The sequence below is a fragment of the Cryptomeria japonica genome, chromosome 10 (genome assembly GCF_030272615.1).
Source record: "Cryptomeria japonica chromosome 10, Sugi_1.0, whole genome shotgun sequence".
Lineage (NCBI taxonomy): Eukaryota > Viridiplantae > Streptophyta > Pinopsida > Cupressales > Cupressaceae > Cryptomeria > Cryptomeria japonica.
Genome location: NC_081414.1, coordinates 535,797,548 through 535,869,636, shown reverse-complemented (window position 1 = coordinate 535,869,636; position 72,089 = coordinate 535,797,548).

The following is a 72,089-nucleotide window of genomic DNA, read 5'->3' as shown; positions in this document are numbered from 1 at the left end:
AATTCTGTCTCAGAAAGAATTCTGTTATCTTGTTTATTTCTGCAATTTAAAACAAAAGAAAAGAATATTTTGGTGCAACAAACCCTAACCCATTTCGGGTTAGGGTTTAATTTAAATTAAATAGAAGAGGAGAAATTAAAACAAAAGTGAGTAATAAATAGGAATGCAACCCTAACCCAATTTCGGGTTAGGGCTAGCATTTTATGAATAAGGGATTTCTTTATTTAAAAGAATTTTGAATTAGATATGGGAAATTTGAATTGAGTTTTAATATTTTAACTAATATTTAGGGTTATTTAAATAATTGAATTATTATATGCTTATATTCCTTAGAGAATTAAAATTTTAATATAGTTATTTCAAAAGGGTTTAAAATGAAGATTTAATGTAGTTGGATACACTATACACTTAATCAAATTAATTTATTTAATTAGTCAATAGATTATCCTCAATTTAATTATGGACATTAGGTTATATTGTAAATGGGGAAAATTTAAAAGGGGAAATTGTAAATTAATTTTATGAATCATAAGCCTTTGAGACCAGCATTGGCCAGATGAATTAAATTGCCAAAATAAAAAGGTTAGGGAAATATTAAAATTTATTAGGATAAAACTGAATTTATTTGACTAATGACCTTGTGAAATTTGAGCCTATGACGGTTAGATTTAAATAATGAAATTGGTGCGCAATCATTCATTTAATTTAAAAATTGAGAATTCCTTATCATTGTTCAGTCAGAAATGAATTCAAAGCGATTTAGGTATTTAAATAATTCGCGACTTTATTTAATGGTAGCTTATTCTAAGAAAATTAATCTAACTAATTAAAATGCGACAACCCCCTTGAGAATAGTTAATCTCCATTAATTAACACCACTTATTTGATTTAGTTAATTCAATCCAACTTTAGAGAACAACTCTCTACACATCTTAATTAAGACAAAACTCTATTGATCTCTTTTAATGCAGACTATGTTATGAGTTATGTTGTTTAAAAAAAAAAAAAAATTGTTGTTCCGTTTTTGCCCGAAAGTTTTGGCACGACAAGTATCTTGTCCATTGGGCTAGATGCTAGATGAACCATTATTACAATACAAAATATGCATATTCTGCACCACCCTTTTCCTAGTATGATTGATAGCTTATATCAATCACATCATAAAATGAATTTCATAACTGCAACTTAGTACTTTCTCTCTACATAGAACCCCTTGAATAAAGAATAGCAGATTTAATCCTCTACTTTAGAAGAAGTTGGAATTTATTCAAACTCAACAACACAATGAAGACATATGAACCAAAAAAAACCTTGATTTTATTGATTCATATAAGATTATAGATAACAAGTAAAGAGAAACAACTTAGAAATCATTAGATTGGATGTCAAGATATTTTATATTTGCAGAATATGTGCACATTATCTTTTGCAAGTTTTACTACAATTAGGACATATAATTGAATCACAACACTGCATTGCAAAACCTATGAACATTGTTGAACACTACTCACCCTTGGTGAAAGATAAACATACAGGCTTCTCTAAGAACTAAATGTATTATCTATTTTTATCGCGAGGAGGAAGAAGCTTCAGAATAAGGCCTTGATTATCCTCTTGTAGAAAATGAGGATGCAACAAGCTTCGGGCCTTTTACAATATCAAAATTTAGGTAACCGACTAACAAGAAAAGACAAACATCTTTCTAGGCTTTTTGATATAGATAGACATTCCTCTTTGTTTCTCTACAAGTGGTAGATATCAAAGATAATTTGGAATCTACTTTTTGCTTGCTTGATCTCCCTTATCAGATTGAAAAATGTGATAATCCTGCAACCCTCTTAAATAGAAAGAAGGAAGTGCTAAATTTGGTTCTTTGCTGACACTTAGCTCCTTCAACCTGCTGAAGATCTGATTTACAAAATATATCTCCTCTGCAGCTAATAGGCATCTCCTCACAAAATCTGATCTGTAAAATATCTTATTTCAACATTTTATTACCCTATTGATTATGAAAAAGGAATATATGATCTGTCTCTATCTTGACATACTATTTATGTTTGCAATAAATCACTCTATCTTTTTTTCATGCTCTAAATTGTGTTTCCCTACACATTCTGAAACCCTATCACTGTGTTGGTTGGTCCTCATGCCATCTCTTTTCATACTTCCCTAAATGTATTTCCCTGTTCTCATTTATGTTCTGTGGGGTGGTGAGGAATACCAAAATCCCTTTATTTTATCTTACCCTATAGTTGTTTCATGTGTGCATCGAAGAACATGTGAGGTGGTGGGAGATAGCCATTGTAATTCATATTTGAACTTTGGGGCCCATGAGCCACAGAAGCTCGAACATGGACCAACCACCGGCTTTCAACTTGACATGTCAGCATCAGTCAGTTATGGTCCCCACTTCATGTCATGGCTTGTCGACAAGACTTAAGCCTTTTGCACTCCCTTAGAATCATCTTGTCAAACTTTAATGTCACATTGGACTCCTTTACTCATCGCCAAGACCACCAGAAGTTACATTGAAAATGGCCCATCAGTAGGAAATGTGACTTCAATTATCTACTTGGAAAGACTTACCAAAACCTAGTCACACCGAAACATGTCATCACCAAGATTTAGAAATGTCTCATCAACACTGTGATGTTGTAGAATTATCTTGGTCATACATCTTCGTTTAGTCACGCAATCGCACAAAGATGACAATCGTTGATCCCATGTAAAGTGATTGCACAATAATACATGCGGGAGGAAAGTGCATCGAGCCCACCTCATCCATGTGTCTGTAGGTACCCATTAGGGGAATTTTTATTGGCCCACCCGAGAAGTGACTTGTTCAAGTGGGGCCCTTCTTTCTTTTGTTCAACATTTACTGCTTTTAGTGTGACATCAACTTTCGACAAGACCCCTTGCGACCATGGTAGACTTTTGGTCTCTCACTGATATTTGCATTTCAGTGAGATATGATCCTTTAGCAAGAATCTCTTCAGCTTTAACAGACCATTGTTGTTATACCAACATTCATATTTTGGAGAGACATGGGAGGTGTCTCTTAGATAATCCATTTTCGGCATGACTTTGGCTTTCGACAAGACATGATTTTCATCTTGTTGGCTTGTATTGCTATGCCGATATGATTTTTCTTACATACAAGGATTTCATTTTCAGTGTGACTATATGAAGTCTTGGCGAAATCTTGCTAGGGTAAAAGATTTCATTTTGTTTTCAAACAATACAAACATGGTTTAGGTAGAAACTCAAAGGCTTTGTCATTATTTTTTTTATCTAGTTTAGATTGTCTTAGGCTAGAAAACACATGGAATTATAATACTCTCAAAAGGTAGAGATTTTAAAGGGGTAGTAGTCATTTTTCACAAGAAAGGACATAGAATCATCAGCCAAATTTTTGAGGTCCCAATGGTGGCTCTAGCTCGGGAATGCATGCCCCCTACGAGCATGGCAAGAATTCAAATCTTCAGGGAGCAGACTAGGTGCCTACTCTACTGGGCTTCTCTAGAATTGAATGCTATGTTTTGAAAATTATATTCAATCTTCATTTGGAGGCCCCAGGCCACCAAAAGTGAAAAAACAATATCTCCCTCTGTCATATAGCCGATTTTCATCATGCAATAATATGAGAAATATGAAAATACCATTAACAAACACTTGATCATACAAATCACCATTAACATCTCTAGCCATTATTCTTAATGTACCATTGTCAATGTTACATCCATCATCTTGTTCTTTACAAACAAATCTAAAACAATGGATGTTATTTTCTTCATCAATAAGTGAGGGGTATATGCTACATTCACCAAATAAAACATTTGTATATTGCATGCAACATTTTTCACCATATGTGTCATTATCATGTATCATGAAATGATATACTAACTAAATTGAAAACCAAAAGCATTCAAGTTCCACCACATAGCTAGAATCGTAGATTTGACCTCGTCACAAGTTTGCACATCAAAAAAAAATTATAATACTCATTCTTGTGCACTTCATGTAGACATTCAGGTGTAGGATGAGGACATTCTTCGTACATAGGTATTTTTGACTACCTATTTGATTCATCTCCCACACCATTATTCACATCTAAGTTAAATAATACCTTATCAATGTTAAGGTCCTCATAACAACTTCTATGATTTTGATCATTGTTGTTATGAACTTCACATTTATCCTTAATCTTTGTCATGTAGTCCTGAAAATATTAACCTTCACTAACCATTACACTTTCAAATTTATACTCATTGTGAACTATATCTTTCTCACACAAGCCATCTTGAACAAGTATGAACACAATTTTTTTATCAACATCAAGGTTCCCTTTATCATTTTGCAAAATATGCTTGGGAATACATGAACTATGTTTATCCTCATCAACATCAACATCACAACCACATGCAAGGTCATTAAAATTTGACAAATCAGATGCATCATTTTCATTAGCATAGTTACCTACTTCACAAAATGACATAATATCCCCATCACTTGAAAATATTCCATCCTCATCATACGATGGGTTTGAAATTTTATGAAAACCATACTCAGATGTTTGATGGAAAAACATTACCTGATCCTCTTCTAGGATCTCATCACAAAATGGATTTGAAAAAATCTTAAAGTCATTTGCAGATGCATTTTGGCCATCTACAATTTGATCTCCTTCTAGTGTTTCCTCATGTAGTGGTTTTGAATACTCTTGGAACCTACTCTTAGTTGTAGATACCACTTCTATATGTTGACCACAAAGTATATCTTCATTTTCTACAAGTGTCATCCCTCTAAAAATAATACATCGACATTTTCAACATCCCATTCTTCCAAGAATGCACAAACCTCTAGCTCAAACATGTAGTCATAGAGACAAAAAGAGAGGTCCAAGCCCTTGTGTGCACCAACATCATTGGATTTATTATTTCTCTCCAAAAATTTTGTCATGTCATTTGATTCTAAGACTACATGATTTGAAACAACTTCAACTTCCTTGAGACTTTTGTTTGACAAAGAGACTGATTCTTGATCCAAAGAATCTTCATGATGCAATTCTAAAAAGGATGAGCATATATTATCCCTAATAGTCCCTGAATTAGGCTCTTCTTCATCTAAACAATACTCATGGTTATTAAACAGTGACAAAGTTGATATAACAATTTGGTCAACATAGCCAATTGCCTCACCATCTGATGCAGTATCCCAATCATCTGAAAAATAATCCTTCTTCCTCATATAATGGATTTGAAGTATGATGAAAACCATATTCAAATATACTATGGAAAGATATCATATGCTATTCTTCCACTATTTCATCATATAATTGGTTTGAATATTCTTGAAATTCATTTTTCAGATATACATACATTTTCTATCTGTTGACCACAATCCATGACTTCACTATGTTTAGTTGTAGCCTTTTGTTGGAACACACCCATCCCATGCATTTGCATTGAGTCATTACTTTGAGTAGTAGAGTGGTGATTAGCATAGTCATCCTCATAAGCAAAAGGTTGATGATGAAACTCAACACTCCTATTATCACCATAAGTAAGGCTTTCAGCATCACCATCATATCGATCTACTACAACTAACTTTGAATTTGAACTTATTTTATTGTAGGGCTTCTTGTAGAACACAAGATATCACTGAGAGGGTGGTGAATCAGTGATTATTAACAATTTTAATTAGTGTGTGTGCAACGGGTAGAATAATGAAAACACTAACAAGCAATCACACACAAGTGCACATCACATAAAATGGATATATGAGGAAAACCCAATGTGGGAAAAACCTTGGTGAGAAATGTTGTTGGAGATCTACTGCTCCAATCCAGCCTCACAATGAAATAATATTTTTACAGTGTTTAGGGCACCAACCCAAGGAGCACCAACCCCTAACAATTTATGGGCACCTACCCAAAGGAGCACCAACTCAAGGAGCACTAGCTCCTACACTGAGCACCCACTCAATAAAATATAATGAGATATAAAAACAATACAATGATAAACACTTTGTTACAAGTGAGTTTTGTAACCCCTGCAAACAATTCACTCTATCGGTTGAACTCTTTTCTTTCACACTTCTTCTTCTCTATCAGATCTTAGTTCTCTTTGTCTAAATCCTCTTCAACTCAGCTTCTACTTTGTTGGATATCCTCTCACACTCTATCTGCTCTCCTTCACTTGTTGTTGCTACCTCACCGGTTCAATCTCTGTTGGTTTGATGGATTGTTATACTCTATAACTGTTTACCGATTACCTTAAACCCTATCGGTTAAACCCTTCATGTTGGTTCTTCTTCTAACACTCAGTCACTTCAATATTTTTCTGTCAACACTTAGAGTGATCAACTCTCATCTAACATAATCACACTTTCTTGTCACATCACTTAAGTCTTTGATCTGCACATTTATACACATGCTTTCCCTCCAAAACAAAAATTCAAACTTTACGCACCTACGGTTTTCTTCACCGACCACAATCCGTATCAAATCAGATCTCATCTTCTTGAATCAACAACCTGCAATAGATCAAAAAAAGCTTTGTCCTTTTTTATTCTTCTAATGCAAGTTTACTCTATTTAGCAAACTAGACCTTGTTCATCGGCCTTGATTTTGTCGATCACAATAAATGATGTAGTTGTTTCCTTCTCCAGATCAACAAGATGATTAGATGTTCTGCTTCAATCATAACACCAAAAAATATCTACCTTTCGATCTGCTTTGAGCCGCAATCCTCTACAATCTATCTGTGATTTCCATAGTCTTCATTTAATATCGAACTAATCGACAACTACCTCACCGATGTACTATTCATCTACCACTGCATGTTCTCCACCTAGAGTCCATGTGACATCTTTGTCAGCATCCAACTCACTTGATTGTATCGGTTTAAACTCGGTCACCGACCATACATACTACCGGTATACACCGACCGATTAACCTTCATATTGTTCATTTCTCTGTTCTCTCAATTAGGACATGTTATCCTGAACCGTACTTGCCAAATGAAACATACCCGAGGTAAGCCACTGTCAAAAACCTTCATCATTTACCAGTAATAGTCCACAACCATTTTTCCAAAGTAGCAAACACTTCACACCCTTTCATCTTCTTATCTGGGTCCTTTAATTTGTCTCTTTTCTTGCTTACCAGTTGACATCAACATGCCAACAATATTCAATACTCCTACTTGCATACCAATTGACATCAATGACAACACAATACCAACACTGCTTCTGAGCTTCCCCTGATGCAATCTCTTCATTTTTTGCAAGTTGCCTTGTCTCAATATCAATCAAGGCTTGCACATGTACTATAGACTCAAGAATATTTACACACTAATGATTGAAGGTCTGAGACTCAACCCGACTTCCATTAATGGAAACAACTTGTTAAGAGATAGAAAACTCATACGCATTTTAGATGCTTCTTCCAGGAATATGCATACTAGATGGTTGATTACATGCACAACTTTGATTAGGGACTTGAGAAATGACTATTATTTGAAACATATTTTCTCCATCCCTACATACTCCATCATATAGTGACTCATAAATAATATTTGGAGAAAAATTGCTAGCACCTTGAAATGAAGTAAAACTTGCGGCAACGGGCTAATAATAATTCTCAAAATTATTTACAACCTTTGGTCTTCCTTGATCAACTGTATACATAGCTCCATGAGAACCCTCATTGTTAGACCTATGACTTCTCATCATTGCATATTTAGACACCTTTTCAATCTCCATTTCCTCTTGCATAGCTTGATGCAAATTTTGTGGATCTCTATCTCTCAACCGATAGCTCATCTTCTTGTCAAATATACCTAGATAAATGAATAAATCTAATTCATCATTAGGTCTAATTTTTATAGGAATTCTCTTCCATGTCTTCATGAATCTATGGTTCAATACTAGAATTAACTCATCTTCTTGAATGTGGATGCCCATAAAATCCTTGATAATCAAACTCTCAGATATTCTTTCACCAAATTGCTCATCAAAAGCTAATTGAAACTATTGCCATGAACTGATTGGATGTGGAAACAAATTTTAAAACCACTCTCTTGCATCATCCTTCAAGGACTGTACAGATAACTTCATCATGACATCCTCATGATCAACCTCATAATCATCCATAAAATTGTTGAACCTCTGAAGATATTTAGGTGCAGATTTAGACTTATCACCCCCAAACTTTGGTATTCTATCTTTGATTTTAGGTGGTATGTGGTTATGGTAACCAATGATTCCATTAAAATCTATGGCTTTATATCTTCCAATAGTGAAACTACTTCTTTGAATACATGGTTGGTTACAAGGTATGGTCCCATTAGGAACCATACATGGATGCACATACTTTTGATACATCCTATCACTTATGCTCCTTCAAACTTTCTCATACAACAAGAGATCTTAAATTTATACAACACATAACCTACTATAGAAAATGATAAGATCTCCTTTCAAAAAACATACAATCTAAGAGCATGCATACTTTGTCTCACAATACAAAAATGTAATCAATGACTTAGAAGTATGCAAAACTTATTACTATGATTTCCCTTCCTTAATGTTATCTTTAAATTAATAGGGAACTTTGTCTTCGTAAAATAATATGAGAAAAACCTGGAAGTATTGTAGTTGGTGCCCTCTTTCTTCATTGACCAAAACTTTTGTAAATGTAAAGATCTCCTTCACATCTTAGGTTCTTCCTATACAGAGTTTCCACCTCCTTGTAGAGGAACATTCTTTGAACAACAGCGAGCTATTCAAAACATCTTAACATTCTAGATCTTTTCCTCAATAGAGAGTAACTTGAATCTTCTTCACATATACTGTTACAAAAGTTTTTCTAGGCTGAAAACTTCATAACTGGAAACTCTTGGGCAACTTGACCAATTTTCACTAGAGACTCTAAGCAATCCCCAGAAGAGTTACCAGAGTTTTGGTGCTTCCAACTGATTACTCTAGAGTTCCTCTATGAGAGGCCAATCTCACTCTCTAAGGCATTGGATCAATGCACCAACTGGTAGAGTAATGACTAGGGATAAGGGACTAATCAAACTCTCTACAATTTAGGCATTATAAAACCAAGGTGGGTATCCCTTATAGTAGCATTATTGACACCTTCAATGTTGGCATTAACAAAACCGATCAATCTAGAGAACCGGTATATGAGCTAAGATTTGTCATTGATGTCTAACACTGATCGGTGAAGTGGTATCGGTGGAGTGGTGTATCTCAGTAGTAAAATTGTTGACTTGTAAATACATAGAAATAGCATAAGAGACAGATGACCAAAGTTTCAATCAGCTCAACGAAAGTCAAACTAAGCTAACTGGTATGTCACTCAAGAAGATCGGTGTTGATGTCAGATCTTCAGGTTGGTCATTCTGATGATGATGAAGCCACAAAAGGTGAATTAGGCAAGAAGGCTTGCGATTGTATGCAAACCAGAACCTCATTGAAAAATAGGAATAAAGACTTGATGTAAGCACAGCAAACCGACAATCAAAGGTTGAACCGGTAACGTAGAGAGCAGTGGTATACCGGTACACCAGTGAGGCAGAAGGGAGATAGGTGATCAACATAAATCTCGAGGCGGTGATCGGTTATTCAATTGTGGTGGAAAAAGGTGAGTTGGTCAGATTATGTCTACGCCAAACTAAAGGTTGGTGAAGTCAACTTTAGTTATCATGCAATTAAGCTATGATTACTTGCAGATTTTCTCGTTCACATTTATAAGACTGAACCCGACCCAAAAGTCACTATTTTTGGGGGATGCGGTGGTAGAATTGGTTGAGTAGTTGGAAAAATAGTTGTATGGCATGCAGAGAAAGAGCAAGAAGATTTGAATTCTAAATCTACCAAAAACTATGATTTCTTTGATTGAGGAAACACCTGAAGGTGACGACGGAAAATGTATAAAGTATTTTTGAGTTCATTCAAAAATTCTTGATCGTAAAATTTGCAAAGAGAAGATCCTATAGAAGGCGATCCAAAGTGATGATTAGAGTAATAGGAAGTGCTAAAAAGATTTAGTAGAGCAAAGATTGTATGAGGTAGACCAGAAGAGTGCAGAGCCAAAGGTATAAGTAGAAAACCGGTGTTGTGCAGAGTAGACACAACTGGTGTGGATAGAGTATGATTCTCATTATGATCTGATCAAGCTATCAGTAGCTAATCTAGTAGATCATCCATCTATTGCATTCTAACCATTGCAACTTAAATCCCTTAACTGGGTGGACTTTAACAAGTCCCTTTGTAAAATCCCTTAACCGGGTGACATCTTAATTGATGTTCTTAAGTCCTTTAACCAGGCTACCTTTAACAGGGTAAAGGCACTAATAGGCCTTAAAAAAAATCCCTTAACCAGGTGGCACCTAACAGTGTCTTTGTAATCTCCTAACAAGGATGGCTCCTCACCGGGCGTACTCCAGAAGAGTACAAATTTTGTGAGTTCCTACTCACACCGTGGTTTTCTCCCATTTGGGTTTCCACAAGATAAATCTTGATGTCACTGTATATATTTTCATGCATGCATATTCTTTTGCAGTAATTATGTGTATTGATGAATATTAAGTTAGTACATATTTGAGTTAAAAGTTTTAATTGTGAAAACTGATAAAGTGTTGATTCACCCCTACCCTCTCAGCACCGGTTGGGACTAACAATTGGGATCAAAGCCACAAGTCCTTAGATTCAGAAGAAGATTAACAACTTAAGGAAAGATCCAAGATGATGTGAAAGGAGGGTCCTAAGTTCTCTAAGGATAATTACACCTTATGGTGTGGAAGAATGAAGCTTTATCTAAGAACCCTAGGAGAACATTACTGGAATCATGTAATCACATAGTACAATGAACCTTTAGGGGTTCTCACTCCAGATAAGATCAAGGAAAGGCAAGACAATACTGATGCTATGGATTTGATTGCTAGCACTCTTTCTGATAATGAGTATGCTGAGGTTCAACATTTGAAAATAGCTTTTCAGATGTGGAATAAGTTGAAGACAGTCTATGGAGGAGATCCTCATGTTCAAAAGGATAAAGTAGACAGCTTGAGAGGAAAATATGATGAGATGAGGATGGAGGAAGGAGAAAATATAGAGCACTATAGAAAAACAATAAAGGATGTAGTAAACTCCATTAAAAGTGCTAGAGGAAATCTTGAAGAGGATGATGTGGTCAGCAAAATCCTGAGAACCTTGCTACCACAATATACCATAAGGGTTTCTGCAATCCAAGAACTCAGATCCTTGGGAATAGTTAATGTATCACTTGACTCACTAATCGGTAAGTTGACTGCTTTTGAACTGAGCAACTATGACAATAGTGTACCAAAGATTGATGTTGCTTTCAAAGCTTCCATGATACATGGACCAACAAGGAGAAGAAAATAAATTGGAATTAGTTCTACTACAAGAACCGGTCACTCTCATTAAAGTGACAATCTATTATCTGAAGAATAGGAACAAGATTAGATTGAAGCTCTATTGGCAAGAAGATTGCCAAGAGGAAAAGGAAAGTACAAAGGTAAATTACCCTTAAAGTGCTTCTATAGGTCATATTGCATCCAAATGTCCTGACAATGATAGAGATAGGAAGGATAATTTCAGAAGCTACAAGGACAAGAGCAAGAAGGAGTGCTATCTTGCAGAAAAAGAAGTTACTAATGAAGAATCAGAAGGATCTGATGGAGATGGAATTACATTTGTGGTAGTTAAGGAAGATAACATAGAGGAAGGTGATATGACACTAATTTCTAGTTCAAACCGGTGTGGAGATTAGGTAATTGATAGTGGGTGCACTCACCAAATGACCAGTGACAGAAACAAATTCCTCAGCATGGAGGATTGCAATGGAGGAACTATGAGATTCAGAAATAATGCTCCTTGTGCAGTAAAAGGTAAGGGATCTATAGCCCTAAATGATAAAACAAATTGTGAAGATGTTTATTGGGTAGAAGGGATAAAATATAGTCTGTTAAGTGTTGCACAACTTAACAATAAGGATTACCGGTTAGAATTCAATGAAGGAATATGCAAAATAAATGACAAACCAGGAAGTCTGATTGCTACCGATAAACAATCTAGAGGCAATTTGTTTCACCTAGACACCACCATAGGTAGTTATCTAATGGAAAAGGTAGAAGACAGTTGGTTGTGGTACAAAAGACTGGGTCAAGTCAAATTTGATAGCATAGCAAAATTTAGTAAGACGAAGTCTGTCAAAGTTATGCCTAATATAGTTAAACCTGAAAATGCTATGTGTAAAGAGTGTCAACTAGGAAAGTTGATCGGGTCTAGTTTCAGCAATGAATCTTTTACATCTGAAAATGTGTTGGACTTAGTTCATATAGACCTGTGTGATCCTATGAGAACCAAGACTTTAAATGGAGTCTGGTATTTCATGTTGTTTGTGGATGACTTCTCAAGAATGACATGGGTTGTATTCTTGAAAGAAAAATCTGAAGCCTTTCACATGTTTAAAGTCTTCAAGGCTTGAGTAGAGAGAGGAACCAATAAGAATCTAAAATGTCTGAGATCATATAGAGGAGGAGAGTTCACCTCTCAAGAGTTCATAAATTACTGTGAAGAACAGGGGATTATGAGACAGATGTTTGCACCCATAACACCTCAGCAGAATGGGGTTGCTGAAAGAAGGAACATAGCTCTTATTTATTGTGTGAGGACTCTAATAATATAGAAGGATATTCCACATATCTTCTAGAGAGAAGAAGTGAGCACTACTATGTACACCTTGAATCAGATACAAGTAAAGAAAGGGACAAATAAAAATCCCTATAAATTATGGTGTGGATACTCACCTAATGTCTGTTATTTCAAAGTATTTGGAAGTGGCTGCTACATCAAGAGGGATGAGTAATAGGGAAAATTTAATCCCAAGAGTGATGAAGGAACCTTCTTAGGTTACTCCACAAAGAGTAAGGCATACCCATGTTTGAACAAAAGGACAGGTAAGATTGTGGAGAGTGCAAATGTCAGAGTAGATGAGTACTCTGAGAAAAATGAATAGGATAGCAAGAGTAAACCAGAGGACTATAAAGGGTTCGAGTACACTGTACCGGTGGAACCTACTGAAGAGGATCCTATTGAAGTGGTGAATGAAGAAGCTTGTGAAGTAGAACCTACACAACTGGTAGAAGAATCTCTAAGAAATGAACCAGTATTAGCAAAGTATGTCATAAACAATCACTCTGCTGAAAATACCATTGGTGACAAAGATGCAGGAGTACTGACTAGAAGAAGAGCAAGAGAGAATGCTTGTCTGATCTCCATAATTGAGCCCAAAACAACAAAGGAGGCTCTAAAAGATGATGACTAGGTCAAATCCATGGAGGAGGAACTAGAGCAGATTGAGAAAAATAAAAATTGGACTCTAGTGCCCAGACCAGAAAACAAAAATGTAATAGGTACCAAATGGGTGTTTAGAAACAAAATGGATGAAATTGATCAAGTGGTAAGAAACAAAGCAAGATTAGTCTACAAAGGCTATGCTTAGGAAGAAGGTTTGGGCTATTGAGAAACCTTTGCACCAGTGGCCAAGCTGGAAGGGGTCATAATTTTGTTGGCCTGTGCTACTTACAAAAATTTCAAAGTTTACCAAATAGATGTCAAATCAGCATTCTTAAATGGTGTTTTAGAGGAAGAAGTATACATAGAGAAACTAGAAGGATTTGCATCTGAAGATGGAATAAATATGGTATGCAAGTTGCAGAAGGCTCTATATGGGCTAAAACAAGCACCAAGATCTTGGTATAAGAGGCTACACTCATATCTACTAAAAATAGGGTTCAAAAGAGCCAGTGATAATAGTAACCTGTATCTGAAGACTGAAGATGAAATAAAATATCTAATTTCTGAGATCTTTGTAGATGACATCATCTATGGAGGAGATGATGAGATGAAAAGAGGTTTTACAGAACAAATGAAGCAATAATTTGAGATGTCCATGACTGGAGAGATAAAATTCTTCTTTGACCTGCAAGTCTCGCAGCTAAAGAATGGCATATTCATTAGCCAAACTAAGTACATAAGGGAAATTCTGAAATTTTTTGGAATGGAAGATTGCAAACCTATTGGAACTCCAATGGTTACAAGTTGCAAGCTCTCTAATTATGACGAGGCTCATAAAGTGAATGAGACACTTTACCAATCTATGATCGCTAAGTTGCAGTATGCAGTACATAGTAGACCGGACATAGCACAAGTTGTTGACTTGGTTGCCAGATTTTTTGCAATTTTGAAAGAGACTCACATGGTGACAATCAAGAGAATATTTAGATACCTCAAGGGGACTGATGAGTATGGTCTCTGGTATCCACATAAGGGAGACTTTAGCTTAAGTGTCTTCACTAATTCGGATTGGGCAGGGAACATTGATGATAGAAAGAGCACTAGTGGAGGTGCATTCTTTTTTGAAGATAGGATTGTATATTGGACAAGCAAGAAACAAAATTGCATATCTCAATCCACAACTGAGGCTGAGTATGTGATTGTTGCAATCAACTGCACATAGATAGTTTGGATCAAGCAATTATTGGAAGGTATCCAAGAAAAGGTGACTGGACCAGTAGTGTTTCACTGTGACAACACCAGTGCCATCAACATATCCAAGAATTCGTTGATGCATTCCAAGACAAAGCATATAGCTATCAAATATCACTATCTAAGGGAATAGGTTCAATAAAAGAAAGTAATTCTGGAGTATATACCAACAAAACAATAGGTGGTTGATATCTTCACCAAGTCACTACAAAAGGATACCTTTGAATACCTTAGAGGTAAGCTAGGGGTGATGCCACTACCTATAGTAAAGTAGGTAAAAAGGGCTCTATATCAATCTGGCATGATTTCTTTTTGAAAAAAATCTAAGACTAGATGGATAAGTGTTGACTACTCTGGTTAGGGGGAGTAGTCTTGATTAGTGTACTGAAATACATCTTTGGCATTATTATCAAAGGGGGAGATATAATTATAGTGTGTGAGCATTGGTAAGTAGTGATTGAGCTGAAGTTGTTGAAACGGAGTATTACCAATGTTAGGGGGAGATATTCATTACTCAGAGCAGAAGTAATGATCGATACATAAATAACTAAAGAAATGAAGAAAGCACATGCAACTGATAAGATACATTTTGAAGTGTTGTCATCAATTCCAAAGGGGGAGATTGTTGGCATTGACAAAACAGATCAATCCAAAGAACCGGTATATGAGCTAAGATTTGTCATTGATGTCTAACACTGACCGGTGAAGTGGTATCGGTGGAGTGGTGTATCTTAGTAGTAAAAGTGTTGACTTGTAAACACATGGAAATAGCATAAGAGACAGATGACCAAAGCTTCAATCATCTCAAAGGAAGACAGACTAAGCTAACCGGTTTGTCACTCAAGAAGATTGGTGTTGAGGTCATATCTTCAAGTTGGTCATTCTGATGATGATGAAGCCACAAAAGGTGACTTAGGAAAGAAGGCTTGAGGTTGTATGCAAACCAAAACCTCAGTGGCAAATAGGATTAGAGACTTTATGTAAGAACAGAAAACTGGCAATCAAAGGTTGAACCGGTAATGTAGAGCACAGTGGTATACCAGTACACTGGTGAGGCAGAAGGAAGATAGGTGATCACCATAAATCTCAAAGCGGTGATCGGTTATTCAGTTGCGGTGGAAAAAGGTGAGTTGGTGAGCTTATGTCTATGCCAAACTAAAGGTTGGTGAAGTCAACTTTATTTATCATGCAATTAAGCCATGATTACTTACGGATTTTTTGGTTCTCATTTATAAAACTAAACCCGACCCAGAAGTCACTATTTTTGGGGGATGTGGTGGCAGAATTGGTTGAGTAGTTGTCATAATTTTTTCATGGCGTGTAGAGAAAGAGAAGGAATATTTGAATTCTAAATCTACCAAAATCCATGATTGCTTTGATTGAGGAAACACCTAAAGGTGACGGCAGAAAATGTATAAAGTATTTTTGAGTTCATTCAAAAATTCTTGATCGTAAAATTTGCAAAGAGAAGATCATGTAGAAGGCAATCCAAAGTGAAGAGTAGAGTGAGAGGAAGTGCTAAAAAGATTTATTAGAGTAGAGAGTGTATGAGGTAGCCCGACAGAGAGCAGAGCCGAGGGTCAGTGGACCGATAGAGTGCAGAGCCAAAGGTATAAACAGAAAATTGGTGTTGTGTACAAAGTAGACACAACTGGTGTGGATAGAGTATTATTCTCATTGTGATCTGATCAAGCTATCAGTAGCTAATCCAGTAGATCATCCTTTTGTTTCTTTCTAACCATTGCAACTTAAATCCCTTAACCGGGTGAACTTTAACAGGTCCCTTTGTAAAATCCCTTAGCCGGGTGACATCTTAATTGATGTTCTTAAGTCCTTTAACCAGGCTACCTTTAACAGAGTAAATGCATTAACAAGCCTTAAACAAAATCCCTTAACTATGTGGCACCTAACAGTGTCTTTGTAATCTCTTAACAGGGATGGCTCCTCACCGGGCATACTCCAGAAGAGTACAAATTTTGTGAGTTCCTACTCACATCGTGATTTTCTCCCATTTGGGTTTCCACGAGATAAATATTGGTGTCATTGTATATCTTTTCATGCATGCATATTCTTCTAAAGTAATTATGTGTATTGATGAATATTAAGTTAGTGCATATTTGAGTTAAAAATTTTAATTGTGAAAAATTGATAAAGTGTTGATTCACCCCTCCCCTCTCAGCACCGGTTGGGACTAACATTCAATAGTAGCATTATTTATACCTTAAGGCTTATGTGATGCTACAAAAAATGTGTTCTCAGACTATTATGTGAGTCAGTGAACTTTAAACCTCATAGGATGCGGCCTTCATCCTTATGCAATTCTGATCACAATGAGAACTAACTATCCTTTGTACTTGAAAGTAGAAAATGAACAAAATAAAATGGTTATTGTATGTATTTGATAAAACTTTTTCCTTACCATAGTTATCAACATAATATTAAGATCAATGTCTTGTCCATTGGGCTAGACCCTAGATGAACCATTATTACAAAACAAAATATGCATATTCTGCACCATCCTTTGCCTAGTATGATTGATACCTTATATCAATAACAACATAAAATGAATTTCATAACTGCCACTCAGTACTTTCTCTCTACATAGAACCCCTTTTGAATAAAGATTAGCATATTTAATCCTCTACTTTAGAAGAAGCTGAAATTTATTCAAACTCAACAACACAATGAAGACATATGAACCAAAAAACTTTTGATTTTGTTGATTCATATAAGATTTTGGATTACAAGTAAAGAGAACCAACTTAGAAATCATTGGATTGGATGTCAAGATGTTTTATATTTTCCAAATATGTGCACATTATCCTTTGCAAGATTTACTGATGGTAGAACATATAACTGAATCACAACACTGCATTACAAAACCTATGAGCATTGTTGCATATTATTCACCTTTGATGAAAGATAAACAGACGGGCTTGTCTAAGAACTAAATGTATTATCTATTTCTTTCTTGAGGAGTAAAAAGCTTCAGAATAAGGCCTTGATTGTCATTTTATAGAAAATGAGGATGCAACAAACTTTGGGCCTTTTAGAATATCAAAAGTTAGGTAACCGACTGACGGGAAAAGACAAACATTTTTCTGGGTTTCTTGACATAGATAGACATTCCTCTTTGTTGATCTGTAGGTGGTATATATTGGAGATAATCTAGAATCCTTTGTTTGCTTGCTCGAGCTCCCTTATTAGATTGAAAAGTGTGACAATCCTGCAGACCTCTTGAATAGAAAGAAGAAGAAGGAAGCCCTAAATTTGGTTCTTTGCTGACACTTGGCTCCTTCAGCCTACTAAAGATCTGATTTACAAAATATATCTCCTTTGTAGCTAACATGTGTCTCCTCTCAAAATCATATCTATAAAATATCTCATTTCAACATTTTATTACCTTGTTGTTTACAATAGAGGAATATATGATCTGGCTCTATCCTGACATACTATTTATGTTTGCAACAAATTACTTTGTCTTTTATTTATGCTTTGAATTTTGTTTCCCTGCACATTTTGAAACCCCATCACCGCGTTGGTTGGTCCTCATGCCATCTTTTTTCGTATTGCCCTATGGGTCTTTCCTTTTGCTCCTTTATGGCTTGTGGGGTGGTGGGGAGTACCAACATCCCTTTGTTCTATCTTACCATGCGACTATTTCTTGTGTGCATCGAAGAGCATGTGGGGTAACGGGAGATAGTCATTGTATTTTATATTTGAACTTTGGGGCCATGTGCCATGCAAGCTCCAACATGGACCAACCAATGACTTTCAACTTGGAATGTTAGCATTGGTCAACTATGGTCCCCACTTCATGTCATAGCTTGTCGGAAAGAGCTAGGCCTTCTTCACTCCCTTAGAATCATCTTGTCTAACTTTGATGTTTTTGATAACAGGGCAGCAGTAATGCAGGAAAACAGAGAGGGGGGGTGAATCTATTTTCACCAAACTCAACAAAATTAACAACTACTTTAGATCTGATTAGGAACAACAATAGAAAAGATAAGCACCACATCAACAACACACATAACACATGGATTTTTGACATGGAAAACCCAATTAAGGTAAAAACCACGGTGGAAACCTACCCACAATATGATGATACTGTGTACTAGTATGTGTAAATATTACAATGGGGAATACACATGCATTCAGGCACACTACCTAGAGCTCACTTTTCAAAAACAAGAAAGGCTACAACCCAGAGGAATGCCTATTGCTTTACAAAGATTGAATTGTTACATGAACTAAAATAATAGCATCTCCAAATGCCTAATTACAGTTCTGGTTAAGCACACATATTTAAACTCTTCTCTTCACACTTTTGCACACTCTTTCACACTTCTTTGCTTATCTACTCTACTACTGAATTATCAAAACAATATTTGCACATGCAGATACATCTTATAAATGAATATTACATATATTTATAGAATTCATCAACCTTAACCATAAGGTCGACTCAACATATAAGACCTAGTTACAAATTGCATCACATGACACATAAATCAATAACCAGACCAATACAATGTTGGCAAGGACATAGCATGGATCCAAATAAAATCATTGAACACGCAGCACCATTAAATAATTTGCCAAGATCATCCACAACACGCCACACCACTGAATATGTCACATAACACAAATAATACCACCAGACCAATAAAATATTTAATAACGGGCACCACGATCAATATGAACCATCAAAACACATAGAACATAATCAAAGAACATCAACAAGCAACATGGATTCCACCGCAACCAATGCAACAACTCGGATAACAAGATTCAACATTATTACATCACCGGAACTCAATAAGACCAACTAACAAACTGAAAGATATGCTTGCAAAGTTCCAAATCATGAACCACACAATCAAAGGACTCACATGAACATCCCAAACATTCTCCAAAATCCCCAACTCAAGATATAATCATTCTGAAGCAATATGGATCAAATACTAGCCAAAGTTGTGGTATTTCTGCAACACTGAATACTGAAAAACCAACCATCATATTGGATCACATAACTCAACCAAATCACCTCATATCATCACGAAACTCATACTGAATCAATTGTAGATAAGTATTTCAAAACCTAATGAACCACATCAGCACATCTGCAAGAGATCACCCAAAACAACTCACTCCAACAAACCAATTCTCTACAACACAGGAATATATTGACATCAATAACAACAACACATTCCAACAACTCTAACTAATAGTCCTAAAAATGAATATGCAAAAAATCTTCATGCCTTAGTTAAAATACTAGTCACTATGGAGTAATTTTGTCCTTTTTCCTAGGTTTAGAGTTGAGGGTTTTAGGGTTTTATGCCTCTGATTAAATTTTATTAATACCCTGGGCTTATTATAATTTGGTGTTACCTTTTTTCCACTTAAAGCCAAGGGTTTGTTACCATTGGCGGGACCTTTTATTTTTCCTAGGCGTTAAGTTGCGTTCGGCTAGTCCCTTTATGGTTTTTCCTAAGTTGCAAGTAAAATTACCCTAGACGGTTCCCATTTAATATTTTTTGCTAAGCACCTAAATTTTCCTAATTCTAATGTCTTATGTATTTAGTTGGTAACTTTATGTTAAATCGTGAGTAGATCTATGCTTCATGCAACCCCGCAATGGAAAGTGCAAGGAAGATAAGGACTGCAACATCACAAGATAATGTCATGTGCCCTTGGCGGAGAAGGGTGACCCAATGGTTTGATTTTTCAAATTTCTTATATTACTGGTTCTCAAGAGGTAAAGAATGGACTACTAACGGTTCCATCAATTTTTACATGTTTCAATGTACGGTGATGTTATAATCTGGGTGAAAAGGTGCTCAACTTTTAATTTGCAAAGGTTGGCGGGCACTGTGGTCGCAAGGTAAAGTGGGAATAGATCCAATGGCCCTCGTAACCCCATGAAGGAAGATGCAAGAATTTTATGGACTTTGGTATCACGAGATGATGCCACATGTCTCGAGCTGACCAAGAAGACCGACGGTGGGGCCGCTGATAGTGTTAGGCTAGGAGATGGCATGGCGTTGTTATATTACATATTTGATGGGTCCACAAGCCACAATGGAAGGTCAATGCCAGATTGACCGTTAGTGATCATTTGATTTGCCAGGCTGGGAAGGATCTACGATAGAGTTTCATAGTGATTTTTTAAATGGTAAATAAAGGTATTATTTGTCACCCACGCGGCAAAGTTAGAACAAAAAGATTATAGGCTTGTTGACATGGAGCAGAATAGTGACAAGTTGGGACACTTGGATGCTGACTCATTTTTGAGGGATGATTTTGAAGGTTTCTACTAAGTCAAGGCTGATTAGACAAGCAAGGACGACGATTTCAGAGGCATAAAAGGATTGGATAGCTTCTGAGTTAGAGATGGGAGATCAAAGATTTCTCTAAGAAATCAAAGGTTGCTTGTTGTCTGGGATTTTGAAGCAGAATTTGTACAATCAAGAAAGAATAAGATCAAAACAAAACTATCCACATAAGATGAGCCTTAGCAGGATCTAGTGGATTTGATAGCCATGACTTCTAGATTCCATAGCTGGCAGGGTGAGTTGAAAGCACCAAAATGATGATTTTTCACGTGAATGAGCATCACTAGATGAAGTATTTTTTTATTATAAATACAATGGGGTGGTGACTTAATTGGTAGAAGAGAAAAGAAAACTTTTTATTTTCTGAGAGCGGTTTTTTCCTCAGCGAGGAAGATGATGTTTGAGCAGGATCGTGCATGGAGTTTCTATGTCCTCTGTGATACTGAATGGGTATTTTTTATCCTGTGTGAGTTTCTTTATTGTTAGAGGTGTTAGGGTTTCAAGCAGATTCGAAGCAAATATGAACTAACAATTATATGCAAATTTAAATACAAAAGATAAAGAAATAAAACAAGACATAGATAACACAGAGATTTAACGTGGTTCACCTAGAATGGGTTACGTCCACCATACACAGCCGTCCAATCTTTCTTATTATCTAGCAAAAATAGTACATCAACCTTACAATTCCTTAAGCATCCCAGCCACTTATAACATGCATTTTTAGGGCAACAATCAAAGTCAACCTTTTTAGGGTTTTATTACAATGTCGGTTTTCATCAACAAAAAATACCCCCAAAAAAAATTTTCTCGAGGGCTCCCGCCCCCAAACCCCTGCCCGAGGCTCGGCCCAACCCTAGACCCCAACGAGGATACATGTTGAGTGTACAATACTTTTCTGATTAGTTGCCACATTTCAACAAGAGGGGTTGTGAAAGTGAGAAGGATTTCCAGAGGGGGCGTGAAAGCCTTTTCTTATCAAGAAATACCACGCATGGCACATCCTCTACTTCTACTCTGCCACTCGATGGCAAGGGTTTTGAGGAAGGAGCCCATAGGGGAGTGAAAAAAGGATTTGTTTGGGTGGAGAGCGGTAGCCAATCATCTCTGTGATGGCATGGAAGCTGTGACCCCTCCCCAACATATTATGTTTTACCTTAAGCTCCTCCTTCCACTTTCTCTGATCTTAGGCATGAAGGCTAAAGCTCCTCCTCTAGTTTAGGGGTGACTTTACTTCTTGCCAGGACCCAGTATCCCTTCCAAGAAGGAAAATGCTCTCAGACAGAACATAAAATCTCACACTCCATCTGAAGGCATTAGGATGACAATGGCACGGCTCAAGAGGTTTTGTTTCTACCAATTTTTAGTTGACAATTTTGATTCATGGGTGCTAGTGCATGGATAAATAATATTTTTGTAACAGAATCGCATATGGCCTTTTAGGTCTAATTGCTGAGAGTAAATTTGTTCTTGACATGTGTCTCTTGACCCAAATCTTGTTACTCCCTTTCTCTTCTATAAAAGGGAAATCAAGGCCATTAGAGAGGGTTTAGAAATTCTAGTTCCTTTGGGGTTCCTTTTCTGGTAGCAAGATGTAAAGTCATTTATAGAGAAAATAAAAAGTATTTAGTGTCAAGCTTTGTGCAGGTTCTTGAAGGAGTTATATGTAAATTTATTTTGTGACAGAAGTAGTAATTTTATTCAATAGAAATAAAATTTTGATCTATTTCTCTCCAGTGTATAACTTTGTCATCTTTCAAATGAATAGAATCAGGGGTTTTTTATTTGTTGCATTGTTATTTTCATGCTTCGATCTAAGGGGTTGATTAAATGCTTGAGTGGAATTGCAGAGTGGTAGGGCTTATGCAGGGATTTAGATAAGTAGTTTAGGCTGGGATTGCAAATGAGATATATTGTAAGGCAATATTATCTTAGATCATATATAATTAGATAAAATAATGTCACATTTTTATTTTAACTCTTGTAATTTCAGGTACCCAACGGAGTAAGGTACTGATCATAGCTTATAACTATCTTTATATATCAATTTTATGTTCAAATTCACTGATAAATCTCTATAATTTGTTGAATATCATAATACCTTTCATTTCATGTCTGTTATTGCCTGTTCTACCCATCTCATGCTCCAATTAGGTTGAAGATCACTGAAGGATTTACTATCCTTGGGCAGTCTCGCTGTCATTGAGCCTACGTATAAGATCATCTGCTTTTTTTAGTGAATCTTTGAGTGTGGTGCAGAGATCATAAAATTCACTAAAGGGATCACCCTCTCGAGTTGTGCATAGCCCAAAGCGTAGAAGGATTTGCAGAATCCTTGTCAGCTGATCCAAGTTCTTGAGGATTTTAATAGTTGGAGTTGGCTTCTCCAGAGATGTTTGAAGAATCAGCTTGGTTTTTGTCTCTTGCAGTGTAAACCCATTTGGGAAACAACACTAATATCCAACAATCTCCCCCTTTGGAATTGATGGCAACATATGAATGTGAAAAAATAATCAATGCAATGAAAGAAATCAACAACCAATAATCTCCCTCTAAGATTATAAGGATCAGCTCCACCTTTAACAATCAACTTCGAAATGCTTCAGGGTTTTTCACATGCTTCTCTCCCCCTTTGACAACAATACCAAAGATACATACAAATCATTATTCCTTCATACATCTCTCCCTCTAAGAAGGAAAATATCTCCCCTTTAGGATAAACTCACACAACTGAACAATTGAAACACACACCGATTGCTCCCCTGGAGCAACAACACAAATCATCAATCCAAATAATAAAATAAGACAGTGAAGTCCATTGGATTGATGTAGCTCAATGCACCTAGTTCATAGCAGGAGGGGCAATCACCCCTAACTTATCTCTTAAATATACAAATATTTCTGCAGGCAAAGGCCTAGTAAAGATATCAAGAATCTTTTCCTTTGTAGGTACAGACTCCAATCTAACTTCCTTATCACTGACTTTCTCTCTCAGAAAATGAAACTTATTGATATATGCTTTGTCTTAGAATGCAACACCAGATTCTTATAAATATTCATAGCACTAGAATTATCACAATAAATAGCAATGGGATCATCATAAACAACTATAATATCCTTCAACATTTGCTTCATTGAAACAACCTGAGTACAGTTGCTAGTAGCAACAATGTATTCAACTTCTGCAGTATTTAAAGAAATAGCATCTTGTTTCTTACTTATCCAAGCAACCAATTTATTTCCCAAAAATAATTCTCCATCGGTAGTGCTCTTATAGTCATCAACATCACCTTCCCAATTAGCATCAATATAAGCATTTAAACTGAAATCATCATCCTTCAGATACCACAAACCATAATTAACTATTCCCTTCAAGTATCTGTATATCCTCTTCATAGTAGTAACATGACTTTTCTTAGGATTATCCTAGAATCTTGCAACAATACATACAATATTCATAATGTCAAGCCTAGTCTGAGTCAAATAAAGCACTCCACCAATCATATATCTATATAGGGTTTGATTAGCTTTCAGAGACTCATCATCTTTTGTCATCTTGCATCCAATCACAATAGAAGTTCCAATAGGTTTGGAATCATCTAACCAAAAAAATTTCAACAATTACTTCACATACTTAGATTGAGATATGAAAATGCCTTTACCAGTCTATCCAATCTAGCATACCAAGCTCTAGGGGATTGTTTAATTCCATGCAATGCTTTCTTCAATTTGCATACCATGTCTTCTTCATATGTCAAAGAAAATCCATCCAGTTGCTCAATGTAGAAATCCTCTTCCAACTCACCATTCAAAAAGGCTAACTCCACATCCATCTAATATATCTTGAAATTCTTATGAGCAACATATGCAAGAAATAATCTAACAACTTCAATTCTAGATACCGGAGCAAAAGTCTCCTCAAAATCAATACCTTCCATTTGTGAATATCTCTTACATACCATTCTTGCTTTGTTTCTAATAATTTTTCCATCTTCATTCAGCTTATTCCAGAACACCCATTTAGTACCAATTACATTCTTGTTCTTCGGTCTCGGAACAAGTTCCTAAGTTTTGTTCTTCTCAATCTAATCTAACTCGTCTTCCATAGCTTTTACCCAATTTTCATCTTTACAAGCTTCAACAACAACTTTAGGCTCAATTTTAGAAATCAAACATGTCGCTTCAACAACAATGCTTCTCCTAATCATCACATATTTATTTTTATCACCAATAATCTAATTCTCTGAATGATTCAGTCTTACATACCTTGGGGTCTTCTGATTATTCTGATTTTGAGCTTCTTGAACTTCTTCACTAACAACTTCTAATTATTCTGATTTTCAGCTTCTTGAACTTCTTCACTGGCAACAGCATCTTGAATTACTATCTCTTTCGGATCACTGTGTTTCATGCTCTTAGTCTGCACTTGTTTAGAAGTAAAATCCAGATCATCAGACTCATATCCACATGCTTTGATTTTCTTCTCATGATTCTCATCAAACTTCACATTCGCACTTTCCACTATCTTTCTCAATCTCTTATTGTAACACAAGTAGGCTTTACTCTTAGTAGAATATCCCCAAAAGATTCCTTCATCACATCTTGCATTAAATTTTCTTATATCCTCATTTCTTTTGATATAACATTTGCTTCCAAAGATTTTGAAATATCTAACTGTAGGAACATGACCAAACCATAGCTCATAAGGGGTCTTACCAGAATCACATTTTATATGCACCCAATTGAATGTGTATACAATAGTGCTAACAACTTCTCTCCAATAGATATGCAGAACATTTACTTCAATCATCATAGTTCTAGCAGCATCCAAAAATTGTTTTGTTCTTCCTTCCAACAACTCCATTCTGCTAAGGGGTTCTCAAAGTAGATAACTAGCTTCTGATTCCATGCTCTTCACAAAAGGAAGTAAACTCACCGGAGGTGAATTCTCCACCTCTATCAGACCTCGGGCTCTTAAGCTTCAATCCTATCTCTATCTCCACTCTAGCTCTGAATATTTTGAATTTCTCCAGTGCTTTAGATTTCTCCCTTACAAAAGTGACCCACATCATTCTAGAATAGTCATCAATCAACAACATAAAGTATCTATCTCTCGATAAACTTCTCACTCTAGAAGGTCCACATAAATCAGTATGCACAAGATCCAACAATCCATTAGATGTGTACAATTTTCTCTTGAATGAAATTATTGTTTGCTTTCCCAATTGACATTATTTACATATCGGATTAGTAGGCTTCACAATCTTAGGCAGATCTCTAACAGCTTGAGTAGAACTAATCTTAATCGTGTAGTCCAAGCTAACATGACACATCCTTCTATGCCATAACCAACTCTCATCAATATGATCAATTAAACAACTTTCTCACTAGCATTCAGATGAAAGATATTACCTTTAGTTTTAGTACTTGATGCAATCTCTATACTAGAGCTATTCAATATCTTACATTTCTCATTCTTGGATTGAAAATCATATCCCTTATCAATCATCTAACCAACACTCAAAAGATTATGCTTTAGACCTTCAACATATAAAACATCATCAGTATTATGCTTACCATCAAGAGAAATAGAACCTCTACCACGGATTGCACAAGCTTTGTTGTCTCCAAATCTTACTACTATGCCATCATACTTCTCCATATTCACAAATTTACCTTTATCACCTATCATATGATGTGAATAACCATTGGCAATCACCCATTCATCTTTCTCATCAATCTTAGCAGCCAAAGCTTTCTCTTCAACGGTACAGCTTGTAGAATCAACAGATACTAGATAATCTTCCTTGATAACAATGAACACAAATTCATCTTCCAAATTCCCTTTCTTAGACTGTTCATTTGTCACACCTTCATCAGCAACATAATAACACTTCTTCTGATATCTATACTTCTGGTTAGGCTTGTAAGGCTTATCATACTTTGACAATCTCTCAGCTCTTTCAGGACATCTAGAAGCAAAATGACCAATCTTATTGCATGAAAAACATTTCAAAGGTAACTTCCCTTCATACTTACTCGCTCCCTTATGTGATTTTCTGGTAATAAGTGCTTCAAGCCCTTCCATCTCTCTTTCATGTTCTTCCATCTCTCTCATTTCTCTTTCATATCTGGACACCCTAGTTGAGTTTTCTCCTAGATCATACTTTTGCTTCACAAATATAGTAGCTTTAAATGCAGTCTCAGTTTTGCCACGTGATTCACCAAGTTTTCTCAATTCAAAAGCAACAAGCTTACCAACCAAAATATCTCTTGTCACAATTGTCATAGTTTGGATCTCATCAATAGTAGCAACTTTATGTTTATAAGCAAAGATCTCAACACTTTAGCCATAATCTCATCTTCTTCAAGGACTCCATCGACACATCTAATGTTTAGCATAATATCATTCACTTTAGCCATAAAGGATGAAATATTCTCATCTTCTCCCATCTTTAGCATCTCATATTTTCCTTTCAAGCTCTGCAATTTAGCAACTTTCACATGTTTATCTCATTCATACACGGTCTCAAGCTTCATCTAAATCTCATATATAGTCTACAATCCCATCACATTAGTCATCTTTGCATCACTCAGGGCATTCAACAATGCTTCCTTAGCTCTTATATTATCTTCAACATCCTTGATCTCAGTTGTAGTAACAAGACCATTCGTAGGAACAATGTATGCATTCTTTGCGATCTTCCAATAGTCTTCTCCAAGACAGTTCAAGTGCACTTCCATCCAGTTCTTCCATATAGAGTAATTAGTTCCATCAAATCTTAGACTCTCCTTCTTGAAAACAACAACTACCATCCTGGATCTCCCCAAGCGGTCAAGCTCCTTCTAGAGGATCTAGCCCTGCTACCAATTTTTTATAGCCAGGCAACAACAATGTAGAAAAACTGAGAGGGAGGGTGAATCAGTTTTCACCAAACTAAACCAAATTAACAACAACTTTAGATCTGATTAGGAACAACAATAGAAAAGATAAACACCACATCAACAACACACATAACACATGGATTTTTTGTAGTACCCCTGCTACCAATTTTTTATAGCCAGGCAACAACAATGTAGAAAAACTGAGAGGGAGGGTGAATCAGTTTTCACCAAACTAAACCAAATTAACAACAACTTTAGATCTGATTAGGAACAACAATAGAAAAGATAAACACCACATCAACAACACACATAACACATGGATTTTTTGTAGTACCCCTACTTGTTTGAACTCATTAGACTCATATTTTATTACTGGTTGTTTTCAGTGGATACATTACCATGATATATTATTCAGATTTTTATAACATTATGCTTTAACTGGAGATGAGATGTATATTTTATTTGCAGTATTTTAGTACTTGTGATTTATGGCATTTTATGGATTATTGCTATGTACTAACATTTTACTTTATCTATGCAATGTGTAATTATATGTTGTGTGTTTGTGAGTGTATTGGATGCAAGGGGACGATTTTCCTTCACTCATTTCGGTGAGACAGAGAACGTCGCGATTCTCCTTCATCGGTGTGTATGTCATGTTTTCTATATTGTATATATATGCATGTGTGGTTCGGTGATGCAGGATATTGCAGGTACAAGTACCGGGTAGGTACGGGGTATCGTCTCCACCTGGCTTCACAGGTCTGAGCGTGCCTTATATTTTCCAATGGAAGTGGAGGAGATAGTAGTTGACCCTATTTTACTTAGTTACACTCGTATGAGTGTCATCAGTTGGTCGTCTTGTCAGTTAGTTCGGTCTTCGTATTTTTTCATTTTATCTTTTATGGGTAATTGCTTGAGATTTGTTTAATTTGAGTGTTTTAGTGGATTTAATTAATTAATTAATTAAGTTTATGAAATTATCTCATTATTGTATTGTTCATGCATTGAGATTATAAATTTAGTTAATTAAAGAAATTATTAAATTAAGTTGCATGGTATTAGAAATATATTTTTATTTAAATAGAAAAATAAATTAGATTAATTGTATTTATTGTTTTCTGAAGCTATAATTAAATAAATGAATAAAAGGATTAATTACAATTAAAATATTGTTTTAATTCTTTATTTAGAAAATTAATTAATGTGCATGAGAAAAGAAAAGAAAGAATAATGTTTTTTAATTATTGCATGTTAGCTTATCTTTTGTGATAAATTTAGAAAATAAAATAAAAATTACTATTATTCTAAATTTAGGGTTTTTGTGAAAAAGCTATTGAACCTAGAATTTTAGTTTAAATAGGGGAATAGGTCTTTATTTTAGTTACACAGGAACAGGTCTGGAATTTAGGTGAAGGAATTTATTGGAAGCTTATTGAAAAAGTTAGGGCGCTTCTACAGATTTCTTCCAGGAAAGCTATACCAGGTTGAATGAATTCTTAGTTGTGGGTTTTAGTAGATATTTCTATTTTTCTCTGTTTGATGTGTGTGTATAAAATTATTGTTGAATATAAACCCTCCTCTAATGAATTTAAGTTTTGTTTTAAAATCCATGCCTGATGTGTTTTTCTAGTTTATGGGAAGGATGTAATTTTGAAAACATTGAGAAAATTAATTTATTCTCTCTAGTTTAATTTGTATTAATAATCCTTTAAATAAATCTTGTGGTTTCTTAGAAATAAATTTAATTGTGAATTAAATTTATTTGATTATCTAAATTTTAAAAAAAAATTGTGTTTGAAATAAAATTATGTGATGGAGTTTTCAATTTATATGAAATTTTAAAATTCTATGGGAATTATGTAAAATGATTTTTATTGGAAATTGGAAATTAATATTAAAAAAAATATAAAAAATAAATAAATATATAAAAAGGTAGGGCATGCTACCTACTGTAGCATCCGCTACCGGCAGTAGTACACAGTACTGTCGACGGTAGTAGTGCTACCAGACGGTAGTACTAGCTACCGGCAATAGCTTAGGCTATCGTACCAAGGGTTATAAACAAGTTTTAACGTGTTTTTTATTTTTTAATTAAATTTCTAACCCCTGTGCGTACTGCAGTATGACTGTTTCGGGTTTCGTACCCAGGGGTTGGATAAATAAAATTTATTATGTGTTATATTATATATGTATATAAATATTATATATGTATATAAATAGATATATGTATATATATATATATGTACATTCATATATATATATATATATATATATATATATATATATATATATATATATATATATATATATATATGTTTTTCTTATGGTAGTTATTATAATATTTTAAATATTATTTAATTACCGTTTTGAATGTTTCAAAAATAGAGCTTATAATTTTTATAAATATGTTGAAAATACATTAGGAGAATTATTTTTATTTTAAATCTTTTTGGACAAATGACAAGAAGGATGTTTTTAAATAGTTGTATTTTCTTATTATTGGAAAAATCTTTATTTGCAAATAATTTATGCTTTGGCTATTTTAAGAAAAGATTGCTTGTATTAGGATCTTGTGTAAATGATATTTTCAGTCAAGCTTAAATTTCATTGGTATTCTGGTTGAATTGTCATTGTGTCCTATGTTATTATTTCTCCTAGACCAGGTGTTGTTGTATAACCTATTTGATATGAGCCATTGTGTGTTTTTGTCAAATGGTCAATCTTGGATTGGTATTTGTGTATCCTTCAGCTGTGCTTGTTAGGATTGTTTATGGTTGTCTTTTTCACCATAGAGTTCTCGTGGAGAGAAACATTTCCTGTTAGTGTCCTAGGAGAGAGAGTGGCTTTCGAGCGGGGCTCGTGCCCAAAGTGGATGACAGGATAACCCATCGAAAGTTGGTTAAAAAGTGATAACATAATAATATATTGGGGGGGGGGGGAGTGAGATAAATATTAATTAAGATAAGTGCACCTCATGCATAGGTGAGTGCTTGTATAGGGCTCATAATGTTACAAGAAGGCCTAGAATGGCAAACTTACCACCTTGTCTTCACGAAAGGATTGGTAGGGTCTGCATGAGACTTAGTTGGAACCGGAGGCTCAGGAGAGGTTACCAGGAGAAACCCAAGGATGGGGGTCGGGACCTATGGAGGTTGTACCATGGTAACCATCAAGCTATGCGATGACACTCTCATTCTTAGAGTCACTTGTGTTTTGTGAGTTGAGTCACATGGATGTTTGCAGAGTCTTGTAGTCCTTTTGTACTTGTCTTACTTTGCTTTCTTGAGGGTTTTCTACTATCTCCTAGCACGGTGGGGTGATTCCATTTCAGGATCACATGGTCGGGTGGTAGTGCCACTTCCCATCAGATGTTCTGGATTATATCTTCAAGCGAGGAAAGGCTTCGCTGGTGTTTCTTGGTTCGTGGTTTATGTACCAGCTCTTGTTTGAGATCATTGTTCAGTTGAGACCTTGAGGTCATTGTATCAGACTTTTATGTAACCTTGATATTGTAACTTTATAATCTGTGGCATTTTTGGAAGCCATGTATTTATGGATATTGTAAATATTATGTCAATGAAATGAATGTTATTGCTTTGATCTTATGTTTAAATGGTTTATGGAAATTGGATACATTGCAATACTTTTATTTCTTTATTATGAAATTTGGATGTATGTGTAGTTTTAAATTTAAGTATTCAATTTATCTAATTAAATGAATTAACTGTGGTGTTAATATAATATATGAATTTATCTTCGTTAGTTACCCTTAGGAAAACATGTGTTAGACTTCCGTTGTGTTATTAAATGTGCAATGGTTTTAGTTAGTGCACTTAGTCTTTAAAAAAAAATTATTTCACCCCTTAGTTGCCTAGTTATGTTGTTTTGCTTTAGGGTTCCTGGAGGGGCATTACATTTTTGACTTGGAAAACCCCGTTAAGGGAAAAACCACGGTCGGAACCTACCCACAATATGATGGTACTCTACAATAGTATGTGTAAATATTACAATGGGGAATGCTCATGCATTTAGGTACACTTCCTAGAGCTCACTGCTCAAAAACAAGAAGGGCTACAACCCAGAGGAAGGGTCACTGCCTTACAAAGATCGGACTGGATTACATGAACTAAAAGAATAGCATCTCCAAATGCTTGATTACAGTTCTGGTTAAGCACACATACTCAAACTCTTCTCTTCAAACTTTTGCACACTCTTTCACACTTTTTCACTTATCTCCTCTACTGCTGAATGATCAAAACAATATTTGCACATGCGGATACTATTGGCAATTGACACTCATCCAGTAAGGATCATGGAATTATGGGTTGTCATTGATGGAAAATCATCATCTCAAGGTAAATGGTTTCATAATCTGGTTAACTGACATACATTGCACTTAACTGGTATTGGTATTCACATTGCTTTACATCAGCATCGGCATTCACTTCATACCCGGCTAAGTCCTGATCTTGGTAACATGTATATGGAACTCGGTAAGGGATAGGACCAGGCTAAGGAAATCCTTTGGCCCCGATTATGTCTTAATGGATTTTGGTGGTAATGTGTGATGGTCGACATGGTCATTGGATTTATGTTTGATTTTCATTATGTTCCAGCAGCCGATTTGTTTATGTTTCTTGTTGAAGCCGACATGGTTAAGTTAGATGGATATTTAAGAAGATCACTTCAGTGATAGATCATATATGTTAGATGGTATGCAATCTTTTGATTGCGAATATTTCAGTGAGTTTTGGTATGCGATTGGTGTGTGTGTGAAAAGTGGATTTGTATATGTATCTATATTTGAATACACAACACTTCAATTAAGTCATTAGATGCATGGTTACTAAATAAATAATTAACAATGAATAATAAAACCATTACAAAGCGACCTATTGCCTTCTAGTAGATGTGAGTTTAGTTTTGCTCTCAGATTTCTTTATGCAACACCAGTGACTAGATGACACCTAAATGAAGGATTTAATCTATATGCGTATGAAATTGAGCTAAATGGATCTGCAAGATTAAGCCTGACATGTGTGATTAATCTAACATGATTTTAATCAATATGAATGAACATTAAACATGCAACAACTAATATATAATATCTTCAATGCACAATTCTCAATAAGCCTAGAGCAAAAACAACATAATAACAAAAATCTTCAGGTTCTCTTCTATGAGAGATGAGAGCCTAAATTTATAGAAAATCCAGAGAGAGACCAACGGTCAAGATTGATCAATGATATAGGTGAATTGATGTGATTGGCTACTTTTCTCAGTTTAAAGGAAATTGAACTAATTTTAAGATAAAATCAGAAAAACTGATTTATTTCATATTTTATTCAATTTTGATACTCAATTGATTTAATTAATTTAATTTCTTTTCTGAGATTTTTCCATTTAATTCCATTTTGATTTCTTTTCTCAATTTTAATTCTGTTTTCAAATTAATCCCTTTTTTCCAAATTAGTTGTTTTTTAATGATTTAATGGCAAATTGATTTATTAATTAAATATGCTAGGATATCTAATTAAATAAATAGGATAATTGATTAAAATGATTTACTTGGAATGATTAATTAATTAATATTGAGTGATTTATTTGCCATGTGACATTGATGATTGAGAATTAGTTAATTAGGTGCTCATGATTGATTTTTTTACCTTTGGTTAGGACCTTGGTGATGTAGTCGAGATTAGGGGCCTATGGTTTAGATGACCATTTTTAGGGTATTATATAGTCCCCTCTTTGAATTGATGTGCGAGCAGCGCATTGATTCAAAGAAAATTTAATGTCAAACAGACTACCAGTTATGAACTTGATGGATCACAAAGCGATGAAGAGCGAGATGTTTAGCTTTATTTGAAGTGATGAAGTTGAACAGATTAATTAAAGTGACACTGATCCTAAACTTGACTGAACTAGGACCGACAAAGAGTGAGATATTGATCTTGAACTTGATGGATCAAGAAACGAGTATCAATCTAGAACTTGATTTAACTAGATGAAGAGGCGAAACCGCTTCCGAACTTGATTGAACAAGAACCGATTAGAGAAAATGTCTAGCTTGATTTGATGTGATGAAACTGAACACCTATTTCAATTAAGTGCAATTATGACAAAGACAATATTAGCTTGATTTGATGTGATGAAACCAATATGCCCCTAGAGATTGATTCAATTTTGAAGAACAATAAGGTTTTGTTTCATTAATCTTTGATTAAAAATATTTTCTGCTCGACTTTAGATGAAGATTTTTAAAAAATATTGACTTTTCAATGATGTAATCGTTGATAATGATGACATAATGATGATGCCCCCTCGGGAGTGAAATCAAAAGATGGCGAGGTTACAATGATTTTAGGCAATTTTGAAAAGATATAAATATTTAGCGATGATAATTTGAGCACGAAGATGTATTGAAGATTTAATTTGAAATCAGAATTTATTTGAGTAAAAAAATGATGAGAAAAATCAATCTGAAGACAAAAGTACCAAGTGGTCAACATTGTGAGATTTTGACTAGAAAAATGATTTCAGATTTTGATTTCAATCCTGAAAAATGGACTCAGGATGGGAGATTTAGTCAAGGGTATAAGTTTCACGTCCATTGGAGCAAGTTAAAAAATTAGGGTTTTCTATATAAGGGGTGAAAAGGGTATTCAAAAACCTTCTCTAGAGCAAGTTAAAAAATTAGGGTTTTCTATAAAAGGGGAGAAAAGGGTCATTTTCATGTCATTTTCACTTTTCAAAGTTTAAAAATTCAAAAACCTTCTCTGGAGAAAAATGGCAATTCCTGATCATACGCATCAATTCGAGCTGCAAAGATGACATAATTAACCTAGGAACTATCCCCTTGCAGTAAGTGATCGATCTTGAGCTTCGTAAATTTCTAGATTTGTGAATTTTTTTATAAATTTCTCGTTTGCATTCCGTTTTAGCTCGACGGCAGTCATTTTATCGTACTGCCATGTAGGGTTTGTCATACGAGTAACTGCTAAAGAATGTTTACTCATATAAAGTCATTTGTTTTGTCATTCGAGAGGTACCCTTAGGTCGTACGAGCATGTTCATCAGAGTTTGTTTAGTCATTTTGTATTGTATAACAACTTGTATTAGAGAGTTTACTCATATTGTTCATGGGCTTTACTCGTACAATTTGTTGCCCCTCTGTGTTTAATCATTTAAAAAATAGTGATCCTTTTTTAGCATTGAAACTTGAAATTTTGATTTCCATGATGGAGTAGTTGGATTCATGGGAACTTTTTACAGCTTTATAGCTCAATTTGTATTGTGTACTGATGAGTTTTCATTCAATTTTGTAGGTTAGCTTGTTGGACATACAGTTTTGGTGTACCTATCCACCAACCATGAGATTAGTTAGTTAGATCTCAGATGCTTAGAGGGCTCATATTGAGGCATGTGGTTTTGGACACTTATTATAGATGCCAGATATTTGTGTGAATCATAGATTACTAAGTGCATTAGTTGAGAGATTTCACTCAGAGCATAACACATTTCACCTGCCTACTAGGGAGATCACTATTACTCCCAAGGATGTATACAGGATTCTAAGGATTCTGTTTTCAGGTAGCAGAGTAGATTATGATTCATCTCCACAAGTGGGGATCACAACATTATGTAGGGTCTTCCAAGATGACAGTCTGATAGTCTAATCCATTTCATGGGATGACCTGATGAGAAGATATGCAGGGAGATTTCTCATTGCTTGTGTGTTGGCTGGGTTGATAGGATGCTTTGGTATGCCTGATAGAGGTCAACATGGATTCTTGTGTGCCTGGGGTAGGATTTTGGAGATGCTAGTGGCTCAGCCTAGGAGATTAGGTTGGGGATCTTGCTTACTGGCACACATGTACCATGAGATGCATGAGATCACATATCGAGATGCAAAGAGCATGGCTACAGGAGTTTTTGTTTTATAGATATGTGGATGATTCGAGAGAGGCACATCAACCCATTATGTGCCGATATTCAGGTTACTTGACATAGCCCCACTTGGGCAAGACAAGTTTCTGGAGACATCAGCTAGACATTCTTATTGCAGTTGTCTAGAGGCCATATAGGGGGTTAGAGGAGTGGGATGACTAGAGGTGTGAGCGGAGATTAATGTTCATGACACACCCACTCATTGGGAGATCGCAAATGGTAATCAAGAATTTTGTTGTTAGCCGGGTGATGAGGCAGTATGGGAAAGTGCAGGCTATATCTCAAGATTTTACTACTTACACTTGGTTTGGGGATGAGGAGAGGAAGGGATGGGCTCTCAATTTATCCTATGCTTTAGCAATATAGAAGATGATAGGCCTTCAGCCACAGTGCTAGGATTACCTAGAGGATATTGTTGATGTGGGGGTGACCCAAAAGTACATAGATGATTCTTTGAGACATCCATTATCGTAGTTTAAAGACCTAAGAGAGTGAGCACCTTGGATTGATGAGGGTGGAGAGGATGCACCAGCGCAGGTATAGGGACTAGTTTAGGTACAGGGATAGGTTTAGGCACAGGAACGGAAAGAAGATCCACCAAGGTGAATAGGAGGTGATCCTAGTGCGAGTACCAACAAGGCACCAGTGACTGGGCAGCAGAGGAGGAGGGGAGAGGGTGGCTCATTAGGTGCACTCAGAGGTGAGGGAGAGGGAGCTCTGGGTGTACAGACTAGAGGTGGTATTGGTGGTGAGGGGGAGATGGGAGAGAGAGATGCCCCTTGATAGGTGCAAAAATGGAGAGATGAGTCGACTAAGGGAGGAGAGCAGGAGATACCTTAGGAGAAGACACCAACGGATATGATCCAGACACTAAGAGGGAGAGTAAGGACTCTCCAGACATAGCTAGAAGTCGCGCACACTCAGATAGTAGAGTGGGATCGACGGATCACAGAGAGATCAACATCTATAGAGTATGAGAGTAGAGGGTGATAGCCTCCAGCGTGACGTTGTACACCAGACGAGCAGGGCGATGTATTACGTGGCAGCTTGATGGTATGATGAAAGAATAAGTATCTGGTAGAATACTAAGAGGGGGGGTGAATCGGTATACTGAAAAACTGATACAAACTTCCCAATCTTAGAATCAAACTCACAAAGTAAACCTTCACTTATCAAGATCAATACACAATAGAATCTTCAATATCAACCGGTTAACTATTATAACAACTTAATAGTAAATAACTTCAATCTTGTAAACATCAAAATGCTTAATCATATCTCAACATATTCAATCTCTCAATGCTTCCAGTTATCATGCCTTATCAAATAGCTAAGTAGTCAATCAAATCAACAAATAAGATCATAACCACAAAAACATTCACCACTTGACACAAATGTTTATACGTGGAAAACCCAAATAGGTGAAAACCACGATGAGATGAGACTCACAAGGATAGCTATCTGAACTATTTTGATGTTTTCCATGTTAGGAGCCAAGCATGTTAAAGATTTTACAATAAGTCTTGTTAAGAACTGATTCTATTAAGAATCACCCGGTTAAGGGATTTACAAAATGCCTTGATGAAAAAGCAAATACCGTGTTAGGAGTAACCTCAGTAGAGGGTTTGAGAATCCAAGCTAATGGACCACCTTGTTAGAGGATTTAAGAAGTAACCAAGCTTTTTAGATTTTACCCAATTAGGGTATTTCAATTATGTTGTAATTGTTAGAAAACAACAGGTTTTCTTGATCTATCTGAATAGCACTACATTTGCTTGATCAGATCCTTTTAAGCTTCTATCTTCTTTCACTCAAAGTGAAAATCCATTCTCCAGTTAGGCAACCACACACTCAACTGGTTTTCAACCAACACTTTTCCAACACTCTTACAAACAACTTCATCGACCTTAAATACAAATCAATTAGGTCGGTAACACAACAAAAACCTAATTCTCTCATAGAGATTACAAACAAGTCAGTTCAATCTTGACCATTAGAAATCATAACAATATCTTCACATTCTTCAAGAAAATTCCAATTGCTCCATGATCATTGCTTCATCGGACTTTGTAACTCATCACACACTATGCATTAGATGCAATCCACTTTGCTCATTCCCTAGACAACAAACAAATGCACGAAATCAATCTGAACTAATCCTCATTCAATAATCACACGTGTCTCCATAATTACCTCTCATCATTACATCTTAAACCAACAAACTTGATCGGTTAGGGTTTAACAGAAAATAACTAGTAGGGTTTACCGGTTACATTGCATAGAAAAGGGTTTAACCTTATACACTGGTTTACCAGTTCAACTCACAAACTTAACATACCGATTTACAACATCTTCCACAAAGCTCTTCCTACCAGTTACAAGCCAATATCAATAACAACAACAACATCAACAACAACAATATCATAAATACCATTACCAATTCAATTGACATCAATGACAACATAACATATCATTAATGCAATCTTAATGGAAATGCCAACACAGCTTATAGTGTAGTGGTGTCCTCAAATAGGCAGGTTGCACCTTATTCGCAGTAGATGGCTCGGTCAGAGGGAGCTAGGTAACCTAGATAGGATGATGCCCCTGTTCAGCCGCCACCACCTCCTCCAGGCGATGAGGGAGAGGCAAAGAGTTAGATTTTTAGATGTCTCCCTAATTTTGTACCCCATTTTTGTACTCAATATATTTCTTGCTCTAATAGACATTGTATATGATATTTGATATCATTTGTACCCTTTGACATTGATATTTGATGAGATATATATATATGAGGTCATGATTTGATCTCATTGTACTTGTGTTATTGATATGAGATTATTTATGAGATGTCTTTCTATATGTTTTGGCACTATATGGACGCATTACTTTTCAGTATGCATGTATGTAATGTAGATGAATATGGATTTTTTTTTTCTTTTTCATATGCAAAGAAATGATTCGATGAGTGAAAATGATGAGATAGTAATGCAAATGTTTATTTTTTTGTTTTTAATGCAATAGTATGAATGCAAATGAATGTGTATGCAAACAAGGACTGAGTCACTAGATTTTAATTTGCTTTTTATGATCACTAAGCATTTTATAATGTCAAAATTAGACATAAGCATCAAGGCGGGAAGAGCCAAGATGACCTGAATGTCACTTCCTTTTTAATATAGCAAGCCAACATAAGAATCAAGGCATAAAGAGCCAGGATGACCTGAATATTGTTTGCATGCAAACACACCAAACAAAGCAGAGTTCCTTCCTTGTCATATACGATATGGATTATCTTGTCTGCAATGACCCTTGTATCCTTCATATCCTAGGACAGATTAAGCATGTATCTAGATTACATGATAAAGAAATTTACTCAAAACAGACAAGGAAATTATTCCAACCTCCCTGTAGTATACAAATAAATAGAGTTGAGGTATGTGTGGAAAGTTCACCTGATGTGAAGGCACTTATCATAGACACCCAGCTTATGAGATGTTTTCATATCATCGGAATCATTCCTACAAGCAGAAAATAAGGAAAAGTATTATGCCCCCAGTCCTTGCTCCTTTTAGTCAAGATAGACTTCCCCAAGTTACTCAACGGGAATAATAATGGAACACCAAGTTAAAAGACAACATTCAAAGAAAAATTCAATCAAAGCGTAAACAATTTTCAGTGATTGTTTTTAGTGTTCTTGCTTTATGTGTTTATTCAGTGGTAAAACCCAGTAGTGGATAGGAGACAGGTGACTGACTCAGATTTGATGACCTAGTACTACTAACAGAAAGATGACCTATTTGAACTGCTTAGGACATTTAAATTAATCAGTGGATTACCCTAAGACTAGGATGTTGATCGGTTTGAAGCCATGAGGGTTCCAAGAAGAACCAAGGTGTCATGAAAGAGATTGAAGGATATATACAAGCTAAAGAGAAGATGCAGAAAAGAAGGAAATGCCAAACTTGTGTTGATAGATGGAGCGCTTGAGTACAAGAGGTGCCTGTTTACCAGGTTTTCACCAACGTGGAAAAGATTATTTCTTTTCTTTTTTACTACGAAGGTGCTTGTTTACCAAGTTTTCACCAAGACATTTTTATTTTATATTTTAATTTTTTTCTTCTTTTCTTTTTTTTTTTTTTTTTAGGACTTTTTCCAATTTTGAGAATATCTTCAGGACTTTTCCCAATTTTTAGAATTTCTTTAGGACTTTTGTCTGATTTTTTTGAATTTCTTCAGGACTTTTTAGTTGTACAGATGGTTGGAGCAGAGAATTCTAGGTGTAGAATTTCTTCAAGTGGATGGCGTTGATCGGTTCAAAGAGTTGTTCTCCTTCTGATGTTGAGAGTTGATAAGCACCAGAGCCAAAGGTTGCAGTAATGATGTAGGGACCCAGCCAGTTGGGTTCAAACTTCCCCTTTTGTTCTCAAAACTGTTGATTTTTAGGATTCTCTCTTAAAACAAGGTCACCAACTTGAAATTCTCTGTGTCGAACTTTCTTGTTATAACCTCTAGACATTATCTTCTGATAAAATTGTAGATGATCAAACACCACTTGTTGACGTTCATCTAGCAATTCGAGTTCTTGCAATCTAGATATTTTGTGATCTTCATTAGTGACAAGACCTTGTAGAGAAACTCTCAAGGAAGGGATTTCCACCTCTATAGGAAAGACTGCTTCAGCCCCATATACCAAAGCAAAAGGTGTAGCTCCTATAGGTGTTCTGATGCTTGTTCGATAATCCCATAGTGTCGGATTGAGTTGTAGATGCCAATCCGTTCCTAATTTGTTGACTGTTCTATGTAAGATAGTTAGCTGATTTTTATTAGATACTTCAGCCTGGCCATTACATTGAGGGTAATTTATAGAATACCAATGATGTTTGGTTTTGAAGTTTTTGTAGAGCTCATCTAGATCCTTTTTTTTGAACTGCCCTCCATTGTCAGTCACAATCGAAGAAGGTATTCCATACTAGAAGATGATATAGTTAAGGATAAACATAGCTACCTATTTTTTGGTTGCTTTGATTAGCGGAATTACTTCAACCCACTTGGTAAAGTATTCAGTAGTAGTTATGATAAACTTTTATCCATTAGAGGATGCAGGATAGATTTGGCTGATGAGATCAAATGCCCATTGCTGAAAATGCCAATGTGTGATAAAAGGTATTATCTCTCTGGTGGGAGCATGTATGAGATGCCCATGTAGCTGACATTTCTCACAAGTTTTAGCAAATTTTATAGCATCTTTTTCCATATCTGGTAATAGTATCCAGCCCTTAAAAGTTTTTGAGCTAAGGTTAGACCATTTGAGTGAGATCCAAAAATACCTTCATGGACTTTAGATAATGCATGTTAGGACTCTTCAAGTTCTAGATACCTAAGCAAATTACTATCCAAACCTCACCTATACAAATCATTAGCAATGATGACATACCGTGAAGCATTTCAGATTAGGTTTCTTTTCTCATTATGGGTAAGATTATCAAAGATAGTTTGGTCACGTAAGTAAGAGTAGATATGAATATAGCGAGATGAGTCATGTCCAAAAATAGAACATACCATCTGGGACCTAGGGGAATCATAAGTAGGATAATGAAGCTCTTCCACCAGGAATTCATAGCAATACTCAAACTCTTGTAGTTGTGGTATAGATGCCAATGTAGCCATAACATCTGCTTCCCTATTTGTTGATCTGGGAATTTAGTGAAATGATACAAAAGTAAAGTTTTTCTTAAAGTCATCAACCATTCTTTTGAAGGGAATTGGTTTTTCATCCCGAGTTTGATATATATCATTGATCTGGTTGATTATTAGTTGAGAGTAACCATACATGTGTAACTCAACAACCTTCCATTCAATAGCTAGCTTGATTCCATTTACCAAAGCTTCATATTCTGCAATATTGTTTGTGCAAGGAAAGAGGATCTTGTAAGCCTTTGGGATTGAATATCTTTGAGGAGCGATAAAAATAATTCCAGCACCATAACTTTGTTGAGTAAAAGACCCATCAAAGAACATTTTCTAGGATCATTGAGTAAGGTGCATAATGGATTCATCCATAAATTCTATGTGCAAAGGTTGATTGTCTTCAAGCGGAGCATCAATAAGTTAATCTGCAATGACATGTCTTTTGATAGCTTTGCATTCTATATATTCAATGTCAAATTCTGTAAGATTCATAACCCACTTAGCCAATATCCCTGTAAGTCTTGCCTTGTTGAGAAGATATTTGAGTGGATCTATCTTAACCACCAGTTTGATAGAATGTTCTAGCATGAAATGTCTTATTTTTTATGATGCAAAGACCAATGCCAAACAAGCTTTCTCAATAATAGTATAGTTCATCTCATAGGACACCAATGTCTGGCTTATATAATATATAGCTCTTTCCTTTTTATTCTCATCTTGTTGAGCCAAGAGCACCCTAAGTGATGTATCAGTAGCTGATATGTAGAGTATCAAGGGTTTTTTTTGAGTCAATGGCATTAAGATAGGTGGATTAGAAAGATATGCCTTGATTTTCTTTAGATGTTGTCCACAGTCTTCATCCCAGTTGTAGGTAACTCCTTTCCATAAAGATTTTGTGAATGGTTGAGCTTTATCTGTGAGATGATAAATGAAACGTCTTATGGATTAGAGCCACCCTTGTACAGTCCTCATTTGACTAAAATTTTTGGGAGGTGGCATGTCCATGATAGCCTTAACTTTTTGAGGGTCTACTTCAATTCCTTTCGTTGAAATAATGTATCCTGGGAGCTTGCCAAATGTGACTCCAAATGCACATTTCTTGGGATTTAATCTAAGTTTAAATTTTTCCATCCTATCTAAGATTGGACCCAGTTCTGATAGATGTGTTGATCTTTTCATAGATTTGAGTAGATTATCATTGACATAGTCCTCCATGTTTTGTGCATCATATCATGAAAATTGTTGTTACAGGTCTTTGATAAGTGGTTCTTGTATTCTTTAAGCCGAAGGGCATTACATTCTAGCAGAAAGCTCCCCATGCACAGATGAATGTTGTATTCTCTTGATCCTCAGGTGCAATTTTGATCTGATTGTATCTACAAAAACCATTCATTAGAGAGTACATTTCATAACAAGCTATCATGTCCACTATCATGTCTATGTTGGGCAGCGGAAAATCATCTTTTGAACAAACTTTGTTTAAATCTCTGAAATCTTTGCAAACACGTATTGATTTGTTAAGTTTGGAAACAGGTACAATATTAGATATCCACTCGGTGTAATCAATTTCTCTGATGAATCTAGCTTTTAGTAATTTTTCTAACTCCGCCTTAACAAGTAGTGCAACATGAGGATGCATTTTTCAGAGTTTTTGCTTAACAGGTTTAACTTCGGGAGTGATAGAAAGCTAATACATGATGAGGTCAGGATCAAGACCCGACAGATTAGCATATGTCCATGCAAAATTGATCTTTTTCTCTATGAAGAAATCGACAAATTCTTTCAGTTCTTCTGCTAATAAGGATTGAGCTACATGTATGGTATGTTAAGCTTCTTTTGTTCCAATGTTTACTGGTTGTGTAGGCTCAATCAGCACTAATGATTGCTCTTCATAGTGATAAGGCAAAATATCAAGTATCTCACCTTCAGGTTCCTTAGAGAGGTTTTCACTGTTAGGTACGTCCTTTATTTTTACTATTTTTTATTCTGACACCGCCATAGTGTGGTTTTGACCATCAAAACACTTATTTTTCTTATTTTAATTTTGAGACTAAGATACTTGAAATCTGCCACTATCACATTCTCACTTTGTTCACTGGTGGAAGAGCCCATTTGTTCAACTGCATTAAGATAACAGGATAATGTATAGTCATTGGCAAAGGTAGGCATATTCAAATTTTGATCTTGGAGAGTACAATCAATAAGCTTAGGATGTACCAGAGATAAAGATTTAACACATTCAAGGGAATTCATGATATTGTCATCACAACCTCAGACCGACAAGTTGAGTTCTAGAAGACTACATTGCGTAAGTGGCTTGAGACCAGGAAGAGGTAGAACATGATTATTGATGTTTACATTAGTATTGAGGGGACCTAACCCAATAGACCTACCACTAGCACCATCTTCTACTTCAGACTAGACTACATATTGTGGTTTGACAGTAACAGGATTTTCAAATAGAGTTTCGACATTCAAGAAGAAGTAGTCATAGTTTGGTCTCAAATAGGTAATGTCATAAATAGATCTTATTTCAGAGTGATCAGAGTCAAAAGATGAATCCTCTAACTCCTCTTCAAGTGGCTTAGTGAAAGCACGTATAGTATCATCATCCACATCTTTGATGTTGCAAGTTCCTTCATGATTTGGCTCAATAATCACTTGTAGTTGACATAACCTTTATGACTCTCTTAGTCTTTTTTGTCTTTCCCACTCAGCTTCCTCTGGGCTGATGACCGGTCCTGCTTCTGTAGCCTCTATTTCTTCATTTGTAGTCCCATGTCTGATTTTCTCTATCTCATTAGAGGGACATATAGTAGGTGAAGAAATTTCTTATGCTTTTCCTTCTTTCAGTTGTTGTTCATAATCTTCCTATCTTTTTAGTATGATTTCCTCATTTCCTTTTGTAACTTCAAGCATATTATCTCTTGTGATTCATCTATGATATCATTAGGTTCTTCAGTAGATGTATCTGAGAAAGGCTCTTGAACCCATTCATACTCATTTGAGTCTGTTTTTGAATCCTCTACTTGCATTCTTCCCATATATGTGACATGAATATTTAGTGATGCAACCAGGTTTTTAATTCCTTCTACCTCTTCTTGCATGTCTTCTATAACATTTACTTCTTGTAATGTTATTGATGATACAGTTGGAACTTGATTACAAGCTGCTTCTTCTCTCTTGATTGCCAGTTCTTCTTGTTTTTTTTATACTCATCCTGAATTTGCTGAGTATTTACTTCTTGTGATGTTGGAGGTAGTATCTTTTTCCTCCACTTGGGTTGTTGATGAGAAGTATGTGTTTTATTTGACGACTCTTCTAGATGGTAGCCGAGTCTAGTTTTTTCATTTGTAGACTTAGTTTGTAACTTGATAGGTTTAGTGATTCCTTCTTGACGCTTTCCCAAAGGACCGGTGCCCGAATATCCCATACGTTGAATCATCTTATAACTTGTACCATATTGGGAAGGGGAAATATCATTGTGTTGTCATTCTCTATTTTCACTCTCTTCTTTGAAAAGACATTTGAGAAATGTTGCCTCTTCTATTTCATCTGCAAGGGAAGTAGAGGACTCTACAAAAATACCATCATAGATGACGTTTGTATTTGAAGTTTGTGGTTTCATAGCCTCTGGTGATTTTCCAGACTATCTTGGTGATGGTGGAAGAAACATCAATGAGAGTAAAGGTTTGATCTTGTATCCATTCATACCAATACCTATGATTTTTAATTTATGTTCTAATTTTTCATCAAAGTTTCTAAACTTTCAGCTACAAAGGTTGCTCCATTATGAGGAACATGGGTATTAGCACATTGCTTTAAAGCATTATAGGTGTAGGTTGTATCCACAAGAACACTGACTTCAACCCCATTGTAGGGAAGTTTTAAACATTGATGATAAGTAGATGGCACTGCTTGCATTTCGTGAATCCACGGTCTACCTAGAAAGATGTTGTAGGAGACAGGAAGATCAAGCACCTTACAAATAACATCTCGTTCTATAGGTCCCACCCCGATCGACAATAGTACCAGACCCTTAGATGTTCTTTCTTCTTCATCATAAGCTTTGATTGTTATTTTCTTTCTTGGATCAATGTCAATATCATAAAATCCCAACTACATTAGTAAATTGTAGGTACAAATATTTAACCCAGTGCCTCCATCTATCAAAACACGCTTTACTCGGTGCTTATGGGTAATAGCTTCAATATGCAATGGCTAGTTATGTGGATGATTTAGTAAATTATTATCTTCTTCAGAAAAAGACAGGTAGTGAGGTGAAGTTAGCTGACCCACCATAAATTGAAACCGACCCAAATCTACGTCTTTAGGGACGTTGTAGTTCACTTTAATTGTTCAACAATGCTATAACTAGAAGAAGATGATGAAGCAATCTATTTGGATTTATTGGTATTTTGGTATGGTTTTGTCATTTATGTAGACACCTACTATCACTTATCAACTCTGGCACTTTTAAGAATCGGAAATGTTCACTGGCAAGCAAGTGACATATGCACAGTCACCGGTATTTGGTACACCGGTAGGATATAATGTTCACTGGCACTTGGAATGATATGGAAAACACCTGGTTATGTCACAGACATCATTTGGACACTTTGTCTTGAAGATTTGTTCATTGGCATATTCGTATTTGCATATTTGTTGTTACTGGCAAATAGGTCTAGGACATACACCAACAGGTTTATCTTTTCCAGATCAGCATGACACGCTTTGAAGATGTTTTATTATTGTTGTAAATGCATCAAGCCGACATGATGAATTGGTTATTGCATCGGATATTGTTTTATGTGTAAATTGATTTTATTGTAATATCCTTTAGAGCCAACCTACTAAAATTCATCTTAGGTTATGCTATAAATGTAAGATCTTATATGTAAGATAAAGTGTGTAATGTGAAGGAAGAAAAATTTGGTATATGCGAGAATAAGCAGAGCTTTTACATGCAGACAACATTTGAAGGTGAAGCAAGGTTTTTGTGAAGATAATCAGAACTACACTAGTACTAAATCCAGCATAGTAAGATGCTATTTTGAGCAGTACATCCTTATTGGATTTAACCATCCAATTGTAGTCAGTGTGACTCCTATTTGTGTTTGAGCAGTGAGCTCTAGGCACTTGGCCTTTCTGCATGTGCAGACCCCATTTGCATACACATACTATCTCTAGTAGTATCACCTGATTGTGGGTAAGGTTTCCCACCGTGGTTTTTCCCCTTATAGGGTTTCCACGTACAAATATTGGTTTTATGTGTTGTGGATGTTATTGTGTTTCTCTTTGATGCATTATTCTTTACCGGTATTGCAATTAACTGATAAAACTATCTACTGACATAAAAGACTGGTTTACCGGTATCAAGCAATAAAGTTGGTTAAGTTATTTTGGGTTGAATTTATTGTCATTTTCTGTGTATTTGTGAACATTTATTGACTCATTGTACAGGCAAAAAGTTTGAATGTTAAAAAAATTTACATATTTAATAGAGCACTTTCCCCATATTGTCTACCCTACGCCCGATTCGATCTATCTCCCCTGATTTTATTGCAATTCATCAAATGTGTTAAGTTTTATTCATCCCCATTTCCAACCTGGTAATTATAAAATGATAATACCACTCTTACATTGGCATAACTGATTCACCCTCCCTCCCCCCTCTCAGTTGTCCCTGGGACCTAACAATTGGTATCAGAGCCTAGTCCTCTTTTTGCAGAAGTTTAACAGCTTGACGAGATCCAATGTCTACTAACTATTTCAGGAAGGACAATCCTAAACTTGATGGAACCAACTATGGCATATGGAAGATCAGAATGGAGACACATTTGAATTGCATTGGAAAGGACATCTGGGATGTTACAAAGAATGTTTATACTTCTCCTAGTCCCGGTCAACCTAATCCACCTACCGTAGGAAAAGATGAGGAAAATGATTGCAAAGCAAGAGAAGCACTTTTGAGCACATTAACAGATCAACAAATCATGGGATTATAAGATAGGTCTACTGCTAAAGCTATTTGGGATCATTTAGAAACATTGAACAAAGGAGATTCCAAAGTCAAAATTGCAAAACTTGAAAGCTTTTGGGTTAGGTATGAAAATATGAAAATGGAAGAAGATGAAAGGGTTTCTTCTTTTATGGAAAGAGTAAATGAAATTGTTTTGGGTATTAAATGTTGTGGAGGAACCTTAAGTGAAGATGAAATTGTTTCAAAAGTTTTAAGAGGATTGCCACCGGCATATAAAATGAAGGTTACTGCTATAAATGAGTTAAGAACAATGCCTAATACATCAGTAACTAGGGATACATTGATTGGAAAACTTTCAGCTTTTGAAATTGAGGAATTTAGCCTTGTTGCTTCTATAAAGACAGATTTAGCTTTTAAGGCATCAACGTCATCTACACCATCATTTGACAAGTCTGATTGGAAAGCCTTTTATGCAAGAGAACTTGAGGAAACCAAGAGAGAAAATGAAGAACTTGAAGAACTTGAAGCACTATTTGCAAGGAACATGCCTAAAGATCCAATTGGAAGAGTCACAGATGATTCTAAAGAAGATCCGGTAGACAATGGATGGCTTTTTGTTGCTATAACAGAAGATCAACCGACACCTACTATTCAATCGGTAGAGCAGGCCCTGGAAGCTAAAGTTGAAGTTAAGGATGAATGGATCATTGATTCAGGATGCTCACATCATATGACTGGTGATAAAGGTAGATTCTTGAACTTTCAGAAATATAATGGAGATCTAGTAAGATTTGGAGATGATAAAGTTTGCTTGATCAAAGGTAAATGTACAATATCTCTTGATGGTAAGCATAATACTGACAATGTTTACTATGTAGAAGGTTTAAAGCATAATCTTTTGAGTGTTGGTCAATTAGTTGAGAAAGGATTTCAGTTACAATTCAAGAATGGAAAATACAAAATTATGAATAGAACTGGTTTGGAAATTGCAACCGGTAATCTAACTAGAGGTAATATCTTTCATTTGAATAACAGTGAAAAGACATGCTTGATTGCACATATTGATGAAAGTTGGCTATGGCATAAGAGACTCTATGATGTAAATTTTGATTGCATGGTAAAAAATAGTACTACTAAGGCAGTTAGAGATTTACCTAAGATTGTTAAGCCTCACAATCCGGTATGTAAGGAATGTCAATTTGGAAAGCAAGTTAGAGCAACTTTCAAAAATATTCCAGAAAAATCCAATAATGCTCTTGACTTAATTCATACTAATTTATGTGGTCCAGCTAGAACTAAAAGTTTACAAGGTGATAGATATTTCATGCTAATCATTGATGACTACTCTAGAAAGTGTTGGGTTACTTTTCTCATAGAAAAATGAGAGGCACTTGGGAAGTTCAAACTATTCGAAGCAATGGTAGAAAATGAAACTGGTAGGAAAATCAAATGTCTGAGATCAGATCAAGGAGGAGAATTTACATCTAAGGAATTTAATGCATTCTGTGAAGTGAATGGAATCAAAAGACAGTTATCAGCACTCTGGACACCACAGCAAAATGGAGTTGTTGAAAGGAAAAACAGAACTATCTTGGATGCAGCTAGAAGTATGTTATGTGAAGCAAATCTACCACATGTATATTGGAGATAGGTAGTAAGCACAGTGGTCTACACATTCAACAAAGTTCACATCAAAGGAGAAACCAATAAGACCCCTCGTGAATTATGGTTTGGTATTACTCCTACTCCTAAATATTTTAGAATATTTGGAAGTAAATGCTATATTAGAAGAGATGAGTATATTGGCAAATTTGATCCTAGAAGTGATGAAAGAATATTTATTGGTTATTCATCTAAGAGTAAGGCATATACATGTTTTAATAAAAGATTGCAGAAAATTGTTGAGAGTACAAATGTGAAGATTGATGGATAATTCAGAGGAACTTCAACGTATATAGACTCTAAACCGGCAACGAAGATTCTGACAAATGAATCTACTTTGAACCCACCGGTATAGAATGAAGATCCAATTACACCAGTATAATCTGAAAATTCCACTGTAACTGAGGAACAACAGCAAACAAAGATACCTTGGTATGTAAGATTGAATCACTCTAAAGATCAAATAATTGGAAACAAGTATAAAGGAGTTATGACAAGAGGAAGACTGGAAAATGAAGAGGTATGTCTTATTTCTCAAATTGAACCATCATCAATTAATGAGGCATGTGAAGATAAACACTAGATTAAAGCTATGGAAGAGGAACTAGAACAAATTGAGAAAAATAACACATGAACATTAGTTCCCCGGCCTAAAGACAAAAATGTGATTGGAACAAAATGGGTATTCAGAAATAAACTTAATGAAGATGGTAGGGTAATCAGAAATAAAGGAAGATTAGTGTGTAAGGGATATTCTTAGAAAGAAGGAATTGATTCTAAAGAAACCTTTGCACCGGTAGCTAGAATTAAGGCAGTCAGATTATTCTTAGCTTTTGCAGCATACAAGAACTACAAAGTATATCAAATGGATATTAAATGTGCATTCTTGAAGAAGAAGTTTACATTGAACAACCTGATGGATTTTCTTTGACAGATAACAAAGATATGGTTTGCAGGTTAAGGAAAGATTTGTATGGGTTGAAACATGCTCCAAGAGCTTGGTATGCAAGATTGGATAAATATCTTTTGAAGATTGGTTTTTCTAAAGGTAATGCTGACAGCAAGTTATACTATAAAGTGACTAATGATAACATCTTGGTTATAGAAGCTTTTGTTGATGATATAATCTTTGGAGGAGAAGATGGATTATGTAAAGACTTTTCTATTGAAATGCAACAAGAATTTGAAATGTCTATGATTGGAGAGATAAAATTCTTTTTAGGATTACAGATTTCACAGAGTGATAAAGTTATATTCTTGAGTCAATCCAAGTACTTGAAGGAGTTACTAAAGAAAATTTGGGATGGAAAACTCTAAATCGGTAAGCACACCTATGACTACAAATGACAAATTATCACTAAGGGATAAATTTACAACTGTTAATCCGATTAGGTACAAATCTATGATAGGAGGCCTATTGTATTTGACATAAATAAGACCTGATATTATGAATGTAGTATGTATCGTTTCAATATTTCAGATTAATCCTAGACAAAATCATGAATCAATAGTAAAAAGGATTTTCCGTTACTTACAAGGCACTACAAATCTTGGCTTATGGTATCCTAGAGATGAAAACTTTGAATTATGTGCATACACAGATGCAAATTGGGCACGAGATGTGGATGATAGAAAAAGCACCACCGGTTGAGCATTTGTTCTTGGTAGCGAATTAATTTCTTGGTTGAGTAAGAAACAAAGTTGTACATCTTTATCAATAGTTGAATCAGAATATGTTGCAGTAGCAACTAACTGTACATAGGTACTATGGCTTAAGCAAATGTTGAAAGACATAAAGGTAAAATGCAAGGAACCCATAACTATCTATTGTGGCAACACTGTAGCAATTGATATATCTAAGAATCGGGTATTACATTCTAAAACAAACATGTTTCTATCAAAGTGAATTTTCTGAAAGAGAATGTTGAAGCAAAAGAAGTAAAACTAGTTTATGTAAATACTAAAGAGCAGATTGAGGATATTTTCACTAGACCTCTACCTAAGGAGACTTTTCAATATCTTAGAGACCAGCTTGGGGTCCTACACCAAACAGTAGAGACTTAGACAGTTGATGTTTGTCATCAACCGACAGATTTAACAGAGAAATCTTTTACTCTGGCTTTGATGAGGAAGCTACTTCTCAGGGGGAGTAGTTCGTATACTGAATTGGTTGGTATTTTGTATTTGAATCTGGTTTTGTATTGGCTTTGGCATTTGATGTCAAAGGGGGAGAGATATCTATGGAAAAACACTTTATCTCTTGGGGAGAGATTATTCATTTGGGGAGAGATTGTTATTATGAGAAACTAATTACTCTTGGTATCTATATTTTGATTTCTAGTTATGATCTATTTTTTGGAGATTGTTGGTTTCTAGTATTTGGCATTTCTGTTTTGGTACTTTGATGGTTTTTCCATCTTGTATTGCCATCAATGCCAAAGGGAGAGATTGTTGGTATTTTGGTATGGTTTTGTCATTGATGTCAACACCTACTATCACTTATCAACTCTGGCACTTTGAAGAATCAGAAATGTTCACCGGCAAGCAAGTGACTTATGCACAGTCACCAGTATCTGGTACACTGGCAGGATATAATGTTCATTGGCACTTGGAATGATATGGAAAACACCTGGTTATGTCAAAGACATCATTTGGACACTTTGTCTTGAAGATCTGTATTGGTATTTTGGTATGGTTTTGTCATTGATGTCAACACCTAATAAACACTTATCAACTTTGGCACTTTGGAGAATCAGCAACATTCACGGGCAAGCAAGTGACTTATGCACAATCACCAGTATCTAGTATAGCGGCAGGATATAGTGATCACCGGCACATGGAATGATATGGAAAACACTTGGTTATATTGAAGACATCATGTGGACACCTTGTCTTGGAGTTTTGTTAATTTCCATATTCATATTTACATATTTATTGTTACCGGCAAATAGGTCCAGGTTACACCGGCAAGTTTATCTTCTCCAGATCAGCATGGCACACTATGGAGATGACTTATTATTGTTGTAGATGAATTCAGCCAACATGTTGAATCAGTTATTGCATCAGCTATTATTTTGTTTATAAAATAATTTTATTGTAATATATCTTGTAGAGCCGACCTACTAAAATTGGTCTTAGGTTATGGCATAAATGTAAGATATTATTTGTAAGATCAAGTGTGGAGTGCGATAAAGGATTGTGTGAAGATATATGCGAGAATAAGCAGAGCTATACATGCAGACATAATTTGAAGATTGAAGCAGGGTTTTTGTGAAGACAATCAGAACTACACCGGTACTGAATCCAACATATGAAGATGCTATTTTGTGTAGTACATTCTTATTGGATTTAACCATCCAATTATAGTCAATGTGACTCTAATTTTGTGTTTGAGCAGTGAGCTCTAGGCACTTGGCCTTTCTGCATGTGCAGACCCCATTTGTATATACTTACTATATGGGATGTTACAAAGAATGGTTATACTACTCCTACACCTGGTCAACCTAATCGACCTACCTTGGGAAAAGATGAAGAAAATGATTGCAAAGCAAGAGAATCACTTTTGAGCGCATTATCAGATCAACAAATCATGGGATTATCATATAGGTCCACTACTAAAGCTATTTCAAATCATTTGGAAACACTGAATGAAGGAGATTCCACAGTCAAGATTGCAAAACTTGAAAGCTTCCAGGTCAAGTATGAACATCTGAAAATGGAAGAAGATGAAAGGATTTCTGCTTTTATGGAAAGAGTAAATGAGATTGTTTTGGGTATTAAATGTTGTGGAGGAACCTTAAGTGAGGATGAAATTGTTTCAAAAGTCTTAAGAGGATTGCCACTGGCATATAAAATGAAAGTCACTGCTATAAATGAGTTAAGAACAATGCCTAATACATGAGTAACTAAGGATACATTGATTGGAAAACTTTCAGCTTTTGAAATTGAAGAATTTGGTCCTATTGCTACTATAAAGACAGATTTAGCCTTTAAAGCATCAACATCATCGGCACCATCATTTGATAGATCAGATTGGAAAGCCTTTTATGCAAGAGAACTTGAAGAAAGTAGGAAAGAAAATGAATAACTTGAAGCACCATTTGCAAGGAAAATGCCTCAAGGTCCAGTTGGAAGTAAGTATGAAGCTAAAGCACCCTTCAAATGTTTTAACTGCAATAAGATTTGTCATGTGGCTTCAAGATGCCCTGATAGACATGCTAGACTAAGAGAAGAAGCTAGAAGAACATACAAGCCTAACCCTGAATATCAAAGATACAGATTTAAGAAGAATAAAGACAAATCTTGTTACATTGCTGATGAAGGTGTGACTGATGATTTTGATGAGGATCCGGCAGACAATGGATGGGTTTTTGTTGCTATAACAGAAGATCAACTGGTAGAACAGGCCTTGGTAGCTAAAGTTGAAGTAAAGGATGAGTGGATCATTGATTCAAGATGCTCACAACATATGACAGAATATAAAAGGTAAATTCTTGAACTTTCAAGAATACAATGGAGGCTTAGTAAGATTTGGAGATGATAAAGCTTGTTTGATCAAAGGTAAGGGTACAATATCTCTTTACGGTAAGCATAATACTAAGAATGTTTACTATGTTGAAGGTTTAAATCATAATCTTTTGAGTGTTGGTCAATTAGTTGAGAAAGGATTTCAGTTACAATTCAAAAATGGAAAATGCAAAATCATGAATAGAACTGATTTAGAAATTGCAACCGGTAATCAGACTAGAGGTAATATCTTTCATTTGAATAATAGTGAAAAGACATGTGGAATTGCACATATTGATGAAAGTTGGCTATGGCATAAGAGACTATTTCATGTAAACTTTGATTGCATGGTGAAAATCAGTACTATTAAGGCAGTTAGAGATTTACCTAAAATTGTCAAACCTCACAATGCAGTATGTAAGGAATGTCAATTTGGAAAACAAGTTAGAGCTAGTTTCAAAAGTATTCCAGAAAAATCCAATAATGCTCTTGATTTAATTCATAGTGATTTATGTGGTCCAGCTAGAACTAAAAGCTTACAAGGTGATAGATATTTCATGTTAATCATTGATGACTATTCTAGAATGTGTTGGGTTACTTTTCTCAAAGAAAAATCAGAAGCACTTGGAAAGTTCAAACTATTCAAAGCTATGGTAGAAAATGAAACCGGTAAGAAAATCAAATGTCTAAGATCAGATCAAGGAGGAGAATTTACATCTAATGAATTTAATACATTCTATGAAGTAAATGGAATCAGAAGACAGCTATCAGCACCTCAGACACCACAGCAGAATGGAGTTGTTGAAAGGAAAAATAGAACTATCTTGGATGCAGCAAGAAGTATGTTATCTGAAGCAAACTTACCACATGTATATTGGAGAGAGGCAGTCAATATAGCGGTCTATACATTCAACAAAGTTCACATCAAAGGTGAAACCGGTAAGACCCCTCGTGAACTATGGTTTGGTATTACTCCTACTCTTAAATATTTCAGAATTTTTGGAAGTAAATGTTATATCAGAAGAGATGAGTATATTGGCAAATTTGATCCTAGAAGTGATGAAAGAATATTTCTTGGTTATTCATCTAAGAGCAAGGCGTATAGATGTTTTAACAAAAGATTGCAGAAAATTGTTGAAAGTACAAATGTAAAAATTGATGAACAATTCAGAGGAACTTCAAGGTATTTAGACTATGAACCAACAACAAAAATTTTGACAAATGAACCTACACTGAATCCATCGGTATAGAATGAAGATCCAGTTACACCGGTATCATCTGAAAATTCCACAGTAACTGAGGAACAACAGCAAACAAAGACACCCTGATATGTAAGACTGAATCATTCTGAAGATCAGATAATTGGAAACACGTATAAAGGAGTTATGACGAGAGGAAGATTGGCAAATAAAGAGGTATGTCTTATTTCTCAAATTGAACCATCATCTATTAATGAGGCATGTGATGATAAATATTGGACTAAAGCTATGGAAGAAGAATTGGAACAAATTGAGAAAAATAACACTTGGACATTAGTTCCGCGGCCTAAAGATAAAAATGTAATTGGAACCAAATGGGTATTCAGAAAAAACTTAATGAAGATGGTAAGGTTATCAGAAATAAAGAAAGACTAGTGTGTAAGGGATATTCTCATAAAGAAGGAATTGATTACAATGAAACCTTTGCACCGATAAATAGAATTGAGGTGGTTAGATTATTTTTGGCTTTTGCAGCACATAAGAACTACAAAGTATATCAAATGGATATTAAATGTGCATTTTTGATTGGAGATCTTGAAGAAGAAGTTTACATTGAACAACTTGATGGATTTTCTTTGATAGATAACAAAGATATGGTTTGCAGGTTAAGAAAATCTTTGTATGGATTGAAGCAAGCTCCAAGAGCTTGGTATGCAAGATTGGATAAGTATCTTTTAAAGATTGGTTTTCTAAAGGTAATGCTGACAGCAACTTATACTATAAAGTGACTAATGATAACATCTTGGTTATAGAATTTTTTATTGATGATATAATCTTTGGAGGAGAAGATGGATTATGTAAAGAATTTTTTATTAAAATGCAGCAAGAATTTGAAATGTCTATGATTGGAGAAATAAAATTCTTTTTAGGATTGTAGATTTCACAGACTGATAAAGGTATATTCTTGAGTCAATCCAAGTACTTAAAATAGTTACTAAAGAAATTTGGGATGGAGAACTCTAAACTAGTAAGCACACCTATGACTACAAATGACAAACTATCACTAAGGGATGAATCTACAGCTGTAAATCCAACTAGATACAAATATATGATAGGAGGTTTACTGTATTTGACACAAACCAAACCTAATATTATGAATGCAGTATGTATTGTTTCAAGATTTCAGAGTAATCCTAGAGAAAATCATGAATCGGCAGTAAAAAGGATTTTTCGGTACTTACAAGGCACTATAAATCTTGGATTATCGTATCCTAGAGATGAAAACTTTGAATTATATGCATACACAGATGCAAATTGGGCAGGAGATGTGGATGATAGAAAAAGCACCACCGGCGGAGCATTCTTTCTTGAAAACAGACTAGTTTCCTGGTTGAGTAAGAAACAAAGTTGTACATCTTTATCAACAGCAGAATCAAAATATGTTGCAGCAGCAACTGTACACAAGTACTATGGCTTAAGCAAATGTTGAAAGACATAAAGATAAAATGCAAGGAATCTATTACTATCTATTGTGATAATACTGTAGCAATTGATATATCTAAGAATCCGGTATTGCATTCTAAAACCATACATGTTTCTATCAAACTGAATTTTCTAAGGGAAAATGTTGAAGCAAAGGAGATAAAACTGGTTTATGTGAATACTAAAGAGCAAATTGCAGATATCTTCACTAAACCTCTACCTAAGGAGACTTTTGAATATCTCAGAGACCAGCTTGGGGTCATACCCCCATAGGTAGAGACTTAGGAAGTTGATGTTTGTCATCAACTGGCAGAATTAACAAAGAAATCTTTTTACTCTGGCTTTGATGAGGAAGCTACTTCTCAGGGGGAGTAGTTGGTATACTAATTTGGTTGGTATTTTGTATATGAACTTTTTTGTAATAACTTTGGCATTTGATGTCAAAGGGGGAGAGATTGGTATGGAAAAACATAAGGAAAACACATGTTGCTCCTAGGGGGAGAGATTGTTATTTGGGAGAGATTATTACTCTCTGTATCTGTATTTTGATTTCTCATTATGATCTCTTTTTAGGAGATTGTTGATTTTTGGTATTTGGCATTTCTATTTTGGCACTTTCATGGTTTTTCCATCTTGTGTTGTCATCAATTCCAAAGATGTCAACACCTACTAAACACTTATCAACTCTGGCACTTTGGAGAATCAGCAACATTCACCAGCAAGCAAGTGACTTATGGATAGTCACTGGTATCTGGTACACCGAAAGGATATAATGATTACCGACACATGGAATGATATGGAAAACACTTGGTTATGTTGAAGACATCATGTGGACACCTTGTCTTGGAGTTTTGTTAATTGGCATATTCATATTTACATATTTGTTGTTACTAGAAAATAGGTCCAGGTTACACCGGTAGGTGTGGCATAGGAAATCGGAAATCATTACAAGCAAATCAATATTAGTCATAGCTCAATCACAAAAGCTCAAATGCAATGATCAATCCTAAACACACTCAATAAAGACATGAAAATAAAACATTCAAGATTTGAAAATTAAGCAAACCAAGTGCAGATTTGAATGTCTCCTTCATGTGGCTCCATTGTCCTTCTTTCTCCTTCAAATAGCTTTGTTGTGGATCTCACCTACTAGTGCATGATCATGATATGAAAGCAAGTAGACAAGATGATTGCTCAAGAATACTCGAAGTGTGATTGATTCAACAAAGTGATTATTAGATAATGTGATTAGTTGGGATTGAAGAAATTCATCCAATTTATAGACAAATCGGAGAGATTATCAAATTAGCATGAAGAGATTCAAATGGAAATTGCAAATCAAGAATGTCAATTATGACAAATTTGCACTTTCTATGCAAAATTGATTGATTGATAATTTATGACAAGATTATGACAAATTGAAATGTCATTCCCATGAAATTAGGAGGAAAATAGGAGGAAATTGAATTAGAAATTAGGAAAATTAGAAAATTGGAAAATAGGAATTTAGTGAATTAATTAATAATTTTTCATTTATTAATAAATTCACAAAGAGGAAATTTAGAAATTGATGAAAGATTAGGAAATTAGGAATTAGGAGAAATTAGGTAAATCAATTAATAATTTGTCATTTATTAATTAATTCACAAAAAGAGGAATAATTAGTTAGCCAATTAAATTAAACATTTAATTGTGACACGAAGACCTAGGATAAATAAATAAATTATTTAACCTAGAGGGAGAAATGACAAACAGGGTTAAATGAATAAAATCATGAAACCCTAAAAGATGAATTAGAAATGCAAGGATGACAATTAGGTCTTGACAAAGGATAATTGACGTCGATTCGATTTAATCATGATTCTGACTTGATAAAAGACCAACGCTGACAAACGATTTGATTGATAAATGCGCCAATTGATGAGGAACAATGACAAATTGATCCAAATTGACATGATTGAGAAAGACGACGATCGATGACAAATCGATCACAAAATGATAAAATTGACAAAGAGAACAATGATCGATGACAAATTGATTACCAGACGACAAGATTGATGACAAATTGATAAAAGACAAGAATCGATAACAAATCGATCGCATGAAGACAAGATTGATAAGAGGACAAAACCCTAATTAGGATTGACGATGTCCAAAATGATGACAAATGAATACGCACATAGATGTGACAGGATAAGATTGACCAAAATCATGACTGAAGTATTTTATCAACAAGACCAAACTCGAAAGCGAGATAAATGAAGAATGCAGAAGAAGGAATTGATGCTCGCAAATGATAAAGACCAAGTATGCAACATAGAGGAAATGTTAATGCAACGCAAAAACCCTAAAATAAGGCAATGCACAAATGTTAAAGTACGACTCCGCAAGCATTGACCATTTTTAGGTGTCTACATTTTGCCCCTCTTTGAGACAATGCGATTTTAAGCATTGTTTCAAAGAACAATAATGAAAATGCCCTAGACAATGACAATGACATATGCATGCCCCCTTGAGGAATTGGCTGGAAACATGCAGAAAAGAGGCCAATTGATCGATAAAAATGATAGGATCTAATAGGAGCAAACGGACTGACAATCGGAGACCGGATGCACGAAGGACAAACAAAAGAAGACACAAAAGACCGTGACCAACATAAGATGGATAGGGTGCATGTCCATCTGTGCACTGACAAAGATCTATAAATGAGACAAAGAGAGTGAAAATTGCTCATTTGCACTAGCCCAAGAGGAGAATTTGTTGCTCTGGAAAAGGACACTTGCAGAGAGATGGCGAACATTCCAATGGCAGATCACCTCGGAGAATGTGTACGCACATACAGATGACCGGACGACGCAGGAGCAGCGGTATGTATCTCAAAAACCCATGTTTTCAATTTTATGAATTTGACTGGCTTGCGAGACATTGCGGGGCCCACAGAAAAGGTAGAAACTGACTTCTGCACTTGTGTAGGGGCTTCTGCGCTTGTGTAGGGGAACACAGGCGCAGTTGTGCCCTGGTAACTCAATTTAGGTCAAAAACAGCATGCAAATGACCCAGAAAGGGGGGATAAGAGTAGGATAGGTCAGAATAGATGAAAAACACCCTGATTTAGACATGAAATGAGGAAATGCAACCTGTAGGAGCAAACCCTAAAACTAACAAAATATGCCCCAATTGTGATGCAGAGTCGACAGTATCCATTGATCACGTGGGAGAACCGACCAGACTGCTTTATGTTATGACATAGACTCAGGAGCACGGACAGAGATACATTACCAGGACTGGGGATATACTATATCACATTCATGCCTGAGATTAGGGCAAACACAGGACTGCTTACTACATTGGCAGAGCGATGGCATTCGGAGACCTCCTCTTTCCAACTGGTGACTAGAGAGGTGACTGTGACACTAGAGGATGTATGGCGTATCCTCCGCATTTCGATTCATGGAGAGATGGTAGAGTATGACCCAGTGACAGCGAGAGATGTGTTGTGCAGATTATTTGAGTGCGACACAGATGATCTGGATATCGTAGAGAGGGAGATCGGCTGGGAGACCATGGCATCAGAGTATGATCGACGATATGTGGTGATAGCAGTGGTGATAGCGTGTCTACTAGTAGGGGACAGATGAGGACATGGATTCCCTATTGGATGGGGAAGAGTGCTAGAGCGGATGGCGATAGAGGGGACGGTGTACGCATGGGGACCATGTGTACTTGCTATGCTATATTTTTAGTTGCATCAGATAGCATATCAGGGGGTGCAGACTTTGAGCTGTGGAGTCACACTGCTACAGGTATGGGAATTTGAGCACATAGCCATATGTCGACCAATTACAGAGAGACAGGTATTACCACATCAACCATATGTGTACTGCTATGGGGGAGCACTGAGACAGGGTCCGTTTGGATACATACTATACTGGCAACATGAGCTGGACAGACTGAGAGAGTTCACATGGAGGCCATATCGTGATTGCCCAGGATGGTCAAATGATAGTGATAAGCTACCATATTGCAGATAGGAGAGGTACCTGATTGGGCGACCAGTGAATCGCCAGAGAGTGATTGAGATGTACCTACCAGAGAGAGTCAGACGATAGTTTGGAGAGAGGCAGGATGTACCCAGGAGGACTGCACACTTTGCCCGATCTCACAGAGAGACGAGTCAGTGGGGGAGTATGATTCAGCCACACATAGAATATGTTGACTTCTCACAGCTATAGAAGAGACAGTGGGATTGGAGATCAAATGTGGAGGACGTCAGGATGAAAGAGGAGTATGAGAGATGGATTGCATGACGACGGCCAGTGCCGTTGACAGATCTGGATATTCCAGTACCGAGGAGACAGGAGGACTTCCCACTCACAGGAGAGGAGGAGGGAGCTGATGAGGATGAGGAGGATGAGGGTGGGGATGAGGATGATGGGGATGATGAGGACGGAGATGAGGATGGGGATGACGAGGATGAGCCAGATTCAGGCGAGTAGGAGGCATTGCAGGATATACCCATAGAGTTGGAGACAGCTAGCATAGAGGAGATGGAGATGTGCAGTGCTACCATAGCGAGTCAGCATGATCATATTGCAACATTAGAGAGACAGAATGCCATCTTGAGGATAGAGCAGGATCAGTTCAGAGTGGAGATAGCCAAACTTACAACGGCTTGAGATACAGCAATAGCTCAGGCATAGCGAGAGGAACAGAGAGTCACTGAGTATATTGGGTAGATTAGGGATGCCAGTGCATGGCAGATGGCACAGATGTTGGTAGAGACCGGAGAGGAGATACGCCATTGGAGGACACTATATGAGAGTGCAATTCCACTAGAGCAGAGAGTAGCTTCATATCAGGCACGATCGAGGACAGAGAGCAGGGCACGCTCTCAGAGGTCATTGAGCAGCATGGGGGTGAGTGGACCTATGAGACCACCACAGCCAAGACCAGGAGGGACATCATCCATGAGACATGGTAGGGATGAGGAGGACAGAGGGAGCACCCAGTGACAGAGGCATGTACTCCTTATGACAGACAGTTGACATTATGTAGTTTGACATTTTGTAGTCAGCCTGCGGGCCATACTTAGGACAGACAGTCCAATTTTGTACTCTGATATTATGTTGATATGTGATATGATATGCATCGATGGAATGCAATGTGTGATGACATATGTTATTTTTCATGTATGGATGACTTATGCACTGTTTATGTACCATTGGGGAACATGTATGGATGCATTTTTTTATGTGTTTTTGATACATTTATAATATGAAATGGATAAAATGCGTGATGTGATGCTTGATGTGATGTTTGATATAATGCAAATGTACTAACCAATGAATGCAGGATGCAGCATATGTGTGTGGAGATCGGAGCATGAGACCGAACTGACTATCTGAATGGATGGAAGAAATGTTAGTAAGAAGAAAATGAGACAGAGGACAGTTAGAGACGAAGAAAAACTTGCTTTCAGTAATGCACTTTGTAGGTGAGAACCTTTATTTTAATGTAGCAAAATGGATGCGTAGCATCATGGCATTGAAGGCCAGAGCTGAAATGCAACCCTTTTTTGCAAAAGATAGACACATCGCAGACAAACAACGATCACAACAAAAAAGAAAGGACCATGAACCATCCCGGTCACTCTAAATCACTCAGTGACATCATCGAGCAACATAGGAACATGATCGAAACCAAAGATAAATCAATTAAAAAGATAAGATGCACAAATTCCAATAAATCAAACAAACATCTTGATCTTCATTGTCAAAAGTTGAAAGTGCTGATAGGACGATCATGTTGTCTGGTTTCAAGACATGCGGTACCCCATCTAAGACAGGACACAGTCTGGTTACGAGTATACCACACCCTGTATAAGACCCATGATAGTAGAGACAAGGACAAATGATTTTGAGGTTGATTGATATGACAAGTGCGATCAGTTTGAATGTCTGGTTTGATTGAAAAGTTTCATCTGTTTAAGCGTGATTTTTTAAAGCGCAGCATGATTTTTTAAAGCACAGCGTGATTGCATGTCATTGGAGGGATGCTCAGGGATCTGTCTATGCACAAAGGGATCATTTATTATTATTTTTGTTTTTGCTTTTTGAGATTTTACAAATTTTTTTGTGTTCATTTTTTTTTTCAGGACTTTATTTGACTTTTTAGGGATTTTTTTCAGGACATTTTGCAATTTTTTTGGATTTATTTCAGGACATTTTTCAATTTTTTTGAATTTTTTCAGGACATTTTTCAATTTTTTTGAATTATTTTAGGACATTTTTCAATTTTTTTTTTTTGAGATTATTTCAGGACATTTTTCAATTTTTTTGAATTATTTCAGGACATTTTAGGTGCAAAAGTTCCAGTGATTGATCATGACAAGGTGAATGCACCCAATGCTCATTTGAAAGACATCTGTACAAGAAACCGGAGTATGCAAGACAATGATATTGACCAACCATAGGCCTGGAATAGAACATTGGGTCAAGACAAAGATAGACATGATAAACCGGCCGAGAGAAAGCATAGCTAGAGGTCATGACAGATGACGGAGCAATGATCTTGTTACACATGGTGCCTGTTTGCCAGGTTTTCACCATGGTACTTGCCCAAAGTGCCTATTTGCCAGGTTTTCACTAGAGGGAGAATCATTTTTCTTTACTTTTTTGCTCTTTTTCCCTTTTGCTTTTTTGTTTCACTTTTTTGCTTTTTCAACTTTTTTTGTATTTTTTGCTTTTTTGATTTTTTTTTTGCATTTTTTCAGGATCATACTTGAAGAAGGGCTGATAGAAAATTATGCCCAGTACTTGTGAAGGTGCATGCTGTTTATAGGATCAGACAAAGGTTCACCTTCTAGAGTGGCAAGCTGATATGCCCCCGAGCCATAGGCTGTAGTCACTATGAAAGGCCCAACCCAATTAGGTTCAAACTTACCTTTGATGATGTTAGTAGACTGTGCATTCTTAGGGTTTACCTTTAAAACCAGATCTCCCACTTCGAAGTGTCACCCTTTGACCTTCTTATTATAAGAGCGACGGAGATGGTTTTGATATGCTTGCAAATGTGTCAGGGTTGTCTGATGTTTCTCATCTAACATCTCAAGCTGATGCAACCGAGAGACTCTGTGCATCTCATCATCAATCAGATGTTGCAAGGAAACATGCAAGGAAGGAATCTCCACTTCCAAGGGTAAAATGGCTTCCGCACCATACACCAAGGAATAAGGTGTTGCGCCAGTAGGTGTGCGGATAGAAGGGCGATAGGCCCATAGTGCTAGATTCAACTCTACATGCCAATCTCGACTGTAGCGTCCTAAAATTGTGACACTTGCAATTTCGACCGCATTTGGGTCTTCATGATGGCGATGCAACACTGAACCTGAATGGAGACCCCGAAACTTGCTCACGACACCAAAAACTGCATTTTTCCAGCACCCTGGCCTGATCCTCCTTGCACCCCGTTGTCCTGGGAGGTGGGACCAGAGCGCCCAGTGCCCTGGTCCTTTAGGACCAAGGCGCCCAGCGCCCTAGTCCCTAGCCCTATTTTGGGCCCGGTCTCCTATGGGACTTCGGGCCTTTTTGTTTGCAAATTGGAAAATAACATTTCCTGGTCGGCCTAAGGTCGGGAAAATCAGTCTTTTAACCCTAATTGGCAAGTATAAAAACTTCTTTTCCTCTCCCATTTTGGAGGTCGAAAAGAGGAAGGACATATGTGTACAAGATGTGGAAACAACATTCAAGCATTCAAGCATTCAAGCATTCCTTCAAGCAATTGATCATTCTAAGTCTCCATTCAAGGCTAAGTGTTGCATTCAAGACAAGGATTCAACCATTGAAAAGGAGATCACTTACAACACATTACATGCTACAACTTACAACATACAACATACAACAACATCTATACCTTCGCATATAAGGATACAAACATCCTTACAACAAGGTATTAGTACTTGTTTTACATTACATTTACAGCATTTCTCATTTCTTGGTTAATTCCAAAACCGGGGTTTGACCTAAAGGCAAACCCCTCATCCCTAACCCCCCAATCGTCTTCACTTTTTTGTGTGTAGGTTGCAGGTACGCGGCTGAAATTGAAGATCTGGAATCCTTGTGCAGAGACGAACAGATCCCCCTTCGTTCCGCGGATTTTTTGGAGGACCGTGTGCACGCCGGATGCCATCGTCCCATCAACTTTTGCTCAAATTTGCAGGACAGTGCCGTCTCGACATTTTACTGCTAATTCTAGGTCCGCAGCTTCATCCTATATCCCTAACTCAGTTTATAAGCGAATCTTTCTCACTTTCTATGCATTCCTAGTTCAATCTTTCTATCTACATTCTTTACAAAAGAGGGTATCCTTGCTATCACAACCCTTGAAACTCATATAGAATCCAACCTTGCATTGCATGGGATTGGATCTTGTGGGTTTCAACCCCTCTTTTGAATGTAAAGTCCCTCCTAAGTGAAAACCATCAACCCTAGTGACTCTCCCTTCTCTCTCCTCGGAGTTGGGGAGGGGAGAACGACTAGGGTTCGATTTTTCTGCTTTACATTTTGGTGAACCCGACGTGAACATCCTTTCTAATTATTCATAGTTAGATCTGAAAATTGGATTCTTTGATTACATTTCCATGTTTGATCTTTGGCAAAATTTTAGAGGTTAATTGCATAAAAACCCTAAATTTTCTTTTTAAGTAATTAAACTTGTGAAATGTTTAATTGTTAATGCTTGTTTTAGATCTGCCCTTCTATTACAAATTATCAATTCATATTTGTGCTTTAATTCTGAAAATTAAGTGGTTAAGTATCAAAACCCTAATTTGTAAGACCCTCTTGATTCAACCTTTGTCTGACAATTTCACTGATCAAAACATCTCCAAATCAGCTGTAACTTTGGATTCCGCAATAAAATCACAATATCTTTCATCCCTGAAAATTTGGAAAAAAGTTGCGAGGACCGTGTGCACTCCGAGCGCCATCGTCCCCGACATTTTTTCCACAATTTCAGGAGATAGATCTTACTGTATTTTTCTGCTAAAATCCAGAATTTTGGCTGATTTTATCAATTTTAACACCTTCAAAATTACAGTCAAAGTTGGTCTAGCGATTGCTTGGATTGAGGCTTCTAATCATTCAAAAATTGTTGAAATTGAAATTTGTGTCAAAATTGTGTTTCTTACAGTCCTAAATCTGAAAAGTGTGTTATCATTCATTCGAAATTTCAGTGATTTATTCAAATTTTTGCAATTTGTGACTTTTGAAATTAAGTGCTTAATTACAACAACTTTGATTTCCGCTTTCAAAATTGAATTTTGCGTGAAATTGAGTCAACTTTCAAATTTCAAAACTTACACTGCTTTTGGTATTCCCTCTAAAATCATAAAATTCAAAATTTCAGTTTCCCTCTCTTTTTCAAAATTCAAATTTTGCATTTTTCGACAATCTTGGTAGGGTTCAATTTTGAGATTGCAACTTTAATTTGGCCTATCTATAGATTGTAAAATCACTCAATTTTTTCAGGTTAGCTGTAAAATCATCATAACTTTCATCCCTGCAAATTTTGAAAAAAGTTGCGAGGACCGTGTGCACCCCGAGCGCCACGGTCCCGGACATTTTTTCTGAAATTTCGGGAGATTGTCCTAATTGTATTTAACAGCTTAAATCTAGAAGATTGGCTAGTTTTACTGAAATTTGCTACCTCTAAAATTCAAAATCTTCTCTCTTTCTTTAGTGCATGAGTTTTACAACAATAAGCCCTACTTACACTATTCCCGTTAGACGAAGCCTTAGAATTAAGTCTTTCCAAGGTTTAATTACTGAGGAGATGGAACCTAATTTGAATGGTCTTTTTAACGAGGACATGGGTAATTCCTCTAATCCTCTTAATGATGAAGAAGCTCTCCATGAGGTTTCTGTAGAACAACTTTCAAAATTGGATAACCAATTTGATGATTTTCGATAGTGGATGTCTCAAGAATACCCTGATAGTCAAGCTCTTCCTTTAATTGAGGGTCTAAAACGTATGCTTCAAAGTGATAAGAATGGAATTGATATTTTGCGTGGTATTGCACACATTGTGGATTCAAATGTGATGCCTATGAAAAGTTGTGCCGAAACCTTAGGTTATACACAACCTCCTACTCAAGACAATCATTCTATTCCTTTGACGACTCCTATTGCTAGTATACCTACTTTTACATCAAACATAATGACTACTTCAATACAAGACATTCCTCCTATGATCACTAGTCATGGGTGCAATCCCTCTTCTTCAATCAACCCTCTTCCTTCATTCAATCCAACTTCTTCCTTCATTCCTTCAGTGAGTGTTCCTCTTATATCTCCACAAATGAACATGACACAAGGGGGCAATTCGTTTTCCATTCCTCCTTGTAGTGTTCCTCCTGTCCAATCATCTCCTATGACTAACTATCATAGTGTCCCACCACCATACTCTCTACCTTCTTTCAATAACATAACACCTCCATCACAATCTAACACGTCTAATATGAAATCTTTGACTGAAGCGACCATTAACAATCTTGCACAAACTGTCTCTTCTTTACAGCAACAAATTGCCTCTATGAATCAATCCAAGTTTAGTGTGCCCACCTTTGATGTTGCGAGCCCACTTTCTCTTGATATTGTTCGAGCTATCCCCCCTAAACATGTTGAAATTCCACATTTGGAGCTTTATAATGGTAAGGGTGATCCTCTAACACATGTTAAGACCTTTCAAACAATATGTAATGATTTTGCTTATGACCAAAGGTTGCTTGCAAAACTGTTTACTAGAACATTAAGAGACAAAGCCCTACAATGGTATTGCTCGTTGCCTTCCTATTCTATTACTTCTTTCGAACAACTTGCAAATGCTTTCATTCAACAATTTCAAAACAATATAAGTCCTAAAGTTACTTTGATTGATTTAATGCATTGTAAACAAGGTGTTAAAGAAAAAGTGACTGATTTCATTGGTAGATATAAGCATTTGTATGCTCAAATTTCTTTTCCAGTGCCTGACAATGATATTCAAAGAATCTTTATTTCTAATTTACAAAAAGACATTAGAGAAAAACTCTTTTTTTCTGAGTTTACTTCTTTCCAACAGTTGTGCGCAACTCTTCACAATTATCAACTGACTGTGAGTCAAATGGAACAATCACATCCTATGGCTCCGAGTCATAAGGGTGATAGTAGTCAACAACCATTTGGGAAGTTTAAACCGAACAGAGAGTCCATTAAATTCAATGAAAACATCATCAACAACAATGTGAATGCAGCATCAGGTGTGTCCCCTATTTCTATGTTTTTCAAGAGAGAAAGAAAGTTTACTCCTTTGAATGAATCATTGCATAGTATCATGAATAAGTTATTGGAACAAAATGTGCTTACTCTTCCTCCTATAAGGCAAATTGATCCTGCAAAGATTAATTCACCCTATTTTGATAACAAATCTTTTTGTCAATTTCATCGTCAACCTGGGCATGATACTGAAAAATGTTTTGCTTTAAAGGGGAAAATTCAAGATTTGATTGATAATAATACTATCTCTGTTTCTGGTGTGAATGATAAAGGCAACAAATTTGTAGCTCTTCCTAACCAAAATCTTCAGATTTTTACTGATCCATTGCCTTATCATACCTCTAATGCGATTGATACTACTGATTCCTCTGTCTCACCTGATGATCTCGTGTCTATGACTCCGAATGTGATTAACTTTGTGGAGCAACAGAAAATCCCTAAAGAACCTTCCATCACATTTGATTCCAGTGAAACTATCAGGGCACCTGATGGTCCTTTATATATAGTTGCAAAAGTCAAGAACACACCTTGTCGTGGGGTGCTTATTGATCCTTCTTGTATGGTTAATGTCATTATTGAAGAATTTCTTTTTACTTTGCAATTGAATCAAGTGATCTATGATGAAACAAATGTGATTGTGAAATTATTTGATGCATTTTCTTCTCCTACAATTGGTTCTATTACATTACCTATTGAGGTCCGTAACAAATCCCTTGATGTGGACTTTGTTATTATTCCATCATCCGAACAATTTTGTGTGAAGCTAGGCTATCCTTGGCTATCTTCCATGAAAGCTATCGCTTCTCCTATTCACAAGTGTTTGAAATTTCCCCATAATGGTGAAGTTGTTACTGTCAATCATAGTCTCGTTAAACCAGCTGAACAAACTTCTAGCGTTCCTATTGATTACTTTTGGCCTAAACAATTCCAATCTCTTCCTCCGCGAAGTGATCATCTTTTCAAATCTTATCAAAAGTGGAAAACAGATATGATCCTATCTCTAAGTGAACCTAGAACACCCAAACTTGATATTCCTATTGTTCTTGAGAAGGAAGTTCTTCCTTTGAAAGATAAAACTAATGTCTTTCCTCAAGACGATTCTCAACCCATCCCTATGGATGTGACTATGCCTATGATTAATAAACTTCCTAAAAGTAGACCTATCCCTCCTCGTCATGATGGACTTGGTCTCCTTCCTAAACCAAATATTCCTCCTTTATATGGAGCAGTTCCTCCTCCTCAATCTCCTAATCTTCCTACTAACACTAGATGAAATCATTTTGCACGTGAACGCCGATGAAAGCATCGTCTTAGGGCTCAGGCAGCTGCTTCTCAAACTTTGCAATCCCCAAAAACACCTTCAACAAGCATTATTCCATTTTTTCCTCAGCCGACGATTGAGTCGAAATCTCCTAAACATAAGATGCATGATGGTCTTGATCCTGTGCGAGTTAAAGATCCTATTTTCATAAATCTTGATGATGATATAGATGAAAATGTTATTCATGATGAAAATGCTACTTCTCCTGTTCATTCTGATAGTGAATATGAACTTGTTGATATTGATAACCATTTATCTAACGAATTTTCTAAAGCACTTATCCTAGCTCCTAGACAAGAACACCGTGGCTTGGGATATGAACATAGCCCTTGTTTGGATCTTGTGATAGCTCCATCTGTTGTGTTGGATGTTCCTCCTCTAACATGTTTCCTACCTTCCCGAAACATTGATCAGCAAGATCGGGGGGTAGATGACGTGCTAGACTAGTTTCATTAGCATAGCAGATTCTCTCCTCTTCTATTTCTTTTGTTACTTCTTCTATGTGTTATTCTCATTCTTCTATTTGTTGTCCTTAGTATTGTCTACTTGAGGACGATGTAAAGCATTGAGATCTCTCGATCTCTCTCATATTGACTCAAAAGACACATGTGTTCCCTTCTTCTAGGTGACCTTCCTTGATTGGGGAATGAAGAACAATTATGCATACATACATATGATATACATGAATTATCATACGGCATACTGACCCCAAGGAAAGCGAAGTCACCTTGTGCTTTGTGTTTTGTGTCTATTATCCTTGGGCTTATCTCACACTTGGGGGCTAAATCCTTGTGATAACGTGCTACTTCTCATTTCTTATATGTATCACTACCTTAAAGCAATCACCCCCGGTGAGGTGTGTGCGATCGCTTTAACGTAGGGGGGCATACATCCCGTTCATATCTTTTCAAGATACTTGAAAATTTCTTGACAAATTTAGCTTTGCCTTGAAAATTTTTGATATCTTTCTTGCATGACTCATAGTGAGGGAACCTTACTATTGACAGTCATGGTTCTCCCTCGTGATCTTCCCTTTTACTTTGTCAATCGAAGTGGTAAGATCCTTAGTCCACTGGGGGCTTGGTGTATCTTGCCTCCTTGACGTGGTGAAAGTCTTTCAATGTTGTTTCCTTGTACTTTACCAGAAGTATGAGCGTACGCTTATACTCCCGCTAAAGTGGGGGCTAAATGTAGCATCCTAAAATTGCGACACTTGCAATTTTGACCGCATTTGGGTCTTCACGATGGCGATGCAACACTGAACCTGAATGGAGACCCCGAAACTTGCTCACGACACCAAAAACTGCATTTTCCAGCACCCTGGCCTGATCCTCCTTGCACCCCGTTGTCCCGGGAGGTGGGACCAGAGCGCCCAGTGCCCTGGTCCTTCAGGACTAGGGCGCCCAGCGCCCTGGTCCCTGGCCCTATTTTGGGCCCGGTCTCCTATGGGACTTCGGGCCATTTTGTTTGCAAATTGGAAAATAACATTTCCTGGTCGGCCTAAGGTCGGGAAAATCAGTCTTTTAACCCTAATTGGCAAGTATAAAAACTACTTTTCCTCTCCCATTTTGGAGGTCAAAAAGAGGAAGGACATATGTGTACAAGATGTGGAAACGACATTCAAGCATTCAAGCATTCAAGCATTCCTTCAAGCAATTGATCATTCTAAGTCTCCATTCAAGGCTAAGTGTTGCATTCAAGACAAGGATTCAACCATTGAAAAGGAGATCACTTACAACACATTACATGCTACAACATACAACATACAACATACAACAACATCTATACCTTCGCATATAAGGATACAAACATCCTTACAACAAGGTATTAGTACTTGTTTTACATTACATTTACAGCATTTCTCATTTCTTGGTTAATTCCAAAACCGGGGTTTGACCTAAAGGCAAACCCCTCATCCCTAACCCCCCAATCATCTTCTCTTTTTTGTGTGTAGGTTGCAGGTACGCGGCTGAAATTGAAGATCTGGAATCCTTGTGCAGAGACGAACAGATCCCCCTTCGTTTCGCGGATTTTTCGGAGGACCGTGTGCACGCCGGGCGCCATCGTCCCGTCAACTTTTGCTCAAATTTGCAGGACGGCGCCGTCTCGACATTTTACTGCTAATTCTAGGTCCGCAGCTTCATCCTATATCCCTAACTCAGTTTATAAGCGAATCTTTCTCACTTTCTATGCATTCCTAGTTCAATCTTTCTATCTACATTCTTTACAAAAGAGGGTATCCTTGCTATCACAACCCTTGAAACTCATATAGAATCCAACCTTGCATTGCGTGGGATTGGATCTTGTGGGTTTCAACCCCTCTTTTGAATGTAAAGTCCCTCCTAAGTGAAAACCATCAACCCTAGTGACTCTCCCTTCTCTCTCCTCGGAGTTGGGGAGGGGAGAACGACTAGGGTTCGATTTTTCCGCTTTACATCGACCAACATCATTGACAACCTTTTGTACGATCTTGATAATGGTTTTATTTGATGCTTTGGCTTGACCATTCCCCTATGGATAGTATGGACTGGAGAAATGGTGTTGGATATGAAACTTTTCACAGAGTTCCTTGACATCTTTATTCTTGAAAGGACGACCATTATTTGTGACTATGGAAAGAGGAACCCCATATCTGCATATGATATAATTCAATACGAATTTTGAAATTTGCACACCAGTGATATAGGTCATGGGGATAGCCTCGATCCATTTTGTAAAATACTCTGTGGCTGTGATGATGAACTTGTGTCCAATTGCAAATGTCAGGTGAATCTTGCTAATAAGATCCAATCCCCATTGAGAAAAGGGCCACAGAGGTATGACAGAATGAAGCTCTTGGGCTGGTGCATGAATATAGTTTCCATGGATCTGGCATTTGTAGCACTTCTTAACAAAATCGTGAACATCCTTTTCCAGAGTGGGCCAATAATACCCAGCACGAATCAACTTTTTGGCTAAGCTCAGACCATTGAAATGGCCCCCACATATACCATCGTGAACCTCGTGTAAAGCTATTTGTGCTTCGTCAAAATCCAAACACCTGAGGAGGGTATGGTCAAAGGAACGACAGTAAAGGGTGTCGGCAATGATGACATATTTGGTTGTCTATCGAATAAAGGCTCGGTGTTGGTTAGCAGAAAGGTTAGGTGGTAAGGTTTGGGATTTCAAATATTG